This window comes from Xenopus laevis, chromosome 2L, assembly GCF_017654675.1.
Source record: "Xenopus laevis strain J_2021 chromosome 2L, Xenopus_laevis_v10.1, whole genome shotgun sequence".
In the NCBI taxonomy this organism is placed as follows: Eukaryota; Metazoa; Chordata; class Amphibia; order Anura; family Pipidae; genus Xenopus; species Xenopus laevis.
The window spans coordinates 154,653,208-154,725,296 of record NC_054373.1 but is presented as its reverse complement, the minus strand read 5'-3'; the positions used below and the strand labels follow the sequence as shown (position 1 = coordinate 154,725,296).

At 38.8% G+C, this 72,089-nt stretch overlaps 1 protein-coding gene across 1 annotated transcript; it reads right to left on the bottom strand.

The window, feature by feature from the left end:
- Positions 1-31,936: 31,936 nt before the first annotated feature.
- On the bottom strand, positions 31,937-58,970 carry calcoco1.L (calcium binding and coiled-coil domain 1 L homeolog; the record flags this gene model as incomplete). The annotated part of the gene is given in 14 exon segments (NM_001093489.1): positions 31,937-32,287; positions 42,907-43,121; positions 44,523-44,625; positions 45,040-45,135; positions 45,722-45,847; positions 47,491-47,745; positions 48,267-48,357; positions 49,130-49,278; positions 50,455-50,613; positions 51,920-52,110; positions 53,944-54,046; positions 55,165-55,333; positions 56,382-56,445; positions 58,948-58,970. Coding segments are annotated over 12 exon segments (1,644 nt in total). The 3' UTR covers positions 31,937-32,281.
- Between the last annotated feature and the right edge of the window lie 13,119 nt (positions 58,971-72,089).

Sequence of the window (72,089 nt, the reverse complement as noted above, 5' to 3'; positions counted from 1 at the left end):
CAAACATTTGTGTGGGGATAGGATCACAGATGACCCGCAATGCAAACAAAATTGCTGCAACCGCCTCCCCTGCACAAAATTGCAGAGGGGGGGCAAACATTTATTCAGACAGGGCTCCCTTAAATTACACCTCTGAGTGAAAGGAAGGGGGTCCTAGGAACCTGAAACCATTTCCCCTCTTAGTTATAACAATGTGTGGGTTCAGCAGGAGTTAATCACTATAAAGCCAGATGACTGACTAAATCCAGGATTGACTCCTGTTGGAACCCGGTGCGATTGTAGATTGGATACTAAGACAGAGGGGAAAATTTTTCAGGTTCCTAGAACCATCTTCCCTTTCACTCTGGGACATAACTTTGGGCACCCTGTGAATGTCTGGGCCAGCTCTGTGATTTTATGTGGGCCGTGTGGGGGCCGTGGGTAAACAGCAATTTTGCTCCCGTTGCGGATTACCCTAGACTCCACCCTAACAAATTCTGGGGTCCCAGAGGTCTGCCTCCTTAGTAGTTATGCTACTGCTTTCAGTTTGGGGTCCAAGTAAAACATATTAATAAAAGTAATTAAACTCTATTGGTCTGGCCATACAGGCAGATTTGGGGAGATTAGTCGCCAGGTGACAGATGCTAACATTCTAATACTCTTTTTAAAATCCTTCACCCATTGTAGTGCAATCAAAACTGTCTCTGCAACTGCTCTTTACTTGGTGTGAATTTACCACCTCCAGACTGGTCTAACATATGTCTGGACTCAGAGACAAATGGACCATTTGCCTTTTTATTACCAATGTGCCAAGTCTTGCTTTCTCTTCTGGCAGAGTGGAAATGGCACCTTTTAGATTCAGAAATAGCAGCAGGGTATGTTTTCCCAAATTAGAAAAGTGACTGGACAGTTTATCTAATAAATATACCTTGGCTTATTTAATGTTAAGTCATTCCATTGTATTATCATTATTGCCAACACATGCCAGTGCAATAAGGTGTCTGTTAATCATGATAAAATATTGGTACTCGGAGACAGAGAAATCTAGAGCTCCAGTGTCAAAGGGAGCCGAGTAGTGAATCTTATCTTCTACAGAAGCTAATGCGATATTCATCTTTTAAAAACAATTCAAAGAAGATATCATAAAAATAAAGTGCTCATGTTTTCATTAAAGGCTAATTTACTGATATTGCTGCAATAATTCTAAATAATTAATCAAAATCAAAGCACAAAAACGACTCTTTTGCCAAATAGTAACATTTTATTTGTACTGGTCATGATCCCATTAAAGAGTAGTTATGCTAATTTTAAAATTACAGACACGTTGAGAATACAATGCATAAAAGACAGGGTATCTGTCTATCTCTGTATCTATCTATATATCTATCTAATTCAGTCCTGGACCAGCACTTCCTTTATGTGAAGATATATTTAATTAAACATTTTGATATCATATCTATAATGAGAGACAGACATAAATGATACCTCTCATGATAGGTTACTATTCAAATTGTAGGAAATGGAATGAATCGTATTGTTTACGAAGAGCTTTTCTATCTCAAATTAATTTCTTTCAGAGGACAATATACCCCACTTACTGTATACCCTAATTCAATCACATACATTTTTATAAAACCAATATAAATACTGCCATAGGTTATTCAGGAAAGCCTTATTTACCTGCATATCTACATTTAGTCATGATTGTTCTGATGAGGTCATCTCAGCCACGTACTTTTCATGTTATCTCAGAAGCGCTTAGAAATGAGAGTACTTTTGTTCTACCAAGCAAGAATAACCAAGTATACATAGTTATCTAAACCTGTAATGGTTTCAGCCCCTTTAAATGATACTTTCATGTTTAAACTTATTGCAACATTGGAATCCAGGCATAGCAATACCGTTTTACCGGTTGTGTAGTTCTTTGTCGGGGGGGGGGTAGAATAATTGGGTCATTCTTCAGTATTTTGCAGAAATCCCGAACTGCAGCAGAAATTGTGAATTGCACTGACATTGTTCCACTATTGCTTCAAACAGAGGAATGCAGTATAAATACATTAAAGCAGAGAAATTATTTAGTTATTGTACTTAAATAATTTGAGAGGTAAGCTAATCATCCACATCCAGTAGATCTCTTGAGCACTGTTTTAGAGAAAAATAGGTTTCTCTTCAGTCAAAGATTGCTGTTGGATATGCAGCACTGGGCTTTTTTTTTTCTCTGGAAAAGTTACCATTGTTGTCCTGTCAAGATTTTGTTCCATGGGAATATTGTCCATGGGCATTGTCCCTGCCAGCTGAACTTGACTCTGGAACGTCCCCTTGTCTTCATCTCCATATCTCTGATGATTAAGCATTCTAAATGTCACTATTTTGTGAATCCAATTCGGAAGAATCTCCTCCATTTGGATGGCAATCATTGGTGATCTGTGCACATAGGCCAGGCATCTGTTATATATAACTATTGTTCTGGGTGGTGCAGTGCTGAAAGACAAAGTACGTTCTGACAGTAGGGCAACTGCCCAGTGTCCCATCTGGTTCAGTTTATAAATATACACCATAAACCAGAGATGTCCCACCAGAATTATCAATATACTGTCCATTACCAAAGGGACAGAATGACGAGAAGATGGAAGTTAAGGTAAGTAGATTCTTTCCATGTTGCAGTGAATGGGGGTAGTTCAAACAAAAAATGCCTGGCTGTACATCAAATGATAACCTAGCTAAAAAGGACACAACCTCCATGTTGGGCTCTGTCCCACAAACTGCCTTGGACAACTGCTAAATGATAGGAAAGGCTTTCTGTAGAGCTGAAGTGAGTAAAGGAAAAGCAGAAAGTCTTGGAGCTGGTCCCCATGCTGGGTTGCTTTGCAGGAGGCCGTTGGCACTTCTTTGTGGTTAAGACAGAGAAGATTTACTGTGCTATTAAGGTTGTTGTGTGGTTGTGATATAAACAGTACCCACAGTGTATCATCTAAAAAAGCAGGTTAAGTTATTGCTAGTCCTAGGGCCTTTATAGATACTGCTATGCCCCACTATTCATTTATCTCAAATGTTTGTAATGTGCTTCTGTAACTGAATAAGACGAAACTCCAGCACACGAATGCTTAAGGGTTCATAACCCGTGTTTATTGTCAATGCCAAACAGGAAACAACGTTTCGGGGGCGTACCCCTTCGTCAGGTGACGAAGGGGTACGCCCCCGAAACGTTGTTTCCTGTTTGGCATTGACAATAAACACGGGTTATGAACCCTTAAGCATTCGTGTGCTGGAGTTTCGTCTTATTGAGCATTTGTTGGAGGTGCCGTCCTCCTTTAACCCCAAGTACCGGTGAGGATACTGAGAGACCAGGTGTGCTACTGCTTCTATTTTGCTTGATCTGTAACTGAATAAAACATTGTGCAATCCACTTTGTTTTCCTATTTCAAGGTTGTTGCTTTGTAAATAAGTCTGGCATTTAACCAGACTTACGATTCTTTAAAACCTAGGAGATACTGTTTAATCATAACCTACAGTATATATAATTTCTTCACCCCATAGCTACAATTAACCAGTTCTTGCGTGCAGCTTTTTGGAAGCATTGTGTAATGTGAGTACAGTGTTGTGGGTGGGTTGAGGTAAACATTACGTTGTGCACCGTATCTGGAAGCACTCACTCCACTTTATAACATAGAAAAGAAAAAAGGTTTCAAAGGCACGTTTGCCACAATCTAGCCATAACTAAAAAAAGAAAAAAAGTTCTATAAACATTCCTTTACTTTATTCCTGGGTTTTCTATTTATAAATATTATAAACTTTGGAATAAAGAAAGCGTTCATATAAGCAAACAAACTGTGTACAAAACAGCACAAATACCTAATGCGGTGTTGTAAATTTGTCTGAACACAAAATAGCCAGTGTGCACCACTGTATTTTGTGTATAATAGTGTTAAATCCTGAAGGGAGCATAGCCAATATGGATGCTTGCACTCATATGAATAAATACACAAAGGAACATAGTTATGACTTACATTTGTACATAGCGTAAGCCCATAAATGTAAGTAAATATATGTTACTGAGTACTAGGTCCTTCGCAAGCCTATTGTCTCTTGGATAAAGGTAGAACTCCACGGGCGATTTTAAGTGCAATACCATTCTTTCCTACACGCTGACATGAATCGCAGTCGTCACGTCGGATGCGCCGAATCTAAGGTAAGTAATAGGAATGTTGGACGTTGTCAATGCATGCATCTGACATGACTGTTGGATGAAGACGCAACATGCAGCGTTCGCATCACAAAATTGTGTCGGACGCATGCATCGACAACGTCCGACATTCCTATTACCTTAGATTCAGCGCATCCGATTCTTAGATTCATCTCAGTGTGTCGGAACAGACGGTATCACACTTAAAAATCGCCCTTGGAGTCAGGCCCGGATTTGTGGAAAGGCCACCAAGGCCCAGGCCTAAGGCAGCAGGATTTTAGGGGGCGACATGCCGCTCAACCACATCCACATTGGTTTGGAACCTCTGGGGCTGCTCAGGAGATACAATCATTTTTTAAATTTCCCATGTGCCAATTCCCAATGCTCCCAACCTGAAGATGGGATGGGTACAGGGGTGACGAATGACAGCTGGCCTAGGGGTGCCCACTGCATGGCCCCTGCATGGAGTTCTACCCTAACTATTGCATGACATGACAAAGATCCAATGAAATTTGTAAGCAGCCCACAGACATTTTAGATCCAATACATTTTTATTCTGGTCAGACTTCCCCCAGAATAGCAAATCACATGCACAAATTGTGCCTAGGGTTGCCACCTTTTCTGGAAAAAAATACCGGCATTCCTATATTTTTATTTTTTTCCCTATTACTAACATTGGGATCAGCCATAAAACACTAGCCAGGTGGCAACCCTAATTGTGCCTTTTAGTACCATGACATTGCCTTTGATTTGATGGATCCAATTTAGAAATCACTTTAGTTAAATTGTTGGCTGATGTTACTATCACATACGGCAAAATAGTTGTAGTCACTTTATGTGACATTCTAAGGATCCAAGCGGACCCTGACTGGCAATCTGGAGTTCCCGCCATAATGGCTCAGTGGGGTAGTGTGGGGCCTGCGTGTAACTGAAATCCCAAAGCCTGTCCTGAAACCATATCGGTGGTGCTTTGCTTATATCCCAGAGATAGTGGCTCAGGTAAGGGAAAATGGTAATGAAATGCTGCAGACGGTATTACAACAGGGAACTGAGAAATGTTAACACATTCGCCCCCCCCCCCAAACATGGCGTCGCTCCCTCCGCTGCAACGCAGCCAATCAGAAGCGGGAGTGTGGCTTCCACAGACGGGTTGTTCATTGGCAGCGCGGGGCGTGATTTATCTGCGGGATATAGGCAGAGGAGAGAGGATGATGAGGGCTATTAAAATGTAGGGCGATGCTTTTTATGATTGAAGTCTGTATTACAGCGGCCATAAAGCAAGGCAGCGAGCGGCCATTAACATTTCCATCATCAGATCTCGCAGCCTGTCACAGGCGCATAACTCATCTTTACTGCGAGGCTCTATACGCCAGGCCTGATACAATGTCTGAAGAGATACGCGACGTTTGTGGGAGAGGTGGGGGGAGAGCTTGCTTGGGATGGAATGTCCTTCACGGAATTATTCCCCCGTTTCACCAAACTGTCTTCCCTTCCTTCCCCCACACGCTTGTTCAGCCAGACGCATAGGGATTAGGGACGCTCTCACCGTGTGTTCTTCACTGAGCGGACAGCACCGTCCTTCCCTTCCTCACACCTTCCACCCCCTGACACTTTCTCTCCTCATCATAGAGAAGAGGTGCAGCGCCCAGTCGTACACTGGTTCCTCACAACTGATTTCTGCCAGGTCTCATTTTCAAAACAAGCCAAATTCAGCTACAAAACTAGCCAAGAGGCCCTTCAAAAGTAGCCTAAAATTAGCACATTGCGAGCAGCGAAAAAATGCTACAAAATAAATGAATATATACGAAAATACGCCTTTTTCAAATGATCACTGTTTCGCCAATTTTTCCATGAAGCAAAATAGGCCAGATTCACCTGTCACCAGGCGCGTAAATACCGAGCGGAGCTCAGCAGGTATAGGGGCCTAATTCATACACAATTTCAATAAATGAAAGCTGCTCAACCTGTAGACATTTGGTGGCCAGCAGATTGTTGCCCCAAAATTCTCTGAAATGGAGGAAAGTCACCGGTAAATGTGAAAATGCTAAAGAGGGACGGGAGACTGGGGTACGGAGCCCAAAATCTGGTAACTCCTCTCTTCTACACAAGGCAGTCCCAATACATGCTGGGTATTGTAGTCTTACATTAAACTTGGCAGTGGGCAAATTGTTAAACAAAAACTAAATTACCCAACATGAATTGGGAGATAGGCTAGGCACATTAGGGCAAACCAGCCAAAGGCCCAAATCTATACCTTGGCTAGTTTGTACTTTTACATCCCACCTGGGCTTTAAATTAGCAGCTAGTGTTGCCACCCGGCCGGTATTTTACCGGACTAGCCGGTATTACAAATTTACCGGCAATGTAGCTGCCGGTAAATTTGTAATACACCTAAAAAAAAGTCAGTGGCCTGCTCCAAACTTACCTTTTTTCCTGGGCCTCTTGCGAAATTCGTGTGTTTGTCTCCGCCCCTTTGACGTCACGACCCGGCCAGCCAATAGCATGTCACTGTCCCGCCCCCTTTATCATCACGGCCCCGGTGGCAACCCTATTAGCAGCCCAATTTGGCTGGAAAACTGCCAACCTGACAACCTTGCTTTCTGCCTCCTTAATCCCCCAGGGTCTGTTGTTTTGTCAATAAAAGCAAAAAAGAGCCTCTCTGTCTGCTACTGTCGTGTGTCTTCATGTCACTCTCCTGCCTGTTGCCTATTAACCCTCTCAGTGACAGTGCCCCTTTCACATCTATTTGGACAAGGAGAAAAGTTTCTGGATGCTTTTGCTTTTATATTTGGTACCCCATACCCTTAAGAACACTGGCACAGGACATCATAAATATGAAATATACATTGACTATATTCCCTTTTATTCTGGTCACTTTGTCTGCAGTGCACTTTGCAAGAGTCATTGCAACTCTCAAGGTTTTGTTTGTAAGTAAAGTAAAGAGATTAGTAAAAGTGCCAGCAGCACCTCACAGCTTCTGTAGCTTTCTATTTGTATTTCAGCTACAAGGTCCAGCACAGCAGCATTAGGGGATCCCAGGAGCGACCGCACACCTAAACTGGAGGGCCACAGGGTATGAGTGACTGCTTATATTTTGTTGTGCCCACAGATAAATAAATGTTGCACATACTGGGGGTCATTTATCAACACTGGGCAAATTTGCCCATGGGCAGTAACCCATGGCAACGAATCGGATTGCTGTATTTATTGTTCTACTTGCAGCAGGCTTTTAAAAGCTAATCACTGATTGGTTGCTATAGTTAACTGCCCAGTGTTGATAAATGAGCCGTACTGCGTGTCAGATATTCCCTGTTCTGGGGAATTCAAACCATATTTGCCGAAATCTGAACTGTTGCTGCTCCATAATAACGGTGCCTAAGTACAAAATTGGTTCCAGTGCTGCAACATAACAAAACACAACACTGGATATAGTGCCTTAGCCTCACATTAATCGTCGCCTGGTAAACAATACTCAAGTGTGTTCCCCAGCCCTAATTTTTGCATGAAGAAACTATTATCCAGGGAATAACACTTGCTATAATAAAATATATGGATATTTAAAGCCACCATATAGGTCAAAGGTTAGAGGTCTTTTGTAAAGGTCATGGAAGACAAAGCTGAGTTCTATTATCTGCATATTTTAATTCAAGCCGCACATTATTTCTTATAATAAACAAGTTTCGCAGGGTTTTGTGACAATGGCGCTTTAACTGAGTATATATAGTAAATAATATACCCACTATTGTAAAATATAAGGATATTATACATCATGGAGGATTTGCATGAATATATAAAGGCAGCTGAAGCCCGAGTGCTTTTATACAGGTCATGGAACTCTGATCATTTTCTTATATTTAACATTATTTGTTGTACTACACAAGTTTCAATGAATCATGTGACAATACATCACTAAACACCGTTATATAAAGAATAATCAGGGTTCTTGTACATTATACATTCTTCTTGTTGTACCTGGGCCCTGAGCTGTCTCTTCGCTGTCCTTGTATAAACACATATTGAAACTTGTAACATTTTACAAATACTATTATAAATTATGCACCAACAATTTCAAATGAAGGGGGTTTATATACACATATATATATATATTTGTACAGCATGGCAATAGTCAGAGACAGCAAACCCCGGTCATTCCATCTCACACAGATGTGACTTTATGTTTTAGGTCCCACACTCAATGCGTGTAAGCGTGTAGAGGGAGTTTATATGGATATAATTGGAGCTACTATGTAAGGCCTAAAAGCATTACCCTCTGATCCAGAGATCAAGTCGTTGTATTGTTGGTAAGACACAGCAGCTGTACAATGGTCTCACACACACACGCACACTTTCACACACACACACAGAAATACAAGCTCAAGCAACACCTGGTGTCACATTGTAAGTGGTAGGCCAGACGCACCCCATTCATATCATTCCAAGTGAGCTACATTTTCCCTTGGGAAACCCTCGGCTCTGCTAGGAGGTGTACATGAAATTGATCCGCAAAACAAGAACGACCAATAATAACTAGTGTAGATGCATCCCCAGTATGATACGGCTCAGAGGTACAGGCATTAGGCACTTGTCAGCAAGCACAATCATATCGACCTACTGAATATAAGAAAGCCATAAAGCAGTGTGATTTCCAACCCCCCACTAGGGAAGCATTCTGAACTTGATTTCATTACCACATTCCTTGCTTCGGAGATACAACGTATTGCCTCATTAGTTCCACCTCTGTTTTGGAAACCCAGAGTTCCCTGCTCCATTAGCCCATTCACTGCCATGGAGACGCCATAGTGTTTAGCCGCAGTAGTCACTCCAGTGGTGCTGAATCCTGCAGAGCATTGTCTCTTTGCTGTTCCTGGCGAGGCTTGAAAAATATTTCTCCAGTGGGATATAAGGGTGAGATAGCATCCCCGCTAGAGAGACCAGATTTACTTCTTGATCCAAAAGCAGAATATTTTGCTTTCATGCCTTGATTCCCCCAGTTCCAATTATCTGCGCCATGAGTCATTACCCACCAAACAAAATTGCTGCACCCCTGTAGTTTGCATATGTGTGATGGCACGTTGTTGACAGAAAGACCACGGGAATAGAGGATCTATCATATACTGATTGTCAACATTTAAATGTCATATATCTAGTTTAAATCTAGTTTGTATTTTAATAAAAATATATCTTCAATTGTTATTGTCTGCATAATTATTACCTATAGATACCTGGATGCCCCAGGATGACTGTATGAGCCTTAACCCACAGCCTGCCTTCCACTGCAACTATTCTAGTGCTGCCACATACTAACATAATACTGTGCACACAAACAAGAGGGGTGACGTCCTTATTTTAAAATATCTTTCATAATGGCATCTTTATGTAATCAAGAAGCACAAAATAAATGCACATATGCTTTAAACTGAACATTTATTTAGTGAAAATGTAATCAAATATAAAATGATACACAGTCAGCATATGGTAAATTCCGCTTAAATGGCTTGCCCTTATTCTTAACCTCACTTTTTTTTCTGTTTGTTACACTTTCCCATGCTAAACACTACTATATATTGGTTTTTGGTGCCCAGCAATGAATAACCCCCCCCCCCAAACACACACACAGCTGTATCCTCTGTACCCCCCTGATGGCTGCCTTGTAGCCAGGCAACTAGAAAGACATATTGTCTGTGGTAGGTATGGGGGAAAACTGTTGGCAGCTGCCAGCAGCCTAGAAGTATATAGATGGTCCAGCGGAGAGCCAGACTTGTGTGCACAATGGGACTTAAAGGGATATTGTCATGGGAAAAAAAAATTTTTTCAAAATGAATCAGTTAATAGTGCTGCTCCAGCAGAATTCTGCACTGAAATCCATTTCTCAAAAGAGCAAACAGATTTTTTTATATTCAATGTTGAAATCTGACATGGGGCTAGACATTTTGTCAATTTCCCAGCTGCCCCAAGTCATGTGACTTGTGCCTGCACTTTAGGAGAGAAATGCTTTCTGGCAGGCTGCTGTTTTTCCTTCTCAATGTAACTGAATGTGTCTCAGTGGGACATGGGTTTTTACTATTGAGTATTGTTCTTAGATCTACCAGGGAGCTGTTATCTTGTGTTAGGGAGCTGCTACCTTCCCATTGTTCTTTTGTTTGGCTGCTGGGGGGGGAAAGGGAGGGGGTGATATCACTCCAACTTGCAGTACAGCAGTAAAGTGTGATTGACGTTTATCAGAGCACAAGTCATGACTTGGGGCAGCTGGGAAATTAACAATATGTCTAGCCCCATGTCAGATTTCAAAATTGAATATAAAAAAATCTGTTTGCTCTTTTGAGAAATGGATTTCAGTGCAGAATTCTGCTGGAGCAGCACTATTAACTGATTCATTTTGAAATGACAATATCCCTTTAAAACAAAAACATTGAGACTACACAAACCAAGAACCCAGTCTGCATGGGCATGTCTTTTGCCTCGAGCCAACGATTACTTCGGTATATGCAGGACTTTCAGGGGTAAATTTATCAAAGAGTGAAGTTCCGCCACTAGAGTGAAATTCCGCAGCTCTCAATTCATTTCTATGGGAAAGGCGTATTTATCAATGGGTAAAGTGAAAGTTCACCCTTTGATAAATACGCCAATAAAAATCCCATAGAAATGAATGGAGAGTGGCGGAATTTCACTCTAGTGGCGGAACTTCACTATTAACTTCACTCTTTGATAAATATACCCCTCTGAGAGGCCACTTTAACAAGCGAATGTGATCCTTGTTCAGCCTTATGAAATCCTCTGCTTATTGCGTTATGGTAGAGCGGCACAAAAGAAGCCATTAAGTATACACATTGCTAAGCTGGTTCTAAAAAGGGCAATATATGAATGTATAAACCTTTTTATTTCAACATGAGCAAAATAAAAAGGACTTCTGCTGAAAATACATTCTACCTATTCTTTGAATTTACAAAAATCCATTTTTTGATCATCTTGAAAATGAATACAATTGCATACATTTGCCACTGTCATGGTATAGATTTGTATTGCTTCTGTGGCTGTTCAAGAAGGAGGTTTTAGAAAGATTTGGCATGATTTGGCACACCCTTATGTGCCTAGCCCAAGTTGTACATATTACTAGAGCTTTACTGTGGTGTAGAACAGATACATGGTCCTAAAGCTCTAACCAGGGCCCGAGAGAAGGGAGAGATTGGCTTATAAAGGCTCCAGACAAACAAACAATTTTCATTGACTACCCCTAAGTCTAAAGGCTACAGAGAAGAATATGATAACTGGCAATCTAACAGTAAGTGGGAGTTTAGTTTCTAAAGTTTTCCTGCACTAATTACGCCCATTGACTTGTATGGCTTCGTGTGTCAAAATAAAAAAGACGTGCGTCAAATTTTTTTTGCCGCCCGACAAATTTTTTTTGATGCCCATAGAATTTTTGGCGAAACGAAATGGGTCAAATTCGCCCATCCCTACTCCTGATATAATTGATAAAGACAAGAGATTCTCTGCACTCACCCATAGTCAATATGCAAGAGACATTTTGTATAGTGATGTGCAGGCCGGGCCGATACCTGCGAGATTACCGACTTAATGCGACTTCCGGGTCGAATTTTTATAGACGCGTGCCTTTCGCCCTGCCCCTTTTGTGACATCATAGGTGGGACTGGTCAGCGTGGGTCTATAAAAGAAACCCAGAAGTCGGGCTCGGGCGGGTGCGGGTGGTGGGAGGGTAGGTGCCGGGTGAGTGCGGGTCGGGAAAAGCCCTACACGCACATCACTAATTATATGCCTTAAACTACTAAAAAAATGCCCCCCACTTTAAACAAAACAGGGATTGTTTGTCCATATATTGCAATATATTTAAGCTGGCCAACTACGTCAAAGTCATCCCATATCTGGCCAGTCCTACACTCAATTTACATCTGATTCATTAAGAATTCTATTGCTTCAATATACATTTTACACAGGGACTAAGTTTTACCTGCTTTTAAGGCTAAACCTCCCAAACATGGTTGCTCTTTTATCGGCCGCCACTGGAATCACTTGACTGTAGCTGGGAATTTTTTTTTTTTCTGATAAAATTGACCATAGTGAATGTGAGAGGGACCTTAGATTGTGAGCTTTACAGGGCAGGGACTGATATGAATGATGCATAATCTCTGTAGAGCACTGCAGAATATGTCTGCGCTTTATAAATAAAGGATAGATTCAATTGTCCGGGTCTTGCCTGCTACAGTGAAATTGGTTATCTACAGCATTCCTCAGCTCTTGCAATGGAAAAGGAGGAGCAGAAGCAGCTTCAATGTCTGTGTCTCTTCTAAGGACATCTCAGCTGCCAAGAAATGTTTTAAGCTTTCTCCGTCCAGGCCTACAGTATATGTCTTCTAGTATCCTGAATAAAAAGGGCTTCTCAGGGTGGGTCGGGCTATGCTGGCACTTTGTGTTGTTGCCTTGGCCACAGTCTCCATTTGAACAGTCTTAACTTCCATACTAATTAAAAAATACATTTGCTGTAGTTTGGGCCAATAAGATCTAGCTACACAGACAGGTTGCAGATGTTGAGTCTCTGCATTGATTTTTAATACCTACAAAGGCTTTTAAGTTATTCAAAGCCAACTGACCTGGGATCCTCAGTTCCATCTTATATAAAGACACAGGACAGTGAGAACATCCTGATGGAGTCTAGCCACCATGGAGCAATGACGTTGTTAAGCAGGTATCTCATTATCTACTCTTGGAGGATGCTCAAGATTTGGTTTGTACATCTCAATGCACAGGCCTAAATTCTTCTTTCCCTCGCTGTTTCTTTGCATTCAATTTCCCTAAATAAAGGAACAACATATTAATTTGTACTTATTAAATACTTTTCTCCAATATCAATAGGGACACAGCACCTTCCTAATTGCTCATTAACAAATAAAGGGTAAAAGGCAATCACATGAGCTATAAGCCAGGGATAGGGAACAAGATGTTAGGTTTTGGATAGAGGGTCACTTGTGAACACCAAAACATTGATTTGCTTTCCACCCTACTGTTAAGGGTGAGTGGAAAAGGTCCATGAGAACCTTAGAACCCCAGAAGCAGAATGAATATAATCTGTATTTTTGTACATCCTCAAATTCCAGTGAATGCACCACACACTGCCCCCCTCACCACAAGCAACACTTGAATAAAGGAAGGGCCATTTTTACAGTGTATTTACTACTTGGAAAAATCCTATTTCCCAATAGCAATAAAAGAGGTTACTGATAGATGTGTCTGTGTAATCGGATGGGCTTTGTAATACTAACCTGATGTGACCCATTGAGCAATGGTATTTACCAACTAAACGGCAGCAAATTCAGTGAACCTCTACATATAGTGAATATGCCAGATGCATTTTAATAAATAACCCGGGGGTAGACTTACTTAAATTGTACCCATACACAGTCTCATAACTAGAGACACTTAGGCGAGAAGTTACCATCCAGAATTAATTCATCTTTTAATAAAAATCCAGTTGGGAGGCCTCTGAAGCTTTTTTGGGTTACCCAAGCAAACCAACAAATCTGCTTAAAGGAGTTGTTCACCTTAGAATGAACTTTTGGGGGCAGATGTATGAAGGGTCGAATATCGAGGGTTAATTAACCCTCGATATTCGACTAGGAACTAAAATCGTTCGACTTCGAATATCGAAGTCGAACGATTAAGCGCAAATCCTGCGATCAAACGATTCGAAGGATTTTAATCCAACGATCGAAGGAATATCCTTCGATCAAAAAATCTCAGGCAAGCCTATGGGGACCTTCCCCATAGGCTAACATTGACTTCGGTAGCTTTTAGCTGCCGAAGTAGGGGGTCGAAGTTTTTCTTAAAGAGACAGTACTTCGACTATCGAATGGTCGAATAGTCAAACGATTTTTAGTTCGAATCGTTCGATTCGAAGTCGAAGTAGTAGTCGAAGGTCGAAGTAGCCCATTCGATGGTCGAAGTAGCCCAAAAAACACTTCGAAATTCGAAGTTTTTTTAATTCGAATCCTTCACTCGAGCTTCATGAATCGGCCCCTTGGTATCATATAGAGATTGATATTCTCAGACGATTTGCAATCTTCATTTTTTATTATTTGTGGTTTCTGAGTTATTTAGCTTTTTCCAGCTAAATAATTTTGGAATTTGGAATTTCAGCAGCTATCTGGGTCCAAATTACCCCAGAAACCAGGCAGTGGCTTGAATACGAGAGAGGAATATGAATAGAAGAGGGCCTGAATAGAAAGATAAGTAAAATAATCAATGATAACAATATGATTTTAGACTCACAGAACAATAGTTTTATTGGCTGCCGGGGTCAGTGACCCACATTCGAAGAGTCAAAAGAAATTGGCAATTTAGTAACATACTTAAAGTTAATGTAAAGGTGAACCACCGCTTTAAACTTAAGGAAGGGGAGAGTTAAAGTGGAATAACTACATCCCTTTAAATTAGACATTTTCTATTGTATTAATGATATATGATTAACTGTGAAATGAATGGCAGGGCACACCGTTATACATTTTATTAAAGGGGTGGTTCACCTTTAAAGGGATACTGTCATGGGAAAACATGTTTTTTTTAAAAAAAAAAATCAGTTAATAGTGCTGCTCCAGCAGAATTCTGCACTGAAATCCATTTCTCAAAAGAGCAAACAGATTTTGTTATATTCAATTTTGAAATCTGACATGGGGCTAGACATTTTGTCAATTTCCCAGCTGCCTCCAGTCATGTGACTTTTGCTCTGATAAATGTCAGTCACTCTTTACTGCTGTACTGCAAGTTAGAGTGATATCACCCCCCTCCCCCCCCCCAGCAGCCAAACAAAAGAACAATGGGAAGGTAACCAGATAACAGCTCCCTAACACAAGATAACAGCTCCCTGGAAGATCTAAGAACAACACTCAATAGTAAAAGCCAAGTCCCACTGAGATTGATTCAGTTACATTAAGTAGGAGAAATAACAGCCTGCCAGAAAGTAATCTAGCCCCATGTCAGATTTCAAAATTTCAAAATTGAATTCTCTTTTGAGAAATGGGTTTCAGTGCAGAATTCTGCTGTAGCAGCACTATTAACTGGTGTGTTTTGAAAAAAACATGTTTTTCCATGACTGTATCCCTTTAAGTTAACTTTAAGTATGTTACAGAACGGCTTTTTTTTTTATATCGTTTTTGAATTATTTGCCTTCTTCTTTTGACTCGTTCCAGCTTTCAAATGAGAGTCACTGACCCCGTCTACAAAACAAATGCTCTGTAAGACTACAAATGTATTGTTATTGCTACTTTGTATTACTCATTTTTTTATTTAAGCCTCTCCTATTCATATGCCAGTCTCTTACTCATATCAATGCGTGGTTGCTAGGGGAATTTTAACCCTAGCAATCAGATTACTGAAACTGCAACTGGAGAGCTGCTGAATAAAAAAAGCTAAATAACTCAAAAAACACAAATAATAAAAAAGGTGAAAAACAATTGCAAATTGTCTCAGAATATCACTCTATACATCCTACTAAAAGTTATTTTAAAGACGAACCTTTAAGAAGGTAAACAAACTAAGCATAAAATGTGCTTTGAATAAACCTAAATGGGGCAAAAACGACACACTACATGAGAGAGTGAAAGATAATAGAAATTATAAAGAAACAGCCCCAATATCAAAATGTACTCACATCTGTTATATTATCTAAAGTGTGATATTCCTGACATATGGAATTCATATTGTTTATTTACTTTTCCATTTGGGCCCAGTATCTGACAGCTGCAGTGTCTAAACACAGTAACACAGTGCTGCATGTTCATAATGTTATACTGTATTAGTAAGCTGGTTTACTGCTCCTGTTTTTAATTAGTCATACTGAGAATGACTGGTAAATGTAAACACAATCAAAACTTGCTGTGGGTTTTGGCCTATTCGCTATGGGGTATTATGAGACTTTTAGAAAATGAATGAGCAGTTTGTGTATTCACCAGCAGAGAACTTGACCTCCCTTGTCTTTCATTAGTCTCCCCCAGATCTCATTATGTTAATGAATGAAAACACAGTAAGGTCCTTACAGGTAAATGGTGAACGTGTCCTGCTTGTTAGTCCAGTAGGGGTCCCTAGCACATCAGGAATCACTTGCACTCTACAGCTGCTGCCATGTTCTCCCTCCCCCTGCCTTTACATTCTGAGTTCTTCTCTCCACTGCTTTGTCTTCATATCGCTTTACATTTCCATGTTGCATTCTGGTTCTGTTTGTTCCTTTCAGTTGTCTGTCATTACCATTTTCCTTTAAACATCGTAAGCTTGCACTTTAATCATCCCTTTTGCCTTTACACTATTCACCTCCATTTCTCCATCTGTAAAGCTGCCCATAGACGCAAAGATCCGATCATTCATTCAAATCCTCGAACGATAGGACTTCCCCATCTCCTGACCTGCCACTAACCATTCAGATCAAATAAAGTAGTTGAACAGATCAGCCGATGTTCTGCCCCTGACAGCAATCGTACGATAGTTATGTCCAACAAAGCTAGTGACAGTCTCCCACTGAAAATCGTACGATGGGCAATACATGCAGAGATATTATCTGCAGCCGACCTGTCCGATCGACCAAACGACCGATCTCCGTCGGACGAAAAACGTCGGGACTCTCCACACACGGTCTGAAAATCGTACGAATCCTCTATTCGTACAATCGGATCTTTGCGTCTATGGCCAGCTTAAGTCTAATAATAATTTCTGTTACAGGGGAGTTATCAGGGAAGTACAAGCATATTTAGATTTACCAAAGCCCGCACTGGTAGGACACTTAGCAGGACCAAGTTTCTCTGAACCTCTGAACAAAACCAGTCTGCTATACGGCCAGCCCTGCTTACTCTGTTTTACAAAATAGCAAAATTCAAGAGTAAAAAAAAAGTCTGATTAAATTTCCCTGATTGGTGTATTTTACCTGCAGCACCAAAACCCCCTAACGGGTGTGGGGGGGTCTGATGCCAAGCGGAGGATGTGTGGTGTTTACAAACTCACAAATCTGAATGTAAGCCTATTACTAGCATTTGTGCTGATTATATGACTGATTCTAACTGTAGCAGTAGCTCTAGTTATGGTTTAGGCTTCCAAAAAGTGACTTTCTGCACCTATGCCAGGAACAGGGTTGGGGCCCAATGTTGTTTAGGCTGGGAGCCCAGCATCATTCCTCTCTACAGTAGAAAAGAGTTAAGGATATACCAGTATTTTTATTTAATCTGGGTCTAAGAAATACTTATTAGCACCCTTCCCCGTGCTCGGAACATAAAAGATGCTTACTGCATATAGTATTGTCTTTTCTCTGCCTCTCTACTGAATTAGCTATACCAGGTTTAACCTACAGTCCTATGGGGGTGCTATTACCATTAGGCCACACCCCTCACCTGTTTCTACTCCTCCCCTCATTATGTGGCATCACTGGAATGCTGGCAAGTTTAACCAACATAAGTACTGATTTTGTTCAACCACATTGTTCCGGAGAGCCGGTTATTGTTATAAATGGTGCTACACGTTAGGGGCGTCTACTGCTACCCCCCATCCACAAACCCACACTGAGCTCAGAGGAAAGAACAGCATTATTTCTGCTCCTCTCTTCTTCTGGCCAAATCTATTGTCTTTCAATTCTCCTCCCATGCACAGAAGGGGTTAATTCCTGCTGCTTCCCATTGTTTAGCGGCTAGAATTATCGCTATCTCTAGCTGATTTATTCTCCTGCCATTGTGAGGGACCCTCCCCCCCCCAGCGGGATGTTAATGCAGGAAGCCGTAAAGCGGTAGAGGGATTCCATTAATTAAATCGGTGTTATAATTAACTTTCATTAAAGGAAAATCAATAATGAGAAAGGCTCAGGTGATGGGAACAAGCCAGATTTATGGCAAGAGATTGAATAGGTGCCCAGGCACCTGGAGACATTAACCCTCTTATTGCTAAGGTTGGCGTATGGATCCTGCGCATGTGCCAGTGAGACTGGAGGCGCAATCTTCCCCTTTGTCTTTGGTTCATTTACTTGATACAGAACATTTCCTCCCTTTAGCATCTTCATTGGAGGGGTGAGCTGCCAAGCATAGCCCAAATAATAGTTTGACATCATTAAATTACTTTCTGTCACCATCTTGGAGCATAAAGGAAGCTGTACAACATCTCCTGGATGCAATGCGGAATATATACACATTTTCCATTTTCAGTTTAGCCTTGTGAACAATAGCCAGAGAGTATCGCAGGCACTTTGCATATTTGAATTTATTTCCTCTTCTTTTTAGGTGTTTCTGGGTAGCAGAGGTGCCAGAATGGGTAATAAAACATAGATTCCCTTGCTTGGCGAGACGGTGGCCGTTCAGTTTACATATATAAGGCAGGAGCTGGGCCGTTCTCCCTTGAGCAGGCTGGGGCTCATGTGCCCGTGGAGCCCATAACTCTTGGTGTCTTTGTGTAAGGACTGACAGATTAGGAAGAAATATTTAATTGATTTGTTTATAAATAGATTCTGTAGCCGACGCAGGGTCTCAGGCTGGAAATATGAGGCTGGACGCGAATAAAGCAAATTTATATAGCAATATAACAGCAGCAGCAAACCGTGAATCACAGCAAGGAATAAGGTTGGGGGGCGGGGGAGGTGGGTGAGTAAAAAAAAAAAAAAAAAAAACAGAAAAAAAAAAATAGCAAATATGAACAGATCAGAACAGGTAGGGAAAGAAGATATAGAAATCCCAGTGTATCTCAGTGGTTAAACAGATACAAATGCAAAATGAGGCTCAGCAATGTTGTAGAACATAGAACATGCTTACACAATGGATGAGCCACTCCAGTACATACTAGCTGTCAGACCTCTCTACACTTCTCTGGTGCATCTTTTCCCTCTTTATTGATGATGAATAATGCCAGGACAGCAGGCAGTCTTTCTCCCTCTTCTTTCAGTCTCTTTGAAGAGCTACATCTGATGGATAACAGCCCCTCTCTCTCTCTCTCTCTGCTCTTCTCACAGTCCAGGATAAAGGCTTCCATTAAGTCAAGTGCTGCCACTGGTAACTCTATCCAACAGAGAACAATGCATTCACAGGGGCCCTTAGACTCCCAGGCAATGGTTCCAAGTATGGGGCCCAGAGCATGCCAGTTAGGGGTTTGTCTGGGCAGGATCCCAAAATTCAAAATCAATATGAATTAGATTTGGGGCCTGGCACACGCAATCTACAACATTTTTTTACCCAGGGGCATCAATCAAATGTAAAAAGAGCTGAAAAAAGTTCCTGCGGGTGCCAAATAAGGGCTGTGATTGGCTATTTGTTAGCCCCTATGTGGACTGATAGCCTACAGGAGGGTCTGTTTGGCAGTACATCTGGTTTATATGCAACTAAAACTTGCCTCCAAGCCAGGAATTGAAAAATAAGCCCCTGCTTTGAGGCCACTGGGAACAACATCCAAGGGGTTGGTGAGCAACATGTTGTTCATGAGCCACTGGTTGGGGCATCACTTTTGTTTCACTATTTATATTTAATTTAAAAAATGGGATGGATTATTTGTATGGAGTATTTCCCAAATGCTAGGGGGAGCTGTAAGGGCTAGTTTTGGGAAATAATGGCATTTAAATATTTCCTCCCAACCCATCCAGCGCTAAAGATATCTCACATTTTAGCCCTACCCTGAATAGTTACGTAACCGAGTAAAATACACTCCAGACAAGCTGCAAGACACTGATCTGTGATTTGGAATGTACTGATTCCAACATCCTTTAAACCTATATTATGTATTTATTAAAACTCAAATTATTTATTATTATTTTTAATAAAAATTCAACCTAATTCCCAACCACAATTTGAATTGATTTACTAAAAAATCTGAACGAAAATTGTACTTGCGGGAAAAGTCTCAACAAAATTATGTGACAATTTGAATTGCACAACTTTTTCGAATTGTGCCCAAAAACCAGCGTCAAACAGCCCAAAACCCTCGAAAATCATGAAGGCAAAAACTTCTTCCAATTGTAAAAGGGACATCTTCCATTGACTTTACAAGACTTTGACAGGTTGGAGTAGCTTCAGATTTGGATTTTTAGCATCTTTGGAGCATAATACATTTTGAAAAAATTCAGTTTCCCCCCCCCTCTCTTAAAATTTCCACCTTAAAAACTTAACCAGAAAAATTTGAGGCTTAATAAATAGGCCCCTTAATATACAGATTCCTTACATACAATTGTATTTGCAAAAGTGTCACATGGTAAACTGAAGCAATGGATGAAAAACAAGCTATAAGGAATGTATTGTGCTTTGTTCTGACCATGTTTTTGGACTTCCAAATGATGGAATGTACGAAACAGGACTGACTTTCTACCGTGTTCTTTTAACCCACTAATCCTAAATTGTAGGCCTCGATCCTACAGCCTGCCTATTTTGGATTGACATTCCATTCACTGCTTCTGCACAAGTACTCCTGAGAGGTTATTTCTTAAAATCCAAATGTTAAAATCTCAAAAAAATTGAGTTTTTAGAGATTATTATACCGATGCTGCAAAAAGGCAGAATCCGAAAATCCGCCATCTCAGACTTGTCAAGGTCCTGTATAAGTTAATAGGAGAGGCACCTATCTCAATTCAACGTTTTCGTGGTCTGCTCTGGGTTTAGATTTTTTGGGGGTTTTTGGGCAAAAACTCAAAAAATTTGAGCGATTTGGGAAAAGAACCTGAAAAATTAGGGTGATTTGGGTTTTCGCTCGATTTTATTGAGCTTTTACACTATTCAGATTAAATATAGTTTTTTTTTTATTAATAAATAAGCTAAAATCGGGCATGAGAGTTTGGTTGTTTTTTTTTTTTTTTTAAATAAAATATGAGATAAATTTGGATTTTAGTTAATAACCCCTTAATCTTCTTTATTGAGGTGAGATCCCGCAATGTGCGGATATGGCAGGAGATGAGCCAAAGAATATCGGCAGAAGACTTACACTTAACGCTTAACTTCTGTAATGAACGCGAACGATCTTTCCTGCGACCAATGGTCATAGTTCGTAAGATCGCAATTGTTACGGCTACGGACTTGTTTTTGCAGCAAAACCTTGTACATGTTCCTGTTGCTTTTTCAGTATAATAAAAATGAAGTTTTGATTTTGATGGATTTAGTGAGAGTCTATTTAATATTCATGTTCCATGCTCATTTTCATAGATTATCAGTTTTTTTAATGTAGTTAATTCCATGTAAGACTAATCAGTTGATGGCGGCACCAGTTAATTTCGTGGTTTCCTATCCTTGGTTGCCAAGATTTATAGAACTACAAGCTCCAGTGAGCTGAAGGATTCTGGGAGCTGTACTCTTGCAACATCTGGGGACCCAAAAATATACAAAACAGGGAAGGCTGAATGCAAACCTCACTGATGTGAGAAGTCAGTGGAACTGATCAATATTATCATGCAAGCAACTGAACAGCATAAAACTTAAAAGCAGTGGGTGAGAGCAGAGACTTCTTGAGCTTCCCGGCTTTATAGTTGACAAACAATTCCAGCGTTGGCTCTCGTATTTAGGGCTTTCAACACATCTGCTAGCAACCTGGTTCCTGTAATGCGGCCCACATGCCATAGTTAGGGGCACAGGGGTTAATTTCCATGAAAGAGTTATGAAAGCCCAAGGGTGCTAAAAATGGATTTTATGGTTGTGTGGGCAGAGTGGCTGGGAGACATAAGGGGTGGGGTATAGAAAACCTCTCCATCAGAAAAACACAAAGGCGGTGTGACTGTGCTGTGTGTGCCACTGACAGATTGACTGTGTGTTTGGGAATGGGCCCCCATGTGCTCCGCTCTTGCCTATAAATTACAGCCTGTGTGTGGGAATGGGACACTTGACTTCCCTAAATGAGCTGCCCATTAAGTTCTAGAAACTGGTATTGTTAGGAACTGAAAGGGTTGGGCTTACTATAAAGCATTTGTTAGACATGTGTTTCAAATACAACTTACATTTTGGTAGTTATGTGCCAGTCAGCAGAAATAGTTTCTCACTAGATGTCTGTTTTGGAAGAGGAAAGCAGGGGATTCACAATGATGCTCCACCCATGAATCAATACGCTGCATGGTAACAAATCATTATCCTTATTCAGATGCCGGGGTTCATACATCAGATAGCTGCATGCGTGATGAATCAGTGGCACAATACTGACCTGCAATAACCTACTGTACATGCACTCACATCACATGCATACACCTATACTAATAATCACTCTATTCTATGAACTGCAACAATATCAGCACCCACAATAGAATGTGAAAATGTTACAGTGCAATACAGAAAATGTACAGTATGTACAACCATAGATATTTACTTGACCTGTTCGTAGAAACCCATATTATACCAAGTGAGGCACAAAAAGCACTGGAATCCTCAGTTAAAGGAAAGTTACCAAAGCAGTTTATTGCCAATAGATTACAGACAAGAGTGCAAGAACTCTATATTTATAATGCAGAATGCTTTACCATACCTGAGTAAACAGCTCTAGAAGCTTTGTTTAGGATAGCAGCTGTCATATTAGCTTGGTGTGACATCACTTCCTGCTTGCTCATAGCTCTGGGCTCATATTAAAGCAGGGAGGGGAGGGGAGCAAACTGAGCATGCTCAAGCCCTAGCCCTGGAGGTTTATGCTGAAAACAGGAAGTCTGATACAGAAGCCCATGTGTACACGATAGAAGGAAAGAAATGCTGTGTTTCTTTTGACAGAGGACACAAAGCAGCATTACTTTGAGGGGTTACTGGTATATTTATATAGACCTTTCTGATAAGGCTTACTTAATTTTAGCCTTTGCTTCTCCTTTAATGAACAAATATTTGGTGTTTCTGTCAGTAATATTGAGGTATAGCACCGAAGCCCGGAGAGGTCCGTTTATCAAAATTCGAATTTGTGTAGTTTTAAGTTTTTGAAGTCACAAATACACAGATTTTCTCAAAAACCATGAATAACATTAAAGTTATTAAAGGAACAGTTAAATGTGAAAATAAAAACTGGGTAAATAGATAGCCTGTGCACAATAAAAAAACTTTCTAATATAGTTAGTTAGCCAAAAATAGGCTGGAGTGACTGAATTTCTAAAAGAACAGAACACTACTTCCTGCTTTTCAGCTCTCTAACTCTGAGTTAGTCAGTGACTTGAAGGGGGGCCACATGGGACATAACTGTTCAGTGAGTTTGTAATTGATCCTCAGCATTCAGCTCAGATTCAAAAACAACAGTTATGACCCATGTGGCCCCCCTCAAGCAACATTTTTGTTTAACTAACTATATTAGAAACATGTTTTATTTTGCACAGCCTCTACCCAGTTTTTATTTTTATACTGAACAGTTCCTTTAAAACATCTGAATAGAAAAAGCACTAAAAAAACTTAAAAAAAAATTCCTGCCTGAAAATCTCTAAAAGTCTGAATGGATTCAAAATAGTACAATTGTATCAGCGCAGCGCCCATTGACTTATATAGGACCTCGACTGCTTTTATTTGGTTTTGTATTAGAGTTTTCTGTGGTTTTTTTCTGTATATTTTAAATTTTTAGAGTAATAAAGAAAAAACTTTGATTTACGAAAAAAATAGAAATTCAAATGCAAGGAAATAGCCCCCTAATTGTCATAAAGAACAGGAACAATAGCCAGAAGCCGATGGGTCATGAAACAACAGTTAAAATGAATATAATTTTTTATAATTACACAGGGAAAGCCTAGCTTGTTTCATGCCTACAAAAGAGACATAACCATTGTTAGTCCCGGTTTCTCCCAGTGCTACTTATTATATTGCAGAAACTCATCGCCATCCTTGCAAAGGGTCTCTCAGAGCAGATCTTTAATGGGAATGTATAAATTCAGAGATACAGACATGTACAAATGTGCCTGAATTGGCAATATCTGCTTTGTACAATTGGGCGTGGGGCCTCTAATTGGTTACATGATAATGCAAGGTATATACAACGGTACAAACCGGATTAAAGCAAGATTTCTACACTATTGTTTGGCAGATTAAAGGGGTGGTTCAGCTACATCAACCTTTAAAATGTTACAAAATGGTCTATTCCTAGCAATTTTCCAACTGGTCTTCATTTTTCATAATATTTTTTTCAATTATTTGCCTTCTGCCTCCTTCCAGCTGTGAAATTGGAGACCACTGACCCCAGCAGCCAAAAATGATTGTTCTGTGAAGCTACAATTTTATTGTCAATTTGTATTGCAAGCATGGGATCCGTTATCCAGAAAACCCGTTATCCAGAAATCCCCGAATTATGGAATGCCCGTCTTCCATAGACTTAATTTTATCCGATTTTTTTAAAATTCTCTATAATAATAAAACAGTACCTTGTACTTGATCAGAACTACGATAGAATTAATACTTATTGGAAGCAAAACCAGCCTATTGGGTTTTATTGTTTAAATGATTTTCTAGTAGACTTTAGGTATGAAGATCCACATTACAGAAAGATCCGTTATCAGGAAAACCCCCCATTCTGGATAACAGGTCCCATACCTGTATTTATCTTCCTATTTAGACCCTCTACTGTTCCCCTGCCGGTTTCTCATTCAAACCACTAGGGTAAATAAGACTCTAGAAACTAGAAAGCTGCTGAAATACGAAACTGGAGAGCTGCTGAACAAAAACCTTAAAACTGAAGAAAATCAAGACCGATTGCACATTGTCTCAGAATATCAATGTCTACATCATACTAAAAGCTCATTTAAATGTGAACAACTCCTTTAAGAGAAGCTATACATCACGAGTTGGCGGTGCATGTTAGGGATGCACCGAATCCAGGACTCGGTCACGATTTGGCCTTTTTCAGCAGGATTCAGATTCAGCCGAATCCTTCTGCCCGGCCGAACCAAATTTGCATATACAAATTAAGGGTTTGGGAGGGAAATCGCGAGACTTTTTGTCACAAAACAAGGAATTAAAAAATGTTTTCCCCTTCCCACCCCTAATTTGCATATGCAAATTAGTATTCGGCCAAATCTTTTACAAAGGATTCAGGGGTTCAGCTGAATCCAAAATAGTGAATTCGGTGCATCTCTAGTGCATGTACAGTGTATGCTGTTGGCATTCGTTAATATAAACAGTAATTAGTAGAGATTTTTCTCTGTCACTTTCTATATTGAGGGAAAGGCATGTAAATCTATAGTGTAGCAGTAGGTAAATAAGAAGGCTGTTGCTCTAGGGGGCACGGGATTAATCATGCACTCTAAGGATTAGATTGTGGTGGGATGCTGGAAATGAATATTGGATGGATGAAGTAAGAGGGCTGGAATTCTATATGTGTGCATGTGCAGTAGGAGATTTGGCTGGGTACCTGATACTGGGAATGTGCAGCAAGAAATCTGGGAACAGCACAGGATATTGTATGTGTGCGCTGGGACAGCTGGAATCTGTACAAAACTATTTCTGCCAAAATCAGCAAGCACCATAAAGCCGGCTGCTGACGGGAAACTAGCTCTGGATAAATATACCAATATTCCAGAGAAACACTGCGCTCTGAAATAAAATCAGCACAAGGAAACATGACCTGAGAGCCTGGAACAGAAAAATAATATATTATTAAGAAGCCATGAAAACAAAAAACATCTAATGCATTCAGGTTGAAGGCACACGGGTAAATGAAGTCTAATGGCACCGTTGTGACCAATTGAGCCCGGACGTCTCTTACGGGACTGACCAACAGGCCGACATTAATCCTTTCCTATTTAACGGCCATTCCTTTATTAAACATGGCCGAGGACCATCTGCCGCTGGATTGATTGCATTAATTATTAATTGTTCCTCGTACAGAGATTTGCAGTAATATTACATATTAAACACTCTGCAACTGTAATTGCAATAAAGGGTTGAGTGTTAAGCGCAGAAGAGGAATTAGAGAGTATTTATATCATACAATGGAGGGATGTGTAGAAAGATAATGCAATTTGCTCTGTAATGAGGAGTAGAAAAATGGGGGAAGTGCCATTTGTGTCAATTTGCGGCGGTGGAATATCCATAAAACGAGTTAATGTGCTTTCACCTGTGACAGACACGTGGCAGCCTAAACGCAGAGGATAGAAATGGCAAGAAAAAGAAGAAACAATAGCAGTGCTGAAACTGGCTCTGTTAGGCCAAGGCTGGAGCTACCCCTGATGGGACCTCCAGCAAAGCATTACAGCTGGGACCTCCACCTGGGGGTGGGGTAGTAAAATTACCAACAGATGCCCATCCTGCACCCCCTTCTGGTGTTGTTGAACTACAACTTCCAGCATGGGATGTTTAGGCCTCCTCCAACACAAGACCCCCCACCTTCCTCTGATGTCAGGGCAAATGCCCTCTCTGTCCCAAAAACCTATCCACATGTAGAAAACTGCATCTATTAGGTTTCCTTCCCATAGATCTTAAAGGAGAACTAAACCCTAAAAATGAAAATAGTTAAAAATTGCATATTTTATATACTGACCTTATTGCACCAACCTAAAGTTTCAGCCTGTCAATAGCAGCAATGATCCAGGACTTCAAACTTGTCACAGGGGGTCACCATCTTGGAAAGTGTCTGTGACACTCACATGCTCAGTGGGCTCTGAGCAGCTGTTGAGAAGCAAAGCTTAGGGGTCGTCACAAATTATTAAATTCTGATGCTAGTTGTACTGGTTTCTGTGCTGCCATGTAGTAATTAGATGTATTAATTACTAATCAGCCTTATATTGTGACATTTATATTCTATGTGTTCTGTATATTGTGAGTGGGTCCCTAAGCTCAGTAAGTGACAGCAGCACAGAACATGTGCAGTGAATCAGCAGAAAAGAATATGGGGAGCTACTGGGGCATCTCTGGGGGCACAGCTCTAAAGGGCTGTGTTTGCCTTGGGCTGGTACAGAAGCCCAAAACATAATGTGCACCATTTCTAGCCTACCTCTTTAGTTAGGCTTCAGTTCTCCTTTATGACTCTCGGGCTCTTTGGAAAAACATTTGAGTAGCAAAGCAATAATGGGCCCTGACTAGGGATGGGCGAATTTGAGCCGTTTCGTTAAAAATTCGCCACCGACGAAATGTCGCCGACGCCCATTAAAGTCTATGGGCGTCAAAAAAATTGTGTCTTTTTTTTTTTATTTGATGCATACAAGTCAGCTTATATTACCGACCAACCTCATTTTCTGCTTGATAATTTGTGACGACCCCTAAGTTTAGCTTCTCAACAACTGCTCAGAGCCCACTGAACATGTGAATGTCACAGACACTTTCCAAGATGGTGACCCCCTGTGACAAGTTTGAAGTCCTGGATCATTGCTGCTATCGACAAGCTGAAACTTTAGGCTGGTGCAATAAGGTCACTTTCATACTGGGCAGATGGCACTGGAGCAAGCCATTCAAACTATGTAACCTGAACTGAAAATTGAATGTAAGAGATCAATGCAGTCTGTTCAAGAGCTTGCAATTAGTGCTATTAAAGGAGAAGGAAAGGTTAAAACCTCCCTTCTCTGCTGTAATTTGAGCCCAGAGCTATAAGTGAGCAGGGAGAGACTCAGGCAGGAAGTGATGTCACACCAAGCTAATACTGCAGCTGCTATCCTAAACAAACAAAGAGATTCTAGAGCTTTTTACTCAGGTATGGTAAAACATTCTACAGAATAAATATAGCATTCTAGCTTGCACTATTGCAGCTAATCTATTGGCAATAAAATGCCCCCGTAGCTTTCCTTCTTCGTTAAGGTCAGGGCACACAGGCAGATTCAGGGAGATTAGTCGCCCGGCGACAAATCTCCTCTTCTTCAGGGCGACTAATCTCCCTAGAACTGCCTCCCCGCTGGCTAAAATGGAAACTGCCGGCGGGATGGCACTCGGCGCAATTTGTTTTCCGAAGTCGCCCCGAAGTTGTCTCACGATGAAACTTCGGAAAAGGAATAATGCCGAGAGCCATCCCGCCGGCAATTTACATTTTAGCCAGCCGGAAAGCAGGGGAGGCAGTTCGGGGAGATTAGTCGTCCCAAAGAAGAGGAGATTTGACGCCAGGCTACTAATCTCCCGGAATCTGTCTGTGTGCCCTGACCCTAAATGTCAAAGCTACTAAGCGGTACAGTGAAAGTTAAAACACAGCTCAGATTGAAAACTGAAATTAGTGCAGAACAGATTCCCCAAACAAACATAATGCCAAGCACAAAACAAGACAATTCTTCAACTCATAATTAAAGCAAATTCACACTGGTTTCTCTTTAAAGAACTCACATCATTCAGTCAGGCTTAACGGAAAAAAATAACACTTTATAATGCCAATAAAGAGTGAACAAATGTAGTAAAGAACTAGGTGAGCATATTTAAGGCCACTAACAGCCTATTTAGAGGGCTTATCAGGTCAGGAAAGTATTAAAGCCCACGTGTTAGTATTCGCCTATTTGCAGGCTTGTTGGTTTCTTGAACAGCTTCAATTACAAATGTCAATCGTGCATTAAAAAGATGGTGACAAATGCCCTGGGTGTGCTATAGAGCAAAAGGCCACATACTAAGTACCATCAGCACTTGCAAAATGTCTCACTAAGTACATTAGCTTGTAAAATGTCTGAAAGCACAGAATGAAAAGATATTGCATGTAGTAATATTGTTATGTCTCTGCCCTTGATTTATATGTGGTATGGGGCAGTGATGGACTATGGGTATACGTTGCATATCTGTAGCAAGAGGACATATGTTATGTTAGCAGCACTGTACAGAAGGAAAACATTCTGAGCAGAATATCTTAACGAAGGATGAGATGCACTGCCTGTAATTAAATGTGTGGAGAGAAACTCTCATTTGCCATCCATCATATTTGTTACACTGTCTCTCTGCGTTGTTCTCAGTTCTGCAGCACCGCCAGACTTATATTCTAGAAGACACAATTCAGTTACTTGCAGCATTTCATCCAATTTATTACAAAGGCTGAGCGTAGAAATACCTCAAGAGGTGATGTTATTAGAGTTCCCTCCAATAAAATATTGTAAAATCATAAATGGATAGGTGACTTAACCAGAGTGGCGGTAGCTTAGCATGTTAAAGGAAAAAAACCCAAACAATTGAACAAATATTTATACAGATAAAAACAAAACCATAATAACCACAAATCTTCTATTTCTCCCTTGTAGTTGAACACTGTAGATGATGTAGAAGTTACTGTTGGTGAAGACAGAGAATCAGAGAGAGAGAGAAGACACTACTGGGACAGCAAGTATTCCTACATGTAGATACAGACAGATATGAAACAAGTAACTTTAGGGGTGATCCGGAGTAAAGCTGCTGCTTGGAATCTCTACTGGAACATTTTATTTGGAAAAGTGATGGTTTTCAAAATACAATATATGAAATGTGTATGATGAACAGTGCATTCTCTGTACACAAGTTACAACACAAACGGTGCACAGAAAATGTTATTTGCACTCACCATCTGGTCATTGCTCAGACCCAGCAATCCAGTCTAGACACTCACTACAGGGAGTAAGGGTTATAAGGCACCATTGTGTCCCCAACACGCACCAGCGTGTGTATTATCTGTAAGCTAGGGGAGTCCAAGCGGATCAGTGGCGAAATTACCATACATGATTGGTTACCAGGCAGTAAACAATCAGTGACTTGAGGGGGGGGGGCACATGAGTCATAATTGCTTGCTTTTGAATCTGAGCTGAATGCTGAGGATCAATTGCAAAATCATTGAACAGTTATGTCCCATGAGGGCTCCCTTCAAGTCGCTGACTAACTCAGAGTTTAATTGCCCATACACGGAGAGATCCGCTCATTTGGCGATGTCGCCAAACGAGTGGATCTCCCTCCGATATGCCCACCTTGAGGTGGGCAATATTGGGCTGATCCGATCGTTGGGCCCTAGGGCCCAACGATCGGATGCTAACGATGCCTAACGGGCGGGCGGGTCGCGGGACCGCATCAACGAATAGATGCGGCCGTGATCCAACGGGATTTTTTGTCCCATCCGATCTCGATCGGTGAAGCCCGTCGGGGGGCCCCACACACGGGCCAATAAGCTGCCGACACGGTCTGTCGGCAGCTTTTATCGGCCCGTGTATGGCCACCTTTAGAGAGCTGAAAAGCAGGAAGTAGTGTTCCGTTCTGTTAGACATTCAGTCACTCCAGCCTTTATACATTACATTTTTGGCTAACTAACTATGTTAGAAACATTTTTTATTTTGCACAAATATTTGCACAGAATGCCCACCTCCTGCCCCAGTGCAACTATTTGCACTCCATTCTAGGAAAGCAAAGAGCTGCATCACAGGGAGGAAGCAGCATATTTGAATAGGACAATGAGCAATGTGCATAAAACATAGCACTTTGTTCCTTTATTATTGCACTTTACACCTCATCTACATCCAGAGAGCCCGTGCTGCTCATGCTCGTTTAAGACAATCTGACATACCTTGTGGTATCGGAGAAGAGATTAGTACAGCACCCACTGTTTGGACCAAGGGCATTACCTTGTGGTATCAAAATATAGAATCATAGTCATTATGTTTATTTAACCAGTGATATGTTCTTTTTAAAACTAAAATATTGTAAACTGTGAAATCTAACTTGTAGCCTTAACATATACAGTAAAATGACTGGTGCTACTCAAATAAAAATACAAACACAACATCTAGTAAAGCGCAGTCCTATTTTTTCATGTAGTAGGATCATAAACCTATATACTATGTTTGAGGCCTGACTTCCATTTAAATGGTGGTGGTCTCTGAGCCTGTAGAGCCCATGGCTGGCAAAATCACCTGAAGGGCCTTGTGTGGCTTTCTGATTTCATGTAATGTTTTTCAAACATGGACCTGTAAATGTGGCAGATGATAGTTCTTGGCATAGATTAAAGGGGTGGTTCACCTTTACATAAACTTTTAGTATGTTATAGAATGGCTAATTCTAATCAACTTTTCAATTGGTCTTCATTATTTGTTTTGTATATAGTTTTTTCGTTATTTGCCCTTTTCTTCTGACTTGCAAATGGGGGTCACTGACCCCATCTAAAAAACAAATGCTCTGTAAGGCTACACATTTATTGTTATTGCTACTTTTGATTACTCATCTTTCTATTCAGGCCCTCTCCTATTCATATTCCAGTCTTTTATTCCAATCAATGCATGGTTGCTAGGGTAATTTGGACCCTAACAACCAGATGGCTAAAATGGAGAGCTGCTGAATAAAAAGCTAAATAACTGAAAAACCACAAATAATAAAAAAGTAAAACCAATTGCAAATTGTCTCAGAATATCACTCTCTACATCATACTAAAAATGAAAGGGGTGGTTCACCTTTAAGGTAACTTTTAGTATGTTATAGAATGGCCAAATCTAAGCAACCTTTCGTTTTCATTATTTATTTATAGTTTTTGAAATATTTGTCTTTTTCTTCTGACTCTTTGCAGCTTTCAAATGGGCGTCGCTGACCCCTTCTAAAAAGCAAATACAATGTAAGGCTACAAATATATTGTTATTGCTACTTTTTTTTACTCATATTTCTATTCAGGCCTCTCCTATTCATATTCCTATCTTTTATTCAAATGAATGCATGGTTGCTAGGATAATTTGGATCCTAGTGACCAGATTGCTGAAATTGCAAACTGGAGGTTTTCACTCGAAAACCACAAATAATAAAAAATGAAAACCAATTGCAAATTGTCTCAGAATATCACTCTCTACATCATACTAAAAGTTATCTCAAAGGTGAACAACCCCTTTAACTTAAAGGTGAACAACCCTTTTATGGGTTCTCCTATACTAGAGTTGGCTCTCCTTATTAATTAAGGAGTCAAGTGTTCCGTGGACTAAATATTCTACAGAAAAATGTCCCTGGTGAAAAATCAATTATATTAATGTGATATTATGTGAGTCAGGGAATCAACAAATTATATATAATGAATGACATAAAGATGCATACAGAGGACAGATAAAATATATACAGACTGTATGATATAATGCTAAACAATGGGACTAATAAAAGTAATGATTAAAGCTTACAAGAGACTACTCATTGCATTGCTGAAGTTTCTGAGGCTGGCGAGTGTCCATTGCCATATACAGTAATTGTGAGAAGGCAGTGAGGGTTCTTAAAGCACTGTTCAACCCAGGTTCCTGGCACCATGGAGCTCTATTTGCATAACAAGTCTTCTGTCCATTTGCTTCCATCCTCTCTTTTACCACTGCAGACAACACAAAAGGGGAGGAAGGCACATGTGCATGAATAACTAGTCATCTGGATGTCACATAATCAATACTTGTTTGTGTATATGAAAAAGAAGTTGCTAAGGCCACCAGCTGCTGATGTACAACCCTACCCCTGCCCGGTCTAGCCATTTACACAGAAAAGGTCAGTAGCAAACTCTGGGTAACCATCTTGTGAGGCATATTGCCGCATAGTAGAAAAGAAATCTATTAAAGGTGAGGATGAGGATTTTTCTGCAGACAAGGAGCATGAGGGAATAGGGTTAGTAGAAATGAAGCAGATGATTATAACAAGAGCAGGGGAATAGTGCTGTCTGGGTGCTGTGCTGCTTCCCTCTCTGCTTAGCACATTTATTCTTAAAAGCATCTGCTTGATTTCCCTTCCTGTCCTTATGCTGCTTGCCAATTCCATCCCCACCCTAAGGTGCCTTCTCTTTCCTATCCCACCTGCTCCTCTCATCCTCCTTTTCACCACTCCTCATAAGTCTTCCATTTGGATTTTAACCATTATATTTGCAAATTATACAGCTTACTCCTCCCACCCTAGACCCTTATCCTTCCTCTCTCTCTTTCTCCAAGTCTTTTACCCAGTCTCTGACTGCAGGAGAAAAGAATCTAATGATGCTGAAAATTGATTCTGAAGCGTCCTGACAATGCCGTACATCTTTCCCCCTCCTCGTCTGCCATCTTTATGGCCTCCGGCTGTAAAAGTCCCTTTTACTCCCACTGGAGAGAGGGGGATTTATATCACTGCACAGGCTGCAACTCTGCTCTGTTGTATCTTGTTCCATAGTCCATAGCAGGAGCTGCATATTAGAGGGAAGTGGCATTTCCATCGAATCACCTGAATGCTGCCTCACAAACTTCCTATAAGCACGGATACAGCAATGTCTAGTAAATCAGCAATACAGCCTCCATCATGCCCCCCTCTCTTCAGATAAACAAATTCCCCACATGTTTGATGTGATTTCATTCTACGCTGATGACTTTAGTTTTTGCTTGTGTAGAAACAGAGAAATACTTAATGCCAATCATTATTTTTATTCTCACATGAAAATGATACTTAAACATAAAGGAAATATGGTGAAATCTCCCCTCTGTAAAAATAAACTTTAGTCTGTGCTTTTTAGTTTTGCTACAAAATACTGTTAAATAGCTATAACAATGTACTTGCTGCAGATTTGTGGTGCCCATCAGCTTCTGAACCTGGAGTAGGCCAAAGAGATTGGGATGATTTTCCCGAAACCTCCCCAAAGGTCTCCCCACCCCTCACCTTGCAGTCCTTTCCACGAAATTTGCAGTAAAACTATGGGGTTCAGTTTGTCCCAAACACATTCTGTATGCAAAAATATCCCTAGCACACAGAATGAATGTCTCTCAGGGTAAATAAGTATGTGTGACCACAGATAAAAAAAATATACAAAATACTTATTTATATTACAGAATGAGAACAAAATCTGGTTTGTGCACAAAAACAAGATTTTATAGTACAGTTATGGGACCTGTTATCCAGAATGCTCAGGACCTGGGGTTTTCCAGATAATCTTCATGCCTTAGGTCTACTAGAAAATCATGTAAACATTAAATAAACCCAATAGACTCGTTTTGCTTCCAATAAGGATTAATTATATTTTAGTTGGGATCAAGTACAAGGTACTGTTTTTTTTAATACATACAAAAAGGAAATCATTTTTAAAAATTTGGATTATCTGGATAAAAATGAAGTCTATGGGAGACAGCCTTTCCGTAATTCAGAGCTTTCTGAATAACAGGTTTACGGATACCTGTACAGGATTCATTCTATCAACAAAATGAAAAGTCCATATCCATTCTGTGAAACAATATTCTCAGTCACATTACTGAACCAATAAGGACAAAGCTTATTGCCATATAACAAACCTTTCTGATATTTCTACAAGATGTAATATTAGACAAAGGGAACACGAGTAAACACATAAGTTATCTAACACCTATACTCCCTATGGGAAGGTAGAAGTAACGGTCTGGTTACTCAAACAACCAATTGACCAAATTGAATTGATAATTGGGATTCCGCTGATTGAACACTGACAGCCCTGTTGAAGCTAAGCCTCAATTTTATATATATATATATATATATATATATATATATATATATATATATATATATATATATATATATATATATATATATATACACACACACACACACAGAACTGTACTATGAGAGATAAGTAGTCACCGCAGATTGTGTCCACACAGACAGATTCAAGAACACTATGCAACCTTGCCCTTAAATTGGGCAATATTGGGCTGATTCGATCAATCACATCACAACAACGGGGATGCTGGCCATCGGATAAGAATCCTCACTCTGAAAGGATTTTAAAACATGCCTGATCAATATCTGGCTGATTTTTAACAGACATCAGTCAGGAAGGCCCCATACACAGAAAGATAAACAGCTGACTTGCTCTCCTCCCTGGCTATCTCCTATAAGGAAGGCAGGGAGGAGAAATTGAGCGCCGCACGATGGATTGCCGATCGCCTTTTCTGAAGAGGAGCACGAGCGGAGTTTTGGTAAGTTTTGTAGCATACAAACAAATTTTTAAGAAAACTTTTTTGCTGTTACCGGTCCTTTAAGTCTCCACTACCTTTATGGTCCACCTCCCCACCTTTCTGTTTCAGAAATTTGTAATTTTATTCTAAGAATGTAAAAACCCTACTCATGATACATGGGCTTTTACAAAAAAAAGAATGTTGTTTATCAGAAAAACTTTCCCACCAATTAAAATGCACTGACGCCTAAAATAAATGTATTAGTATATTATTTACAATACCTGTGTCATGTATTTTATTTTAGCTGAAAAGCTTATACGTTACGCTGTATTTGCAAAACTCAGAGGCAGATTTATTATATATTGGATTTTGTTCTACATTGTACAACTGGTAATTACAGTTCCTGCTCATAAACAAAATCCAATCAGCACTGATTTACTAATCATTTTCTACATTACTACCAATTCATACTAACGTAGAAAATATTTATTACTTGGAGGATTGAGTTAAAATGAACGCAACTCTCATACTTTTTTTGGACACTTACCAGATTAATAGAATGTTAGAGTTTGCCACTGCCACCAAACTTTAACACCCCATAGGAAAGAAATGACCTACTTTGCCTAGCAATCCTTTCATCGGAAAACATGTTTTTCTCAAAACACATCAGTTAATAGTGCTGCTCCAGCAGACTTCTGCACTGAAATCCATTTCTCAAAAGAGCAAACAGATTTTTTTATATTCAGTTTTGAAATCTGACATGGGGCTAGACATATTGTCAATTTCCCAGCTGCCCCTGGTCATGTGACTTGCGCCTGCACTTTAGGAGAGAAATGCTTTCTGGCAGGCTGCTGTTTTTCCTTTCAATGTAACTGAATGTGTCTCAGTGGGACATGGGTTTTTACTGTTGAGTGTTGTTCTTAGATCTACCAGGCAGCTGTTATCTTGTGTTAGGGAGCTGTTATCTGGTTACCTTCCCATTGTTCTTTTGTTTGGCTGCTGGGGGAGAAAAAGGAGGGGGTGATATCACTCCAACTTACAGTACAGCAGTAAAGAGTGATTGAAGTTTATCAGAGCACAAGTCACATGACTTGGGGCAGCTGGGAAATTGACAATATGTCTAGCCCCATGTCAGATTTCAAAATTGAATATAAAATAATCTGTTTGCTCTTTTGAGAAATGGATTTCAGCTCAGAATTCTGCTGGAGCAGCACTATTAACTGATTCATTTTGAAAAAAAATGTTTTTTCCCATGACAGTATCCATTTAAAAAGCCAAATAGGAATCTCCTTCGTTCCCCTTATTACTCGCCTAATTTGAATTACCCGAACATATCCCGTATGGCATAACTCACGTTTCACCTTTATTGCTACTTGAATAATGAGGACGTACGTATATATATATATATATATATATATATATATATATAATTTTTTTTTGTTAATGTTTATTGCTTTCTTTGCCTTGGTACAGTTTATCTCTCTTTCTCTCTTTTACTACATTTCGCTTCAGATGACTTTCTGTACACATTACCATGCAAATGTAACTTGCGTGTCACTATACTCTGTAAAAGAACATTATGCTGCATTTTCTGTATAATTGTATCTGATATCTTGCTATGTATCCTTTTTTTTGGAAAATAAAAAAAAAGAGAGAAGTTAAAAAAAAAAAAGCCAAATAGGTTATCATACATGTATACAATGGAACCTCAATTTTACATTTTCCCTCATTTTACATTGTTGGTTTGTGGTCCCACCTATATATTACGCATAATACATTTCCCTAATTTTACATTTTCTTGGATTTTACACCATTTTTTTCTGTTCTCCTGGAAAATGTAAAATGGGGGTTCTACTGTAATTTGTTAAAACACTGTCAGTATAATGGTACATATAACATATAATCTACCTTTCAACATTCCATTCATGGATATGGCAAAAAGTGTTGCCTAGCAAACGGAGTGGCAAAACAATAACAATACAAACCTCCATTCTTATCTGTTTTCTACCAGTTAGGAAATTATGTGCAAGTGGACGCAAGTAGCACTTGCAACAATACCGACTTACAAACTCATCAGCAACAACAATTCACAGGTACAAACTTTTAAGAATGAGCGGTGCACCATATATAAAGTACAGGCTGGTGCTGTTGTGCAAACAGTTTACATGGTTTTGTACTTAGAGCTGCGGTTGCTTTCAGTAAATGAGCCCCATGAATCCTTTCTCCAGAAAAGCAGTCTGATAGTATACCATAATTAAAAAATAAATCATAGCTTGGGGCACTGGCACTTTTCTGTGCTTTTTCTGTGTTTTTACAGTTTTACTTATGAAGGTGAATTGCTTAAGCTGCAAATCACAGTTTCTCCAAGAGACCTGCTTATCTTAAATTGTTACAAAAATATCCAAGTGCACCTGCCACATATTCTGGGCTCTCTGCCAAAAGCCTATTAAGTTAGAAACTTTATATATTTTTTCTGGCTGTTCAGTGCAGGAGATCAAAGAGAAAGATGAGACATTTCAGTCACAAACCCGCGACTGCGGGTTGAGCTGTCAAAATCGGGACTGTCCCGCTAACAAAAGGACAATTGGAAGGTATGGACTACAGTGCCCTGGCATACCTGATAAAGCATTGTGCTAAATGAATGAGTGCTATTGTTTGTTACACAGAATTCTTGTATGTTGACAGAATGTGACAGAATTCTTGTATGTTTTACAAAACAGTGCCTGCTTTCTCTTCTCTTCATATACCGCAGAGCCTACAACTCATCTACAACAGGTTTGGTTTGCTTTGTAGAATATAGACAATAGTTGCATTGGCTAAAAGAACATGGATCTGTTGTTTACCAAACAGTGGATTACCGTGCAGCCATTTCTCACTGTATTTTCCACAGGTCTGCAATGGAATCCTTTTTTTGTAATTAAGATGGCATTTCCTTGCGTGGATGTGGCCAAAGCAGGCCCATGCTGGGTCCTTTAATGATTAAAGGACAACTAAAACATGGTTCAGGAACACAAACTAGTGTTTGATTGCAAACACAAACCAAACCTAAGCAAAGCCAATTATGAGGCTCTAAATTTACATTGGCCAGTTTGTATCATTCCTGATGCACGTAGTCCTAAAATGAAGTGATAAAACATCAGAGCAACATAATGTGCAAACATACCTGAAAATTCTCAATGGAAAGTTGAGACATTTTAAGTCAATAATATGTCACATATCACATCCAATTTTATTCTTAATATGCCCAAATTCCAAACTTAATATGATAAACTATTCTTGGGTGTGCAATCTGAGGAAGCTCTGCTTAAATACGGACAGATGATTATATGAAAGGTGCTTTTTTACAGCTAGGGCATTATTATTGTTATATTCTCAGATTACTTAAAAGTAAAGAAGCAATGTAAACAAAGGCAGTTTAAAAAATTGTGTAACAGGGTTGTTCACCTTTGAATTAACTTTTATTATGATGTTGTGATATTCTGAGACAATCTGCATTTAGGTTTAATTTTTTGGTATTTGAGTTATTTAGCAGCTCTCCAGTTTGTCAGGGCTATTTTAAGTTCGTATTTTGGTTATTGTGGTTTTGGTATGTTTACTTGTAGGTTTAATGTATACACCCATTTATTGTACATCATCAGCTGAATGTGTTGGGGTTTTATAACTACATGCTAATGATAATAAATATAAATAAAATATATGTATACAGACATACAGGCCAACAGACCTTTTTTGTATGTAGCAATGTATTTTCTAATACCTATACCTAAACACCTATAATGCCTGCCTTTGTGGCCAACACAAACTCATGCATAGTTATATATATCTCCTCCTGATTCCAGCAGTGCTTGTTCTGGGTGTTAGGGGCAGTGGGATTTTAAACCATTAATTTCACATTGTAACCTAGGGGAGGAAAGTGCAAGGCAAAATTACGGATTTCTAGAGAAAAAAAAATCTAGTAAGATTACCTTAAATTGCAGGGTTTATTAGGTGTCAGTGAGGAAAGGGTGTATCACAGAGTTTGTTGACTAAGAGGGTCCCAGGAGACAGGAATTTATGTTCCCTTCAACTGGGTTGGTGGCATTGAGGCTATTAGAGGCCCACAGAAGCATGACATTAATAACTGGATCAGATATGTGGTGACCCTATTGCCATTTTCATGCACCATGAAAGGGTTCATGTATATTTTTATGAAGTGCTTTTATGTAGTGCTCTAGAAACAAAACCAAATACCTCCTGTTAAAGTAGAAAGAGCAGAAAGATGGTGATTAATCTATTGCTTTGTTGATTTCCAGGATACACAATAAGTTAAGAGTGAGTGATAGCCTTTGTTCCCGTAGTACTGAATGCAATACCGGTAATCAATAAATCCAATCTAACAAGTAAACAGTTTGTTCGAGCAGATGATGTGTATACGAGAACAGCTGCAGCATGAGGTATATTCAGCTATTCATCCCTGCCAATGAAGTGTCCGCTTGGTACTTTCGCCTTTTTTCTTCTGCACCTTGGAAAGAGCGCTGAGCATTACACCGAAATGTATTCTTGTGCCTGTGATCATAAATTGCTATAACCTGCTTAATAGACCTGCAAACCAACTAGGCATAGAGATAGATTTCTGTTGACCCTTGACTGCTGGTACTTCCAACATGTACCCCACACTATGCACAGCAAATTTATAGCCTTCATGCACATTGTATTACAACTATACAGCCAGGATCAGCCTCACTGTAAAGCACACAGGCTACTTGCAGTACAGAAGGGAATATCTGCCCACACAATTATATGCTTAAAATTAGAAAATATGTGATCATTATCTTAAAATAGAGTGACGTGGGAAGCCATCAGAGCCACATTTATATATAAAGTTTACTCCATCTATACAGAAAGTGGCATATTTATGAAAGAGTGATGTTAGAGGTCGCCACAGTCCTGAAGAGTGAAATTCCAGCCACTCTCTATTCATTTCTATGGGATTTTGAAAGGTGTATTTATCAAAGGATGAACTTTCACTTTCACCCATTGATAAATACTCTTTTAAAAATCCCATAGAAATGAATGGAGAGTGGCTGGAATTTCACTCTTGAGGACTGTGGCGACCTCTAACTTTACTCTTTGATAAATATACCCCAAAGACTCCAGCAGGAGACTACTAAATAGTATTTCTATTTAAAATGTGTTTTGGTAATTCTTTAGCAATGTCATTCATATTTTCTTTATTATTTATTATTAAGCACTATTGAGTTTTTTTCATATTACCACCTAGCGTTTCACACATTTACACTATTTAGTAAGCTGATGCTTAAGAGAGGTATATTCTTCCCCTTAAAGGGATACTGTCATGGGAAAAAAAAAAATTCAAAATGAATCAGTTAATAGTGCTGCTCCAGCAGAATTCTGCACTGAAATCCATTTCTCAAAAGAGCAAACAGATTTTTTTATATTCAATTTTGAAATCTGACATGGGGCTAGACATTTTGTCAATTTCCCAGCTGCCCCAAGTCATGTGACTTGTGCTCTGATAAACTTCAGTCACTCTTTACTGCTGTACTGCAAGTTGGAGTGATATCACCCCCTCCCTTTTTCCCCCCAGCAGCCAAACAACAGAACAATGGGAAGGTAACCAGATAGCAGCTCCCTAACACAAGATAACAGCTGCCTGGTAGATCTAAGAACAACACTCAATAGTAAAAACCCATGTCTCACTGAGACACATTCAGTTACATTGAGAAAAACCGCAGCCTGCCAGAAAGCATTTCTCTCCTAAAGTGCAGGCACAAGTCACATGACTGGGAGCAGCTGGGAAATTGACAAAATGTCTAGCCCCATGTCAGATTTCAAAATTGAATATAAAAAGATCTGTTTGCTATTTTGATAAATGGATTTCAGTGCAGAATTCTGCTGGAGTAGCACAATTAACTGATGCGTTTTGAAAAAAACATGTTTTCCGATGACAGGATCCCTTTAAATATTTAGGAGCATGTAGAATATCAATGCTATGTGCTTCATCTCAAGGGCTCAAGTGCAGACAAATATAGTGGATTTCATTGCTGAAACGCAAGATTTGCGTCTGCCTGCATCCTAGCCAAGGCAATGTATTCTGTTGCAGGCACATTGAGAGCAGAGCAGCAGTGGTGGAGAATTATTCTGCATAGGCCGAGATCTGACTGGCCCTAGCCATACTCTTTAGGGCAAAATGCTGCTCGACTGCTCAAAGAACTCTAACACATTCTGAGAAATTGAAACGTGTATTCGCTTTCATCAATGTGTTAATGCATCAAAAACTTTCTTGACAGGAAATAAAAACTATTAAAATATGCAGGCATCAAATGTGCAAACACAAATAAAAGGGGGAATCAGGTGGTATTTGCACTTATTTGTATTTATTTTTAATCTAATAATCTGTACAATAGAGATCTAGTATGACGTTTCTCTTATTATATAGCAGCCGTTTCCATCTCTTTCTCTCCCTTCTTGCTTATTCTTTCCTCAGTGCTTTGCAGAATTACCCTCCCACCTTCAGGCAGCTGTGACTTGCAGCTTTCTATTCTGTATAGCAGCTCACATAATAAATGCCATTAATGTTATTTTTCCTCTCAACGTTTTACAGCCTAAATGCATTATTTTGCACTTCAGGCACTAAATTTTATCTAGCATACTTCTGCAACATTCTGATTTACTAGTTGTTACAGCTCAGTATATCTCATGACATTAACTTTCCTTCATGTCTTTGTCTCATTTGCAAACAAATCCATTCCATCTCATTTGTTATACCCTTAAGGAAATATTAAATAATGGGCTTTGTACATAAATCTGAGATGCTCAAGCAAAAATATATATAAAGTACAAAATCCTAAATTATTTTTCAGTTATCAGGGTCGTGACAAAAGGGGCTGCAAACCCAGCACTTGTAGGAGGTATCCAGGATTGCAGAGGTTAATTTCATCAGATGTTTGCAGAACACATTATCTTCATAAGGGTTTGGATGCCCTTATTAAATTTTAGTAACACTACTGACTGTTATTTCATATTGTTGTTTTTCCATATTTCTTATTATATTATGTGCTCCTTCTCGCGCTGCTTGAAACTTAAACCATATCACTTATATAAATTAACATGGCTGATGTCAATTCACTTATCCTTCATAGAAGATGTATTCTTTTCTTTGAGATTTCTCCCACTTGATATATATACATATAGTTTTACTCAATAGTACAACAGCCAATTGGTGATGACATTCCTGTTATATATAGGCATCAAAGACCAAACAGCACTGAACTTAGATTTCTAAATATCAAGCACAGTTGATAAATTCAATACATGAATATTAGGGATGCACCGAATCCACTATTTTGGATTCGGGGTATCCATCTTTGAAGATTCGGCCGAATCCCGAACTGAATCTGAATCCTAATTTGCATATGCAAATTAGGGGCGGGAAAGGAAAAAGTAGAAAAAATTGGTTTACTTCCTTGTTTTGTAACAAAAAGTCATGTGAAATCCCTCACTCCCCACAATTTGCATATGCAAATTAGGATTCGGATTTGGTTCGGCCAGGCCAAATCCAAATCCTGCTGAAAAAGGCCGAATCTTGGCTAAATCCTGAACCGAATCCTGGATTCGGTGCATCCCTAATGAATATTAGAAGATAGTTTTCTCTGCCTGGGATTTGTTTTTGAAAACCTAGATTTTATTTGGCCCGAAATAAAAGACTTCTCTTAGATAATCCCATTGAAATCTCATATTTGAGGCCAAGATAGAAATTGGAATGTCTTCAAGTAATATACTGGCTACAAGGGTACAGTTTTATAGTCTGTCTTTTTTCTTTACCCTCATATGTGTTACCAGTATCTCACTGCATCTAGATAAATTACTTTTCATATTTGCTAATGGAAGTTCCAATAGACAGCAGTGTATGACTATTTGGTAGATTTTGACCCCAAACCGCACATGTCCAGTTACCCTAAGGGTTTTCAATCCATCAAGAAACGTTCATTTGTTGCCTCTTATAAGTCCACCTTATCTCCTGTTAGTATTTATGTACAGTCAAACAAGTATCACTCACCGAGTCAGAGTTGTCCTCAGGGAGAGGCTGCAGTTGACAAGCAATTGGTGCAGGTTGATTTATCACCACCTTATAAAGCTCACATGGAAATCCAGGCAGGTTTATGGTGAGGTCCTGTTCATCCAAGGAACATGCTTCAAGCTGCTGAGATACTCTCTCGTCTCCAGGGGATTCGTCATCTGAGTCAGAATGGTCCACTGGTAAAGTTGGAGGATCTGTTCACATGGTACAAAAATCTTCATACAGTTCTAAACAGTGTCTACTTCTCAAATAATTCAATGAGTTCAACACAACAATAATCGAAACCATAAACCCACTGCAGCTTAACTTGCCAAACTAACGAAATTCCTTAGTGGCAAAAACATTAGCTGCCCGTCACCACTATCCCTTCCTATTTACAGAATGTAGGCCACGTGCATTTCTACCATGTTTTGAACTCTCTCTATACATGTGATGTTCTTTATGTACTTGTTCAGCGGACACACCTTATCGTAAACAAAGAAATGACATTTATCTTTCTTTGTTTATACCGAATCTTTTATTATTTAACTTTTTGTATTTACATTACGTTGTTTATCCCTTATTCCCCTATTCACATAAAGTAGCAGTTTCTGTTATAGGAATATATAAGGTAATTTGTAGAACACAATGATAGACAAAAGCTGTACATATACAGCAGTTGCCAGGGTTGCATGCCACTGACACATAAGATAAGCAACAGCATCTTCTCTAAGGCCTCGTGCACATTTGTATTTTGTATGTGATTCAGATACAACTAATGATGTGTTGGCCCGACTAGCTAAATTAGCACTGCTAAGCATTGTTATGGGGCCACATCATTCCATAAACACTATGCTATCCGAGTGCCAGCGAAGAAAGCAGTTATGGCTTGCAGCATCTTAAAGGAACAGTTCAGTGTGAAATGAAAAACTGGGTAAATAGATAGGCTGTGCAAAATAAAAAATGTTTCTAATATAGTTAGTTAGCCAAAAATGTAATGTATAAAGGCTGGAGTGAACAGATGTCTAATAAAACAGCCAGAATCCAACTTCCTGCTTTTCAGCTCTATAACTCTGAGTTAGTCAGCGACTTGAAGGGGGGCCACATTTCTGTTCAGTGAGTTTGTAATTGATCCTCAGCATTCAGCTCAGATTCAAAAGCAACAGATATGACCCATGTGGCCCCCCCTTAAGTCTCTGATTGGCTACTGCCTGGTAACCAGGGTAACCAGTCAGTGTAAACCAAGAGAGCTGAAAAGCAGGAAGTAGTGCTCTGACTGACATAATATACATCAAATCACTCCAGTCTTTATACATTACATTTTTGGCTAACTAACTATATTAGAAACATTTTTTATTTTGAACAGCCTGTCTATTTACACAGTTTTTATTTTTACACTGAACAATTCCTTTAAGTCCATTGTAACCAGGTGCATAAACTATTAATTTTCATCATCATTATTCATCTTAGTAGAGTCTAACGGAAATACAATTTCCATTCAACCAGGTGGATCCAATTTTAGATTGATAGCTGTCTTTCCAATTCATATTTTTGAGACTGTAAAAAAATCTCATAAGGTAAATGTTAAATCATATGTAGGGAACTTAAGTACATACTTAAGTCTGTTATTTCTTCCATAAGCATTTTATCTTCCTTCCATAACTCATCAGCAAGCTTGTCTAGACGTTCTTCCAAACTACGCGCATACTGGAGTATTCCCTTAAATAAAAAAAAAATATTGGATTTGCAAAAAAAAACCAAATCATTAATTCTTTCTTTATTATCAATTCAGAAACATATATATTTATATAAAAGTTGGTGCAGAGTCCCATAGCTACTGTATAGCTACCTGCAATGTAACCCTTATATAGTTCTGTATAGGGGTTACACAAAATGTAAAATAAAGCCAAAAAATGAAATGTTTTAGACAAGTAATTGTTTAATACCTGGATGTGTATTATATGAGAATAAAAATGAATTTCCTAGTAATGGAACTTTAGACCACTGTTACAGAAGGTATACGCATATTTTCTTGTGCTGCCTTGCTCCATTACCTACATGTGGCACTTACTTCTGCATAACAGATGCTTGATGACAGGCAAGTAATGGAGAGATAGGCGGTAAATGTCTCACCTGCCTCTCCTCTCTCAGTTGCTGCTTCTCCATCTGTGCAACTTTTAGGGCAGATTTCAATTCACTCAGCTGTCGTCTGTTCTCTGATAACTGCACCTTTACAGTGGTAGACAAATAAGGAATTAGAATAGTTTCATTGCAGTAAACAAGAACATTTCCCAGACTATAATACTGTTTCTTAGTCACACCAAAGAAACAAGAAACAGACAACTTTATGTGACATAGCATACTTCTTTTGAGAGAATACACAATAAGGCTGGATTTCAGAAATTCCCAGTGCATTTAGGGTGAAGGGAAAATCATGATATGTTGATGCACATGGAAGAAGGCAGTCTATGTGAGGCACCTGAGGTGAAAAAAATTATAGATTTGCTTGCATACTTTTCAAAGGGAGAGTCAAATAAAGTCCTTTACTGGGATCCTTAAAATATATATGTAGCATAAAGAACAAGCATTGTCATACTTTGTATAAGTCAAGCTGCCCATTGCAATCTGGGAGTGTTTGGCTACTTTACCCAAGGTCACACAATGCCAACACTATAATGGGGTATAGTCCACCCTCCATATTTCTACAGTTTCAATTACTAATTAAACATTATTCTAGTTCAAATAATGAGCTTCCAGTAAAGTTTGGCTATCAGGTGGGCTGACAGCCTTTTATTTGGGGATTCTGGGGTAGTACCTGTCTGGCATCTGTTTCCTGGTTTAGCTTGCACTGCAGTGCTTGCCTCTGACTTCTCTCAGCCTGCAGACTGTTCTCCAGGCTTAGTTTTTCTGCTTTCAGATTCACAATCTGATCCCTCTTGGCCTGCAATGTACAACAGAGCATAAGGTAAATAACAGAACAATAAGGTAAATAAACCTTGTAACCTAACGGCAAAGGCACACGTGGAGATTCGGGAGATTTAGTCACCCGTCGACAAATCGCCCCTTCTTCGGGCGACTAATATCCCCAAACTGCCTTCCCGCCGGTTAGAATCTAAATCGCTGGCGGGATGGCGTTCATTTTCCAAAGTCTCTCGAAGTTTCCTCACGAGGAAACTTCAGGTGACTTTGGAAAACGAAGGGCTCCAAGTGCCATCCCACTGGCGATTTAGATTATTGCCGACGGGAAGGCAGTTCGGGGAGATTAGTCACCCGAAGAAGAGGCGATTTGTCGCCGGTGACTTATCTCCCCGAATCCCCACGTGTGTCTCTGCCCTTAATATTCACCATTTGTCCACCAATTGCAGTTTTTAATTTTGTGGTTTTATGGACACAGTCCAGCACTGCCAGCAGTTAAGGTAGGCAGTGGGTGTGTATAGATACTTTTGATTCAAAGTTACATTTTAATAGATCAGCGATGCTGCTGACCGAACTAGTTTGCGATGCTGCTGACCGAACTAGTTTGCTTTTAAGAAACTGAAGGATACATTTCTTTCCTGTATCCTACCATCAGTCTCTTTACCCTATCCTTTCTAGTCCTTAATGATTGCTGTTACACACAAACTTTCCTTCAGCGCTTGTTTTTTCAACAGCCATTATCTTAAATGGAGCAGAAACATCACAAGTTACAGTTAAAAACTTAGGTCAGACAAAACTTTTAAGAACCTCAAGCTCGGGCAGTGGCAAAATGCTAAAATTATGCCTTTTTTTATTCCTTTATATGCTATGTTTCATCTAATTATGCACATTCTTCTTGAGCAAAATGCCCTAGTTTTTTTAGTATCGACTGCTAGCCACATTGTTTTGTGAATCACTGCAAGAAAATGATTAAAGGAGAAGGAAAGGTTACAACGAAGTAAGCCTTATCAGAAAGGTCCATCTAAATATACCAGTAAACCCCCAAAGTAATGTTGCTCTGAGTCCCCTGTCAAAAGAAACACAGCATTTCTTTCCTTCTATTGTGTACTCATGGGCTTCTGTATCAGACTTCCTGTTTTCAGCTTAAACCTCATTGCCCTGGGCAAGAGCATGCTCAGTTTGCTCCTCTCCCACCACCCCTCCCTTCTCTACTGTAATCTGAGCCCAGAGCAGGGAGAAACTCAGGCAGGAAGTGATGTCACACCACTTTAATACTGCAGCTCCTATTCTAAACAAACAGAGAGTTTCTAGAGCTTTTTGCTCAGGTATGGTAAAACATTCTACAGAATAAATATAGCATTCTAGCTTGCACTATTGCAGCTAATCTACTGGCAATAAAATGCCTCCGTAGCTTTCCTTCTCCTTTAATTCAGATGTTATAAGTATTGTGCCTATTTTCTTATATTTTTGCCCGCATTTCCATTTGTGGCATAACATATACAAAAACATCTGTACTTTTTATACAGTGTAATAACTTTATTACGGACACTATCCATTGTAATAATGCAATTCAACTTCATCAGCAGTTTCTCTGGATTCAAACACTTATAGGTTAAACTATACAGACTAAAGCTATTGAAGGCCATCAAACATTCTGCATGTCTATACCTCCATGCTGTGATTTAAGGCAGTCTTCTCCTGCCACCACTGTCCCATTCCTTCCTTATACTTCACACTCAAATCAGACACCTTAATGGCAAGGTCAGCTGTTTCAAGGCGGCTTTTGTGAAGATCAGATATAGTACGGTCTCGAATGGAAGATATTGCTGCCAGCTCCTCCCCCATCAGCAGAGCTTTCTGTTGGCTTGCAGAAAGCATATCCTGAGTGCTACGTAGCTTTTCTCGCAGTGAATCCACTTGTAGCTATACCACCAAAATAAAAAAAGAAAATAGACAATAGATAGGCTTTCAAAACAATCTTAATAGTGTTTGTACTTTGTGGTGAAATTTGGGAGTTTTAAAATTGTTTCAGAGTTCCTTCTACAGACCTTAGACTAGAGGATGAACTGTATTTAGAGAACAATATATTTAATATATAGGGTGATTGTTGAAATTGCAAACTGGAGAGCTGCTAAATAAAAAGCTAAATAACTCAAAAACCACAAAAATTAAAACCATGGGTTTACAGGATGGGTAATAATGAAAAGGAAGGGTGCAGCAACAAGGTGTTCTGTTGGCACCCAGATAACTCAGGTTTTAAGAAATAGTGTCATCACCAAACACCCAGTGCTTCAAGCAATGGCCATGTCTATATTTTGCCTGTCCTAAATCACTTGTATGACTTAGCACATAGTATTTATTTTTCAATGTCAGATTGGCTAGAATAGCTGGATGAGCTCCCTGCTGTATAAACCTACTGCATACATGCATACATAATTGCCAACCTGGTAGCGTTTAATTTCCACTGTTGTCTCTGCAAGGTGCTGCTTTAACACCACTTTTTTGTTTTCCAAAGATAACTTTATTGCAACTGTACTGTTAGGAGACAAAAAAAAATGAATGGTGAAAGAAGTTTAGTTTTAAAGCTTTAAGTTTTATACTTATGTTTCAGTTCTTTCTTGCTGATCTTACTTAGATGACACAAAAATGTTCTTACTTTTCAGTCATACAAGTAAAAAACCAGAGAAGGTAAATTTTAAGGAACACTGTAAGGCGGGTCAAGTGTTCATGTTTGTCAGCTGCTTCAAATATATAAACCAAATTCATAATTTTATGAGGAAGGGGTTACAAATGCTGCAGCAGGACAGAAATAATGCTGCCATTTGGGAAGCTGAAAGGGCGCATATACCCACCCACAGAACTATGCAAAATTGCTCAGTGTGCTCTTCTATGTACTTTTGCAATTTACATACATTTTTTCATATTAGACGTTGTTCACTGCTAATATCATGAGTATGTAACAGAGGTAATCTCTGCTTTATAGCATAAACATGTACAGTAGAAATTTGCTGCTTAAATATTGTTCTTTCAGTATCCAGTCTGGAAGTGAAGGCAATATGTAGTCATAATGCTGACAGGATTCCGATAGATATCTGTCCAATTTTAAGGGAAGATATTGTTTGGATAAGCAGTCAGCAGGTAAAGCTTGGCAGTGTGGTGTGTTAAACTGCAGGGACTAATAGCCAAAACTAAACATCAGGCTAAAACATATTTTAATCTGAGACAAGATTTTCTATAAATCTTTAGCACTGTTTAGATTAAGGCAACAAAATGGATCACACAATGAACATAAAACAAATAATTGTACCCTTCAAGCTCCCTGTCCTTCTCCTGCATCTTCTTATTCATAATTTTAATTTCACCCTGAAGTTGCAAAATCCGTTCACGTAACTCTGCCTCCTGACAGCTGAGAAGGCTCTGTTCCTCTATTGCAAGTTGCTCTCTCATAACAAGATCCTGTACAGATCGGACAACACCAAAACATTATATATAAAAAAAAAAAAAAAAATTATTATCCCATAAACATTGATAAAATGTACATGTGGAAGATGTGTATCAGTTGGTGCATACACTTACATGCATAACAAAAACAACAGAGAATGTCGTATCTGTAGAAATAAGTCAAATTAACTGGACTTGTGTTTTATCAGTCATCCAAATGGCTAGAGAATGTTGTGTTTAATTCTCTCAGATGCAGATAATGTGCTATGATACATACAGTTTTATTTGAAAGAAAAAAGATTAACTCTTAAAATAAAATAAATACTCAGACTCTACAGCCACCCAAGGAGTGTTAATCAATTGTAAAGGAAAAAGGAAAGAAAAAGAACCTTGTTTTGTGACTGTATCAATTCACCAGACTTCCTATATTTTAAACACTTCCCTTAATATTTGTCATAATGATAATAGTTACTCAGTTTCTATTCGTTGTATAGTTTGAAAGGGATAACCTTAGCTGCTTAAATTACCTGACTTGATACTTTGTTTCAAGTCTATAAAATAAACTGATAACACCAGGCTATATAAATAATAAAAATTACAATGTTGCTTATTGTTAAGATTAAGTAAATTTAGCTTCACCCTGAGATTAATCCATAGCACATTTTGCTCCATTGCATCCTGCATATTACTACGTATCACCTATTAAATGAAGGCTCACCTTTCAATGAACTTTAAGTATATTATACATTTACCTAAATTTAACAGCTTTCCAGTTGGTCCATCTTTGCTTGGTATTTGACTTGCCTCCCTATTCTGCTTCTATCCGATCTGTAATTTAAATTATAATCTGGAAGAGTTGATGAGTTAATTACTGGGCCACAAAAAAAAAAAAGGCTAATGGCTCGTGTAGTGTTCTCCATTGGCATTTACACAATTTTGTCAAAACTTTTGAGTGACCACACAGGCTGCTAAATTGTCCTTTTTTGGCCAAAAATCCCCCCATACGCAAAGACAGGCAGATGCCATTCCTGTTAGTGTTTACTACCACAGGGCGGTTCGAAGTGCACTGGTGTTTTCTGGTGTATTTTTACCATTTCATTGCCTGGTAACTAGGGTTGGTGACATTAAAAAAACAGATAATAGTTTGATATTGGAAATATGCAGGACACAATTTCCAATGCCATTTCATACCTGACACTGCTCTTTCAAAGAGAAACATGACTTTTCTGAAGTCTCCAATGTAGCTTCAAGATGATTAATTCTTTTCTCTTTTAAGATCACTTCCTCCTCTAAAGCAAGCCTCGCCCTCATAAGATCATTTCTCTCTTGTTGGGCCATCTCCAGCTGATTCTGTGACAAGGGAAAAAACAATAATAAATCATCTCTTTCCTGCTTAATCATATTAATACACCCTTCCATTACCAAACAAATGAAACAATCACTTATCAGTTTCTTATAATTAAAATTTTGTAAGTTCAATTTGTAAACAGGTATGGGACCTATAATCCAGAATGCTCGGGACATGGGATTTTTTGGATAACGGGTCTTTCTGTAATTTGGATCTTCATACCTTAAGTCTACTACAAAACTATTTAAACATTAAATAAACCCAATAGGCTGGTTCCGCTTCCAATAAGGAGTATTTATATTTTAGTTTGGATCAAGTACAAGATACTGTTTTATTATTATAGAGAAAAAGGAAATCATTTTTAAAAATTTGGATTATTTGGATAAAATGAAGTCAATGGTAGACGGCCTTTCCGTAATTCGGATGCTTTCTGGATAATGGGTTTCCGAATGACAGATCCAACACCTGTAGCACAAAAATAGCTTTTTTTCAATTTAAGATCCTAAATTGCTATAATGCCATAACTATCAATTCTAACAGTAAGGGGAAATTCACCTTGAAATTAGCTTCTTAGTATGATGTAGACAAAAGTATTCAACAACGCTTAATTTTTCAATTCTTATTCATTTAGAAATAGTTTTTGATATTCAACTGTAGCTTGGAATTTGAACTGCAGCAGTTTCAAAGCCAGAATGCAAGAAAAATAGGAACGGCAAATACAACAGTACATTATAAAACCTTACAGTCGATATGGCTCAGTGACCACCAACAACCAGATACTGCTTGCTGGTTGGAAAAAGACAGAAAACAAATGCTAATAATTAAAAAAATTGATACAATAATAATACAAAACAAATAATAAAAAACAACTGAAAAGTTTAGAGATCCTAAAAGTTAATACGGTAGCAACTTAAAAAAGTTATTATTTGTTGAGGTGTGACACTGGGGGGGGGCAAGTTGGGGTTTTGGCTGTGGGGGGTTTAGTTCAGTATAGCAGTGCTACAGAAGTCTCTAAAGGTGAGTTAAAATATCTGGAGCTTGATTTAAGATCCTATGGGAAGTCAACACAAGAGGTACAGTTGGGAAGATGAATGACCCTGGCAACAAAGTCAGTATATACTAAAGTGCAAAATCTCTGTAGTGGGAAATCAATTCGTAGAAAGCCACTATATACATCTATTCATAACTGCCATTCTGTCAGTGAGAATAATCTTATATCCAAACGAATAGTTTAATAAGCATGATTCTTTAAATTGCTCTCTTTGAACAATCAGGTTAGGCAGCACAGTACCAGCAATCTTGCATTACCTGAAGGAAAGTGGCCTTTGGGACAACTAAGAGCATATCCATACAGGAATCTTCATCTTCCAATGTAACCAGTTCTTCCATAGGCCGTGGTTCTCCGAACACAAAAGCGTCACTGCATCCTCTCACACTGCCATACTGATCCACATAACGAAAGTGGTATTGCTGTTCTCCAGGACGTGGCAGATAATAGGCTGTTGAAATGGAAAAATAAATTTACACAGCAACTCTTGCTGTTTTGGTGGGGACTGGGATAGGGCACAGAATCCCCATTGGGTTCTGAAGAAACACAGTCTGAATGTGGATGTAAAATTGTAAATATATTGTGCAGTTATGATATGTATCTGTGTGCATTGTATCTACTGACATGGAGACTGTTGTTTTAATGACACAAGACCAACAAGGTAAATCTTTATATTAAAGTAATGCTTTAATGCAATAATGCGGTTATTGCTAGAACAGAAGGGCACATTTTCTGAAGCTATGGGCTTAAATGTACATGATGTGGCTTATGGATCAGTTTACATAAGTCTGAGATGCAAATCATGCAACCCCTGGCCTACTCTGACCATGAAGTTGCAAAAGGTTTATAAAGAGTAATGGCACACGTGTCATCTTTGTGGGCTTTAAAGAAGACATATGTAAAAAGCAAGAATGTGCTGGTGCATTAAACTCTTTAATATATAGAAGAAATGTGCTTTATGGTTGCTTTACTGTAAATTTCTGCAAATTCCCCACTAGTCCTGCCCATCTGTTCCACTTCCTGCTGCCTCCTTTCCCAGGCCGTGCAGGGGAGCCGCCGGCACTCAGCACACTGTACTGTAGGATAGCTAGGCTATCCCCTCCTACTGAGGGGACTGTTAGGACACGCCCACCTGCATTTAAAACAGGGACCAGAGAACAGGGAGCTCCAATAAAGGGGCTAATTTTGAAGACAATATTAATTTACAGCGAAAAGTAAAAACGGCACCATATAGTATACATTATTGCCTACAAAATTAGTTTTTTTTAATTTATTCTATATGTCTCCTTTAAACTATGCATTTTAAAAGTATCCCAAATACACTGTGCCAAAGTTTCTGATACTGTGTTGTTTTGTCCGGGCATGTAAAGATGCAGCATTTACTGCTTTTTTATGAGCTGTAACTAAGTTAACCACTTGAATTATTTTTGTTTTGCAATTTGTACTGATTCATTAAGTCCCTTACAGACTTGCACTGCATTCAAATTAAGAAATGCTACTTTTTTAAGGAAATTATTTGGTAAATTGATATAACAAAATTCTCTGATACACGTGCCACTTCATTCTAACACTGTGGGTCACAAATGTAATAAAAAGTCTCTCTCCAGAGAACGCCTTAGGAATCCCCATTTTTAATCTTACTAAACCTTGCCCTAAATATTTACACATAGGGGGGAATTCACAAAAGTGTCTGGAACGAAAAAATGTCTTTAAAATGTCGTAAAAAGTGTCGTAGCAACAGCCGACAAATTCACAGAGCATTTCTCCGCCAATTTTCCGACATGTGCGACACTTTTGAATTAGTGTCGTTAAAAGTGGGCGTGGTTTTTTCGGCGCCACTTTTCCCGCCATTTTTATGAATTACTCGTAAACTCATTTTTTTTACCGACAATTTTTCAGACACTTTAGGCTCTCCAAAATGAAAATGTCAGACAAATTGTCGTTTAAAAAGTCTTGGTAAATGTCGTTTGTACGATGAAAAGATATACGACATTTTAGAAAATTGTCAGACTTACGAGACATTCAGAGATGGTAACATCTGCCTTTGTGAATTTGCCGTTCATACGACATTTTACAAATTTGTCGACCGCCACTTCTGGGTTACTTTTTTTACCGACACTTTTGTGAATTCCCCCCATAGTGGTGATGATGCTAAACTGCCATTGGTACTGGTAGTACCAGGGTTTGCTTCTACCTTTAATATTTGCCTCTGGGTGCAGATATATGAATAACCTCTCATAAATGTAAGATTTTAAACTTAATAATTCAGTTGTAAGGTCCCAACCTTGGAATTGGACACTGCAATGAGATACAGATCTTTCTCCGGAACTTTCAGGGGGCACAGCCCAGACAAATGTTTCATAATCCCGTATAGATGAAGTGTCCACCTGTTTCATAAACAAAGTAGGAGACAAGTTTGAAAGGCATATTTATGACAGAGCAAAATACAATACCAATAAGAGAAAACACACTGAAATGCAGACTTTCCATCATAATGAGGAGAGTTTCAGCAATATTATTCATAGCCGTTAATACTGCTGTTTACCCTATTAACATTTACTTCGCTGACTGGGTCAAGACGCCCTACCACAAATGCCACTTCCCACTGCTGCTACAGGTGGTTTGTAGGCCGTAACTGATTATTTCTATAATAAAAACTGCCTGAATCAGTGGTGACATGCTGTCTGTACTGAGAAATAGCACAGTAGTTTTTGTTTCTACACCAACAAAGAAATGTACTTAACTCACATTATAATACTCTGGCTACAGGTTGTTTTACCCTTGGATACGAAGTTACAATAGATGCTCCCACTATAGCAGATTGCACTTAACAAGTACTGGTGAGGGGCAATGTAACCTGGACTTTATATGGACTGCTGGTTGAATATGTTATTTGTTTGCAAAGTTACGATCTAAAGATATGCAAGGGATATTTCTGGAAATTAGCCACTTCTAATCAGTTTGCAGCACTGGGAATTCTGTATGGACTCTATGCTTGGGAAAAAAAAACTTAAAATCCTCCTTACACTGACCGGAAAAGCAATAAACTGCATTATGAGTGTACTGACAGCAAATGCATCCTCTATTGACATTCAAATCGATGTTTTGTCCCCCCACCCGCACAGCTATAAAACACCCAGGCGACAATATGTTTGAAATCGCCCCATAAACCATTAGAAGATCAGTACCGTATCCTTGTTTTCTATTGGAAAACAACCTGAAAACAATGAGACCTCAAAGGCCTAAAAGACTATTCATATTCTCTTATAAAGGCCTTTTACAGAAGGCATAAGATATAGTTACAAATTATTAAACACTTGTTTTTTTCATACAGTGCTGTGGAATTTGTTGGTGCTTTATGTTAATGTCAATAATAACATATTATTAATAATTATAACATGTGAAATCAGATTGGATCATTTTGTGCAAAGTATGTATTCTTCCAAATCAGCATTCATTATACAAGCTCACAAACATAAATAAATACACCAGATTGCTTCCTTACTTTAAAGATTCCTATCCAATCTCTGGTTGACCTCTTCATGCCAAAAGGGGTGGTATAATGACACTCCACTTTAGTGTTTGGGATATAGGTAGGAGCAATATTCAGAAAGTTGACCCCCATTGGAGGCTGAAGTTGGGATATACTTTCCATGATTTTCACTTTCTCACATCTATAGAAAAAAAATTACACATTATTATTAATTTGACATTTAATAAACACTCTTCAACCACCTATACATGCACAAACATTACTAGGTACAGGTTTAGGGCTTACTATATGTAAATATGTTATGCACTTCTGAATTTTAGCTTGACCTGGTCATGGAGCTCCTCGGCAACTTTTAATTTTCTTGTTTTACAGGGGTATATAATTTTCCTAAATGTGTAGTATATGGAATATGGAACATCCCACTCTCGGGAGGTCATAGGTGCATTCCTGTTCAACCATAATCTCTCCCACCATTGGTATAAAACTTGCACTTGCCGCAGCCATTATGACGGTATGTGTGTTATCAGCATTCCATGTTTTCAAGTCTGTATTACACTGATTAAAGTGCAGCTGTCAATCTTGAAGGCATTCTGAGACCTGAATAGAACACACCAGCACTGTAGGGACACCCAGTGATTTCTATTGGTTTGTAAATGGAGTAACTGGCACCCATGAATGTTGCCCAATTGGAAAAAATCCTTATAGACTTAAACAAATAGTAGAGTCCCATGCCAAGAACAGGCTTTAACCTGTCTAAATCTCAGTTCAAATGATTCCTAATTTCAAAGAAAGTGCAAGTATTTTTTAACCCATTAATCCTCTTATTTAGATGTGTTATGCTTTCACTGATTTTGTTAATGTCCACATAAAAACAAAAGCACATGTAGGCAGTTGAAGTTTGCCATGGGCCTGGTGCCTTTTATACAAATATATAAATAACGAATAAAGTAAGGATAACACTCTCAGGCTTCCATCGGTTTTAAATTGTCCTTCTCCAGCTGTTGGATAATGTTGCAGTTCCCATTACTGATTTAACATCTGAATTCACAATATTGCCCAGTCTATGTAATATACATATTACATATATAATATACAATATATAAAATGCTAAAAAAAAGTAGCCTAAATATATTCCTAGTTAAGCTTCAAGGGAAAGCTTTTGCAATATAAAATCATATGTTCATGACACCTGGACCAAATTCAATTTTCGCTGAGAACTAAGAACTTACCAAATTCAGTCACTGTATTGTATAACTGCCGCAGCCTTTGACAGTCGTTTAGCAAACATATTCCCTAAGGATCAGCAAAAAAATGTTTGGCTTAATTAAGTTAAAATTATGCAACTGCTTTTCTCAGTTTTTATTAAATATCATTGCAATATATTCAAACACTTTGGGCAGATTTACTAAGCTCGAGTGAATAATTCGAATGGAAAAATATTCGAATTTCGAAGTATTTTTTCTGGTACTTCGACCATCGAATTGGTCAAATTCAATCGAATCAAATGATTTGAACGTTTCGAAGTAAAAATTGTTCGACTATTCGACAATCAAAGTAATGTCTTTTTAAAAAATACTTCGACTTCATACTCCGCCACTTTAAACCTACTGAGGTGTAATGTTAGCCTATGGGGACCTTCCCCAAAGTTTTTTTTTGTTCGAATAAAAATCCTTCGATCGATCACTTAAAATCGCTCGATACGAAGGATTTTATTGAACGATTTTTATTTGATCGTTCAATCGAACGTTTTGCGCTAAAATCCTTCTTTTTCGATATTCAAATTCAAAGGATTTTACTTCGAGGGTTTTTTAACCCTCGAAATTCGACCCTTGATAAATCTGCCCCTAAATCTTCTGCGATGCAATAAGGTGCATTTATCAAACTCATCACAATGGGAATTTTAAATGCTTATTATTATTCTTTCACAAACATATAGACAAATACAAGAGGTCCTCTGCACTCAACCCATTATCAAAAAGACAGAGACATTTTGTGCATACTGCTACTGAAAAATGCCTTACCCCTTAAACAAAACAGGGATTGTTTGTCCATATAAGGCAATATATTTAAGATGGCCAACTACGTCAAAGTTATACAGGTCATGGAACCAGAGCCAAGCTGGTTGGGCGCCCTAGTAAACCCGGCTGGCCCCCTCCCTCGTCCGCTCCATCGCTTGCTGACATTACACGTATACACACTCCTTCCCACGGAAGTGAAAAAGGGGAGCCCACATGATGTTTAGTGTGCAGAAGAGGGCCCAGACTAAGGGTTAAGTGCATGGAAGAGGTATGTGCCCTGCACCCCCTTCAGGCACGTGCCTATTCTGTCTACCCCTAGTTTCAGCCCTGCATGGAACACTAAGGTGACTTCTAATCTCCTTATATTTTTCAACAGCTGATCATTATTCACTGTTGATAAGGATACAAATTACAAGATATTCTTGACTGTTGTGTAGATATGTAATACACAACAAGCTCCTGTGAGTCTCCTGTAAATGTTATACAGTGAAACCTCAATTTTACATCCCGATTTTAAGTTTTCCCTCACTTTAGGTTGTTTTTTTGTGGTCCCACCTATATATTATGCATAATACAGTTCCCTGATTTTACATTTTTCCTGATTTTACATGATTTTATTCTAGTCCCTTGAAAAACTTAAAATAGAGGTTCTACTGTACTTATAAATGGTACTTATTGATGTCATCTGTCACATGACTTAAACGTGTGTATTACAATAAATACAGTACTCCCATTGTACAATATGAGGATACTAGAAGTCGCCTCCGAGTTGTGTCCTGTATAAATACTGCCTTTTATATCATGGAATTGCTATATGACTTGTATTTTCAAATAGGAGTCACTTATAAATATATATAGTGAATAAAGTACCCCCTCTTGTAAAATATAAGAATATTATAAGTTACCGAGGAGTTTCGGTCATGGAACTCCAAGGTAACTTCTAATATCCTCATATTTTGCAACTGGGGGTACTTTATTATAATACACACATTTCAGTGAGTCATGTGACAGAAATGGCATCAGAACTCACTGTTTATAACTGATGACATCAGAACTCAACGTTTATAAGGATATAATACACAAAAGCCATGAATATCCTGTAAATTATATCCTTATAAACGGTGAGTTCTGATGTCATCAGTTATAAACGGTGAGTTCTGATGTCATTTCTGTCACATGACTCATTGAAATTTGTGTATTATAATAAATAAAGTACCCCCAGTTGTAAAATATGAGGATATTAGAAGTTACCTCGGAGTTCCATGACCTGAAACTCCTCGGTAACTTATAATATCCTTATATTTTACAAGAGGGGGTACTTTATTCACTATATCATTATCATTTACAAGATATTCATGGCTTTTGTGTATTATAGTACATATATTCAACTCTCGGTAGCAATGGTTTCATTGAATATAAATATGGCCCTATTGTAACCAGAGAAACCTAGGACATAAACTTGTGTGCAGAAGTTGTATCCGTCATGATCGCAACTCAATCGCCAATATCGATGAAACTGGCAGTGGTGTGACGCATAGTATATGATTGTCGCCCAGTCACTGGTCTGACAAATGTACGCGCGCCGTGTGTGTTTGTTTTCAGTCGCCTCAGAGCAGAACGTGTCCTGAAAGCGCAGAAGGCCCTTCACAGACAGAGCTTTGCTGCGTATTTGCAATCTATAGTGAAAGCACTAAATGATTCCCACCTACAAATTCCCCACGGTGGAAAGAACCAAACTGTCAAGCTACGAAGTTGCAAACAAGCACAAAAACATTACCTTATCCTCGCACTCACGCATCAGCTGTTCCTAAACAACTACGGGCTTGCGAGGTGCACGCTGGGAAATGTAGTGCGAACGTTGGCTGCCGAGAGAGAGAAGGCATTCGAGGAAACTACGAAATCCACAGAGCACCGCGTCTCTTCTTTAGCCAGAGGCCCATAAGGACCTTTTCGGGGGCGTGGCTCCTTTTTTAATGTAAAATAAGGGGGCGCGCCACGGGAAGTGGGAGACTGGGCTTCTGCTGAGGTGTTGCTGGTGGGGAGTTAAAACATGTTTATGATGGAACAGAGTAGGTCAGTTGTCCTTGACATCATCATGGAGAAAACGATATTGTCTTAACTGCTGTTACATACTAATGTTTAACTTATACAGCTGTCCTCCAATACTACTGGCTAAAGAGTTGCCGCAGGCTGACCATGCCCTGTAATAATTGTTTTTCCTTTTAGACTGGGGGTAAATGTGACAGAACTCAGACAAAGGAGGGGTAATGACACAATGGGTTCTTGTCATTGTGGGGGTAGCATAGTGTGCCATATTCACTGGGTATATGGCCATTACAAATTTATACAGGACCGACATCAGAAATCACAGGGCCCCATACGACAAAATTTCCTGGGCCCACTGCAAGCCCCACCTACAGGTCCGCCCTCCCCACCCACAGGTCAGCCCCCCACCACACATTAAAAAACAAAAAAAATATTGGTGGCTAGGTTTCCCACATGTTAATAAAAAATTAAAAGATATTGGTGGTCAAGGCCCCCCATAAAAAAACATTTGTGGCCAGGGCCCCCCCATTAAAAAATATTGGTGGCCAGGCCCCCCCATTATAAGAAAATTGGGGCATGGGCCCCTTAAAAGTCCATGCCTTCCCGAAGTCAGCAGCTCTCAGAAAGATGGGGGGCCCGGCAAATTAAGTAAATGTGGCGTGGAAGGGCCCCCCTTACCCTCGGGCCCCCTAAAACTCTCCCCCCTGTCCCCCCCTGATGGCTGCCCTGTATATATATATATATATATATATATATATATATATATATATATATATACACACATACACACACACACATATACTCCACTTCATAATAATGCATAATTTGTGACTGGCACAGTTGTGTGAACTGTATGGGTCAACGCATCAATTTTCTAAAGTCCAAATTTTTTCAGCTTTTATCAGTTTAAGTTATCTAGTTAGTCTAAATTATCAGTTTAAGTTATCAGTTTGAGTCTTTTGTCTGCATCATTCACTGTTTTGTGGGTGCTGTTGCATATTTTGATGGTTAATCTATAACTGGAGCCAAATTAGCTTTTGTGTTGTATTCCTAGAATCTACTCTAAATGGAATCTACTATTCTGCAATGAAATTCTAGCTCATAAGGGTTTCTTATTATTAGTCAGCTTTAAATTTGAATGTGGTCCACAAAGTGGAAAAATAAGTTTGGGGACCCCTGGTTTACACTCTCATAGAGCTTGATGATGCCTCTGTGACCATAAAGCAGAAAACCCCCCAAAAAGCATTAGATGAAGCAAGAGTAGTTTAAAGGTTAATGAAAGGCATGTATATAATTAAGCATCCCTCTCAAACTGAACCCCATCAATACTGTCCCTTATGTGTTATGTGTTCTGAAAAAGGAGAGTTTGGCAGTAGGGTTGGTTGGAACCATCTCACGATCACTGACACATAGGGGGTTATTTACTAAACTCCGAATGCAAAAATCATGAAAAATTTGTGATTTTTTTAATGTAAAATCAGACTTTTAAAAAATCACGAATGTTTCGGAATTTAGTAAACCCCGAGGATGGAAAAGTCTGAATCAAAAAATCCGGCATCTCAGACCTGTCGAGGTTGCATATAAGTCAATGGGAGAAGTCCCAATGAATTTTTTGATGTGTGCTTGGTTTTTGGCAATACCCCGAAGTTTTCTGAGTTTTTGCACAAAATTCTGAGTTTTCCGGTAAAAAAATTAGAAAAAAACTTGAAAATCAGATGAAGAGTCTGAAAAAATCGTGAAAATCATATTCTTTAAGATTCTTTCCCGCAAACAAAATTTTTGGGAAAGTGTATTAATAAATAAGCCCAAAAAACCCGTGTGGATTTGGTCTGAGTTTTTTTCAGAAAATATTGAGATAAATTCGAACTTTGATAAATAACCCCCATAGCATCTTTATAACCAGTTTCAGATCGGCTTCGACTGCGCATGCTACAGGGGGTGGTCACTGACCCTGGCAACCAGAAAGCTGATGAAAACCTGAGGCTAGATATTTCTTTTTGTACTATTATTATTTTTAGCACTTATCTGCCATTCAAATCACAGACAGGTTGCTATAGTTAGGGGGACCCTTGCAAAACACAAAGGGGCACATTTACTTAGGATTGAAGTAAAATCCTTCAACTTCGAATATTGAAGGTGAAGGATTTACTGCATTTAGTATGATCGAAGGAAAAAGCATTCGATCGAACGATTCGAAGGATTTTAATCCATTGATCGAACGATTTCTTATTTCTTCCCCATAGGCTAACATTGATGCTCGGTAGGTTTAAGGTCGAAGTAGGTGGTCGAAGTTTTTTTTAAAGAGACAGTACTTCGACTATCGAATGGTCGAATAGTCTAACGATTTTTAATTGGAATCGTTCGATTCGAAGTCTAAGTCATAGTCGAAGTAGCCAATTCGATGGTCGAAGTAGCCAAAAAAATACTTCTAAATTCAAAGTATTTTTTATTCTATTCCTTCACTCGAGCTAAGTAAATGTGCCCCAAAGAGTTTAAATTCCAAACTGGAGGTCTGCAAAAAAAAGGGAGGTGGGGTCTAAGGGGTGTTTGCATGAATGTCTTGGCCTTTAGAATCACAAAAGTAAATACTCATAAACACTACATTCTGAGACTGCAAGTAGTCTTTTTTTGAAATATGGGAAGGGGTACAAAGTAGGAGCTAGGGATGCACCAAATCCCGAATTCTGCCACATCCAACTTTTTTGCAGAATTCATATTCAGCCAGCCTTGTTTTAAATGATCATTTGACTTTGGACCAAAAGTTGATGAGTTTTCTTTCCAATCATTTTGCTAGTCTGCATATGTAAATTAGGTTTGAATTTGTTTCTGGGTTTGACTGGATCTTAAATTTATGGATTTGGTGCATCCCTGCTAGGAGTGCTTCTACAATAGGGAGGTATGTGAATGTTTTAATGCTAGCCCTGCAGTAGTACCACATCACTATTTTGCAATTGAAATAACTGACCAGTATTTTAACCTTTAGTAAACTTAAAGGAAAAGAAATAGTAGAAGAATATGTCATTTAGCTAATTTATCTCTGTTTGTAAAACTAAGACATGCACTGTATGTATAATGCATTGCCTGCGGTGGAGAACTGACAGTCACGCACATGGTGTATATTTTTAAAACACACAGGGCTGTCATAAAACATCAGGAAAAGATGTTTGTAATTCTATATCCCAGTGTTTTCAGGCAAGGAAAGCTAACATCTTTGAGGGATTAATTTCCTGTAAATGAACAAAATTAATAAATCGAATGTTCTGTGCAACATCCGGGTACAGTTCTTTCACTTTAAATATTTTCCATCCAGACAGGCAGTTTGATCAACAATAAAGTGCTTGCCTAGGAACTTTGTTCTTTGTAATCCAAAAGAGAATTACTTTGGCCAATGAAACACTTTTATATATATTTATTATGCTTTCATTGTGATAATGGCCAGTTATAGCAGTCATCCTTAATCAGCTGTAAAATTAATGTGGGTCGCATAACACAACTGCAGGCAACCTTTGTTTAATTTGCAGTTTTTTTCTTTCATTAATCCTTATTGAAAGCAGAACCAGCCTATTGAGTTTATTTAATGTTTACATGATTTTCAAGTAAACATAAGGTAGGAAGATCCCAATTGCGGAAAGATCCTTTTCTGGAAAGCCCCACATCCCAAGCATTCTGCATAACGAGTCCCATACCAGTACAAAGTACTGTTTTATTATTACAGAGAATGGAGCCGCAATTTGGAGCTTTGTGGATAACGGGTTTCTGGATAACGAATCCCATACCTGTATATGTGTGTGTAGATAGATAGATAGATAGATAGATAGATAGATAGATAGATAGATAGATAGATAGACAGATAGGTAGAGTTGCACTGAATCCAAGATTTGGTTTGGAATTCAGGCGCATCCAAGCCTTTCTCAGCAGGATTCAGATTCAGCGAAATTCAACTGCCTAGAATCCAAATTGGCTACTGTCAATTATCTGGTATCTCCATAGTTACCGCTTAAAGTATCCATTGCAAAGGAGTAAACAAGCTTCTTATTTTTTGTGTATAATATTATTTTCTCCTGGTTCTAGGCTTTCTACCACCACCTCATTTCATGGGCTAGTTCTCATATGACTTGCACACAGCTGCACCCCCTGTGTGTGATGCTGATGTTCAAGGGCTGAAGGTATGATATGGTGCCATGGCAAGCACAGGGTAACAGAACTTGCTATATTTGCCTAGATTTAAGTTTTTTTTCAGTTTTGGTGTGCATGATGGTAATAGTAGTTTTGAAAGCTTGCATATTATTATCTACTAAGTTAGCAAATAAAAGGTATCACCTACCCTATATTTTGGCAAACAAGGTACACTCTGTTGCTATGGTATCATTTTAAAGGCTTCATTAAAAAGTTATATTCTGTTTAAAGGAGAACTAAAGTTTAACTAATGAAGTTGACTAGAAATGTTGTACATTATGTTGTGGGCATCTGTACCAGCCCAAGGCAACCACAGCCCTTTAGCAGTAAAGATCTGTGTCTCCAAAGATGCCCCAGTAGCTCCCCATCTTCATTTCTACTGATTCACTGCACATGCTCTGTGCTGCTGTCACTTACTGAGCTTAGGGACCCACTCACAATATACAGTACACATAGGGGCAAATTTACTTAAGGTCAAATATCGAAGGTTAATTAACCCTCGATATTCGACTGTCGAAGTTAAATCCTTCGACTTCGAATATCAATGTCGAAGGATTTTGCGCTATTCGTTCGATGGGGACCTTCCCCATAGGCTAACATTGACTTCGGTAGCTTTTAGGTGGCGAACTAGGGGGGTCGAAGTTTTTTCTTAATGAGACAGTACTTCGACTATCGAATGGTCGAATAGTCAAATGATTTTTAGTTCGAATCATTCGATTCAAAGGTCGAAGTAGCTCATTCAATGGTCGAAGTAGCCAAAAAAACCATTTGAAATTCGAAGTTTTTTTCCTCTATTCCTTCACTCGAGCTAAGTAAATGGACCCCATAGAATAGAAATGTCACAATATATGGCTGATTAATAATTAATACAGATAATTGTCAGCACAGAAACCAGTGCAACGACATTAGAATTTAATATTCAGCCCTGTAGCATCAGCTTATATTACAGACAAACTTCATTTTCTGCTTGATAATTTGTGACGACCCCTAAGCTTAGCTTCTCAACAGCTGCTCAGAGCCCACTGAGCATGTGAGTGTCACAGACACTTTCCAAGATATAGTCAAATACAAGAGTCCTCTGCACTCAACCCATTATCAATATATTTAAGACAGCGACATTTTGTGCATACTGCTACTAAAAAATGCCTTACCCTTTAAACAAAACAGGGATTGTTTGTCCATATATTGCAATATATTTAAGCTGGCCACCTACGTCAAAGTCATCCCATATCTGGCCAGTCCTATGCTCAATTTTATCTGATTCATTAAGAATTCTATTGCTTCATTATACATTTTACAAAGGGACTAGGTATTACCTGCAACTTAACTTGCTGCTTTCAAAGTAAACCTCCATACTTGGCTGCCCTTTTATTAGACACCAGTGGGATCACCTGACTATAGCTGGGAAGGGTGGGAGCTACAACATGGAGCTGGTCACTGCTCCTGTATAAACTATAACAAACAAGGGAAAGTTGTGCTCACCACTATTTTTTAAAACCATTAGGCGGGGGTGCAATGAGGCTGTGACCACAAAATACATATAGTCAAATACAAGAGTCCTCTGCACTCAACCCATTATCAATATATTTAAGACAGCGACATTTTGTGCATACTGCTACTAAAAAATGCCTTACCCTTTAAACAAAACAGGGATTGTTTGTCCATATATTGCAATATATTTAAGCTGGCCAACTACGTCAAAGTCATCCCATATCTGGCCAGTCCTATGCTCAATTTTATCTGATTCATTAAGAATTCTATTGCTTCATTATACATTTTACAAAGGGACTAGGTATTACCTGCAACTTAACTTGCTGCTTTCAAAGTAAACCTCCATACTTGGCTGCCCTTTTATTAGACACCAGTGGGATCACCTGACTATAGCTGGGAAGGGTGGGAGCTACAACATAGAGCTGGTCACTGCTCCTGTATAAACTATAACAAACAAGGGAAAGTTGTGCTCACCACTATTTTTTAAAACCATTAGGCGGGGGTGCAATGAGGCTGTGACCACAAAATACATATAGTCAAATACAAGAGTCCTCTGCACTCAACCCATTATCAATATTGCATATATTGCAATATATGGACAAACAATCCCTGTTTTGTTTAAAGGGTAAGGCATTTTTTAGTAGCAGTATGCACAAAATGTCGCTGTCTTAAATATATTGATAATGGGTTGAGTGCAGAGGACTCTTGTATTTGACTATATGTATTTTGTGGTCACAGCCTCATTGCACCCCCGCCTAATGGTTTTAAAAAATAGTGGTGAGCACAACTTTCCCTTGTTTGTTACACTTTCCAAGATGGTGACCCCCTGCTGCTATTGACAAGCTGAAACTTTAGGCTGGTGCAATAAGTTCAGTATTTTAAATATGGCATCTTTAGCCATATTCTTTTTTAGGGTTTAGTTCTCCTTTAACTTTAACTGAACAAACCTGCTAAATATCACCACCTTGTGACATCGTTTTAACACCCCTGTATATTGGCTTGAACACTATACCCGGCAAAACAGAATGAACTGACCTATCATACATTTTCCAGAAGCAAGCAAATGAGGTGCACCATATAGTATATAACACACAAAACCTAGTTTACTGTTTTGTCCTTTTTGTAAAAGTGATTTGTAGAACTGGTAAGAGCCCAACGATCAAGGTGTCAGCACATTCCACATTATCTCACAATTTTTATTGTGCACACTTTGGACTTTTTCACAATACAACACATTTCCTTGAAGGGAAGCACAGCAATAAACTTGTCTGTCTCGTACAGATGCAGTGACTAAAGGTGGCCATAAATGGACCGACCTTACAGTTAACCAACTGATCGGCCCACAGATTACATGTTATATAGACTAATCTGTTTTGTTTTACTTGGTGTGTTTATTTAGCACTCCAAACGTCATTTTTTACGGTGTATTTTTTCTAGTTTTTTTATTTCTAGGAATTTCAATTCTAAAGAATGAGTGTCGTTTTATTTGCAGGACACTGGGGTTGGCTTAATATTAAATATATTTATTTATGGAATGCATTTGATGTTTTACCACCATCAAATGTTTGCTTTCATTGTTCAATCTGCAACTGTCTGTAAAAAGCCGGTCATTGATTGGTCGCTATGGGTTATTGCTCATGTGCAAATTTGGCCAGTGCTTATAATGAGCCCCAGTAAGTGGGGCATTACTGCTACATTCGGGTTGATGGTAACTTCCCCAGTGTCAATAGATGGACTTGCACTCAATTCAGCAGAAGAGGAAGGACAGATGCAGTGCCACTTTGCTCAGATATATGGAAGTCCAATCAATTGCAATATTTGCATCCATTTTAGCGTGACTGCATCTGTGGCTACTAGTGATGAGCGAATCTGACTCATTTCGATTCGCCAAAAATTCGCAGCAAAAAATTTGCAGCGAAAAATTCACCAAACGCATAGAAGTCAATGGGCATTCTCTAATTATAATTATACTTTAGAGTATATGGGTGTTTTTTTTTGCTTCGATATATGCTGAAATATTTTGCTCATCCCTAGTGGCTATGTTTGTAAATGAACCTTTATATATTGCAGAACTTGCTAATACCGTTTCATGGGAATTTCCTCATTTCATTTAAAGTGGACCTGTCACCCAGACATAAAAAGCAGTATAATAAAGGTCCTTTTTAAATTAAACATGAAATCCAATTGCTATTTTTTATTACAGCATTCATAGCTGTTGTAAGCTCATTTAAAAGTCTCAGCTGTCAATCAAATATTGCCTGCCCCTCCTCTATGCATAGAGGTGGGGCAAGCAATTACTTTCACTTTCCATTTAGAATTTCTTAGATGTCACTGCTCTCCCCACATTCCCCCTCTCTCTTAACCATTTAATTGTGTAGCCAGTGCATGGTGATGGACATCAGGTCCCCCATTCTGGTGCACAAACAAGAGTCTGAGATGATGCAAGGCTTGTCAGTGTCCACAAAATGGCTCCCGCCTGCTTGTAATAATTATGAATTCCCAGATGGAAGAAAACAAAATTTACAGTGTAATTAGAGTACATTTTTCTTGACTAACATGACAAAATTGGATTTGGAATATTTTTTTTGGGTGACAGGTCCCCTTTAAATACCTTCCAGTTTTTTTTTGCATTTATTTTTGAGAGCTAACTAGGCTTGTCTGATTTCTTTTCATTAAAGGTAAGCACAATTAAGGAGAATAAACATCAAACGGTGTTTTGTGTTAATTTTTCAATAAAAATAAAAAGTTAGTGATATGATAAACCAAAGGCTCCATTCCACCTTTGCTATTGTGGACCTGAACATAATGTCTTTCTGCCTTGTCAGTGCAATCAGGTAAGACGAGGCCATGGGCGTATCATTAACTTGGTGTAATATCTTCCTGGGGAGTATGGAGGAGTAAAGTGCTGACTGGGCAGGAGTGAACAGTAAGACGGCAAGGCACAACGGGGTGCTAAAATCCACTGCTCGTTCAGTGTAAGCAGCTAATTAAAAAAGAAAATCTCAGGCATGGAGTGTCCCCTCAAGATCAGTCATAAGCACTAGTGACTCTTCTTCTTCCCACCTTTGCCTTTATAAATCCACAGATATCATTTTCTTTAGAAGAGCAACAATACAACATCTGTTCCTAGACAAGCAACAACTACCGAAATTACATGACTGAGAGTCTGAAAGAGAACATCATTCAATCATACAACTAATCTGAGAGGAACCTCGCTTTAATGTCAATGTGAAGGTTTTAAAGGAACAGTTCAGTGTGAAAATAAAAACTGTGTAAATAGATAGGCTGTGCAAAATAAAAAATGTTTCTAATATAGTTAGTTAGCCAAAAATGTAATATATAAAGGCTGGAGTGAACAGATGTCTAATAAAACAGCCAGAATCCAACTTCCTGCTTTTCAGCTCTATAACTCTGAGTTAGTCAGTGACTTGAAGGGGGGCCACATGGTACATTTCTGTTCAGTGAGTTTGCAATTGATCCTCAGCATTCAGCTCAGATTCAAAAGCAACAGATATGACCCATGTGCCCCCCCCCTCAAGTCTCTGATTGGTTACTGCCTGGTAACCAGGGTAACCAGTCAGTGTAAACCAAGAGAGCTGAAAAGCAGGAAGTAGTGTTCTGACTGACATTTTATACGTCAAATCACTCCAGCCTTTATACATTACATTTTTGGCTAACTAACTATATTAGAAATATTTTTTATTTTGCGCAGCCTATCTATTTACCCAGTTTTTATTTTTCCACTGAACAATTCCTTTAAATGTGAAGCTTTTGAAAAAAATGTACACCTTTCATCTTTCATTTATTGTTTCTCTTTAGAATTCCTAATTAAGTCAATCCACGTTGTCCATCAAAATGAATAACAATATTTTTTTATATTTCATGGTAAAAAACAAGGTAAAAGAAGATGAAAATACCATCTATGATATGAAAGGGGGAACTATTGCAAAAATGAAAATTGATTATAAGCTTTAGCATACTGAAATAAGAAACCTAAATACAATCAATTAAAAATTCTGTACTGTTTCTGAAATAATCAAGTTTATCTTCACTATCCCTCTCTCAGCATCTGTTTCTCATCATTCTCTTTTCATGCAACAGTTGGGTGTCAGATATTCATTGACAGCTAGAGCCAATATATCTTATAAGGGGCTTCTTTTGCCTAGAAGATGTATTAGAGCTCACTCTATTAAAATCACCAGAAATCCTGTCTCTCTACATGCAGAATTTGTGCAAAAGGCAGTTATTTTGTTAGATTTTGTTTGTACTTGAATCATTTATTTGAATGAGCTCTAATTCATCTGCTAGGAAAGGAAGCCCCCCTCTATATATACACACTATATATTGGATCTAACTGTCAATGAATATCTGACACCCAACTGCTGCATGAATACAGAATGAAGAGAAACAGATGCTGAGAGAGGAATAGTGAACAAAAACTTGATTATTTTTAATTGATTGTATTTAGAAAGGTTCTTATATTACATTTTATTTTCGCAATAGTCCCCCTTTAAACATTTTATAAGGTCAGTTTTCTCTGTCCCACCAAAATACAAAAGGTTGTGGGAAAATCAAAGCAGAATACCAGCAAAGCATAACAATAGGACACTCTGAATGCTTAATGGTTGCTTTTTATGGCCCAGATTCATGTGTTCCAGACTTCCAGGTGCTGTTTTGAAAGAATTATTCAGATAAAGGTAGAACAGCGGTCTGGAAGCAATAATGAGGCCACTTCTGTAAGTAAATGTGACAATATGGTTATTCTATCCTATCATGAAAGCGCACCAAAAGCAGTGCTTATACCTTTAGCATCTCACATTCTGTACATGGGTGTAGCTTTGTGCTCATTTTTCACATTTTCTATGGCTTTGTAATTGCCTTCCTATTCTGCCCTTTTCCAGTTAAAATGCTATTTGAATGCTGGCAGGCAAAGCATATTGATTGGCTGTCTAGATTTTTATATTACTGCCCGAGGCAACTGAAAATGCATTTTTGTCTCAATCTGACTTCTTAGAAGGATTTGGTATTTGTGAAAATCCTCTGTCCTTACAGGAACTGCAGAAAAAAACACACTTAATTGAGAACACAAATGTACAAGTATGGCAAAACAAAAAAGTTCAGAATTACGGGAAGGCCATGTGCCATAGACTCCATTTTAAGCAAATAATTCTAATTTTTAAAAATGATTTCCTTTTTCTATGTAATAATAAAACAGTACCTGGTTCAGCTGCCTGAATCCATACTGGTGACAAAACAATTCTGTTGCTTTTTTTTTAATGTTCCCTATATGTTTTGTGTATCATCTGATATAGCTAAATGCTGTATATGTATTTAAATAATAATGTGTCTTCTACATATAGTAAGTGCATCTCTGAAAAAAATAAATAAATGTGAAACATGAAACTTACATGGATTCTATTTGTATGGACGTGCCTGGATAGGAACTCTATACTGTTATTTTAAGTACCATGAAGGTATGCAAAATATACAGAAAACTTGCATTTTATCAGTATTATCTTCATCATATTTTATTTATATGCCCCTTGAGCTAAATTCCTGGTGTATTTGACTTTCCTATTGAACCCACAGCTGACTTGCACACCATTTATATGATGTGAAGAAATTAAGATTGCTTTCATACCACAATAACATGTTGGCAAAGACTATTTTGCACATCATAAGCAGAGATTCAGTTAGAACGTTCAGTGTGTGACCTTGTAAATGGAAAATAAATGAAAATTTGACCAGGTTTAGATCTCAGTTACCCCCAGCAGATCATATAATGTTGCCTAAAATTAGCCATACATTAATAGATCCACTTTCTTTGTATGGTTACCAAACGAGTGGATCATTGACTAATTTGACCACCAACATGCGGGGAAAATGCAAGAAGAAATTCAAGAAATAAAATGTAATGTCTAACATAAGATTTATATAAATAAGATCTATTCTTTAACTAAGGTGCAACCAACTACAATATAGATAGCCCATTCCCCCTTTAACTCTAAACTGTTCTTCTAACCTAACATTCCCAATGTTTGCCTCCTTAATGCTAGCACGTTAGTAATTCTAAGAATACTATTGATATCATGTTTAGCTTCTTCCCTAATCCAACTAAATCATTATTTAGTGTCATTTTTGAGCTATACCTTGATTTTGCTATTCCTGACAATGTCTTAACATTTACAAGTAGTAGGCCATGCCCATGATCCTCCTCCAAACCAATACTGCTTGACAATCCCAAACCTCTCCTAATGGCCTTCTAACCTTTCTCCTATATGTCATAGACTAGCATTAGGCAATTCTGTGATGCTCTGATATACAGGTACTGCATTTTGACAGAAAAGAATCAGTTGGACCAGCTAAACTGCCTATTAAATGGTGAATTCCCATTTTATCTTAAAGGGGAACTATTACGATAATGAATCAAGCCTGATCTCATGGAAATTAGAACCATTTCTGAAATTGTTATTCTTCACTATCACCAGGAGGAAGGTTAGCTCAGATTTTTTAATCAATTATATTTACAATTTCCATGTGAAGCTCATATTAGAGAGACTTCCCCTTTAACTCCTTAAACATGTTTGTATTTATACCACACATGTTCATAATCCTTTACTAAATTAGTCTGCATCTGCAAGAAGGCTATTCCATGTATTTCTCACCTTTCTGCAGTAGAAGTGTTATTTTTGTATTTCCCATCCTCTAGTTTGATGGCGTGTCCCTTGGTACTAGTCAGAAGGCAGTGTATACAGAATGAATCCCTTTTTCCAGTCTGGAATCTGATATGACAGAGGTGCTCTCAGAAAGCAAAAGAGGTGTAATTAGGCTTTAGGAATCAGCCATTCTCATGTGAAGCATTTTTAGGGGAAGTTTAGCATGCTTGACAAAAATAGGTCACAAAGTTCTCTTACAGCTCTCTCAAGATCTATGTTTCCATGATGTCTGAATATGTATAGAAAGACGGATCCGCACACACTCTAATTAATGCAGTTGGGGAGTATCCCCTTTTATTTAGCCACCAAACATCAACGTTTCCCCCCCAAACGTTGATGTTTGGTGGCTAAATAAAAGGGGATACTCCCCGACTGCATTAATCAGAGTGTGTGCGGATCCGTCTTTCTATACATATATGTTGCTAGGGGACCAGGCGGGGTCTACGGAAGAGACGCACCACCAGTTGCAGGATTGGGGAACTACAGGTGT